Source organism: Arabidopsis lyrata (assembly GCF_000004255.2).
Source record: "Arabidopsis lyrata subsp. lyrata unplaced genomic scaffold ARALYscaffold_5, whole genome shotgun sequence".
Lineage (NCBI taxonomy): Eukaryota > Viridiplantae > Streptophyta > Magnoliopsida > Brassicales > Brassicaceae > Arabidopsis > Arabidopsis lyrata.
In genome coordinates, this window is record NW_003302551.1 from 6,855,802 (window position 1) to 6,927,890 (window position 72,089).

Sequence of the window (72,089 nt, forward strand, 5' to 3'; positions counted from 1 at the left end):
GGTGTATAGCCTAACATTTTATTAACTTTATCCTTTTTTTGGATGCAGAATCTGATATGTAACTGATAAGAAATATGAGTCAAACCATTTTTTTTAGTAAAACGAATAAAAAAAATTAAATTTAGAACAACTTAAGAATTAGAAGAAAAGAAGATGCGTATTTTATTGTTAACGATAAAAAATTTGATATTAACCTTGGATTTAAAGTTGTAATTTTTGGAATTAACCTATGATTTTGTTCATATTGCGACTCGAGTACAAAGATAAGCTAGTGTTTCTTTGACGAAATTTGATATTTTTCTGATACCAAATTAAGGGAGAAAAAGATACTATAAATGTATTTAAACTAAAACAAGAAATGAAGTATGGTCAGAACAAGTCTATCTGGGTGTTAGATTTCTCTCACCACTTCCGTGGCTCCTCCCCAGAGCAATATAAAGAGGATCACAAGGCTTTTTCATCCGGGTTTAATTAGCAGTAAAGAGAGTCTTGTAATTTGGTCTGTTTGTATGGGTTTTTAGTCTCAGATCTATTAATTTTTATATTTGAGTTAGGATTTGTATGTTTATTTTGAGTAAATGGATTATGAGTCCGGATGGCATTCAATCGGATGTTATGTAATTGTTTATTTGAGTTTTTTCCTTTTTGTTTTATCTTAGTTTTGTCTTTGTCTCTCAGAATCTTCATGTACTCGTCGGCTCTATCTCGGGAAGGATTATTTCCCTTGGTGACTCTTGTATTCCAACCTTGAATTCTATGAATGAAATCTATAATTCCAGTGAAAAAAAAGAAAAGAAAGAAATAGGGTCAGAACTTGTTTTATTCACATGCATTTGTATAAATCTAACAAAAGTTCATTAAGACAAAAATCCCCAATACTAGGTGTTCAACTGTTCATGGTTCCCTACACACTTGTCCATTTATGTGTAAACACTCTTATATATAATTACTAGTCATATCATCTTCATACATTTAATTTATAATATTTTTTTTAATGAAATATGAGTCTTGCCTTGTCTCATGATATCTTTGACCACTTAGTCCACTCAAAACATAGAGAGAAAGCGAGAGGAATTTAACTGAAATATTATTAATATTATTACAAAAAAATTTAAAACATTCTAGATAGCAAGACATTGAAATTTTCTAATTGTTCTTAATTATTCATATATAGCGATATTTTTTTTTGTTGACATATTCGATCGACTGATCTGGTTAGTTTTGGTAGAAACGCACCGAAGTACTTTATAGTAGATTTTCTCTGAAGGGTCACTACAATGTTTTTAGAGCCGTACTTACATCTGAAAACGTCCAAAGTGATTTATAGAAAGAAAAAAAAACTAATTTAAATTACAAATATACATAAGTGTTCGGAAGAATTATAATTTTATAAGATGAAATTTTCTTAAACAAAATTATTATTTAATTTTTGTTAATTATGGGAATACATTATTTTTATTTTTTCCATGATTCTCACTACCACTAAATCACGACCATGTGAGCATATACAATGATTTCATTTTGTTATTATCGTTTATACGATGCGTATAATGCGTTTAGAAAGTTAATGTATATAAACATTTTGTCTTTATCCTCCATGGTAGAAAGTACAACACGTAATTTAATTAGGAATGAAATGATTAAGTAATCTTGTTTTACAGCCACAGCTATATATTATCGTCAGTCTTAATCTATCTTTTATGGGAAAATTGGAAATAAATGATATCTACTTAAAATTTTGTCCATATATCCATTCTTCTTGTAGATTGGTCAAATAGGGCTTTTGAAAATAAAAAAACCCAATTTTACCCTCATCTTCTCTCAAAATTAATAAATATTATTTTAAAAATAAAACTTTGTAATCTATTTACAAAAATTAAATAGAAATCTAAACCACGTAGACCTAATTAACTGTTTTTTTTTCCTTGTCGTAGATGAACATGTCGAGGTAAAACAAAAAGGACCCTACTCTCTCTCAAACGAGCCCACCGCCGTGTCTCCACCGACTGCGTGTTTTCCGGCATCGTTGGTCCTCCGGTGTTCATCTGGGCGACGATTGAAGACTGAATCAATAGGTACGTTGCTCTACTCTTTTTTGTGATTGAAATTATGTCTTTTTCTCATCTCAAGTCACAATTTTTGTTACTCGTTTAGAGATTTGCGTTCATATAAACACAAATTAGATTTGAGACTTGTAAATCGATGTGAATCTTTTTGTTCTCTCGATTTAGTTGCAAGTCACAATTTCAATTTGCATGTAGAGTTGTTAATATCTTTGAATTCGTGAAATTCGATTAGAGGTTTCAATTCGGTGAGTTTTAAAATTCCAAATTTAAATTGAATGTAGATTGAATAAGTCTTTCGCTCTTTGATTCCAAATTACAATCGAAGTGATCTTTTTGTTCTCTTTTTGATCTGTTAAGTCCACTATTTGTGTGTGTGTGTGTGTGTCGTGAGTAGCTCAAGTACGTGTCTTGTTTTTTTTTTTTAGTTATAGGGTTTGTCTTCTGTAAATCTTTTTAGCTAAAGCCATCCACATATCGCCATTGGAAATATTTCAATTGCATGTAGATTGATTAAGTCTTCTATCTCTTTGATTCATGTTAATGTATATGTGTTTGTGTTGGAATTCATTGATTTAAACAGAGTTTATGAAGATTGTTTCAGAGAATTGTTGTTTCGGGCTTCACATGTTGCTTTATTTTTGGTTCTGTTCTTTGAAATTTGTGTTACTCGTTTAGAGATTTCAATTTTTGTTTGTTGTAAAACTCCAAATTTTAATTGCTAATTAATTTATTAAGTCCTCTAGCTCTTTGAATCACCTTTGTGTATAATCGTGTAGATGTCTCCATTTAGTGAGATATACATGTCTCAATTTTAATTGCATGTAGTTTTATAAGTTCTTTCGATTCGGGTTAGTGTATGTATTTGTATGTGTTATATATTTATAAGAGAAATAAGTTCTGAAACTTAACAAATCAGTTCTGGATATTTCTCTTAGTTTAGTTTAGGAGAGCACTTTCAGTTTAACTTGAAAATATCTGCATAGCAAACTAATTAGTCACTTTCATGACTGATTACGTATTCAATTCTATAAATACTAACTTGTTTTTAAAAATAATTGTATTGCAGGAAATAGATGCAGTACTGTACTTACATCCGGAGTCCACATCTTTACGCCGACTGAATTCAGCTCGTGCTAATTAATTAATTAATTAAGCATTTTTTGAAAGTAAGTTTATTGAGTTCGTCTCTAATATCTCCTTTTAGCTCGAGCAAGATGATTTTTTGTTCTCCACTCCTTCTGCTTAATGATATGTCCAATCGTTTTTGCCGAAGGTGTTCGACAGAATTTGCTTTTCTTGGAAGGAGCACATGTATGGTTACCCACATACTTGTTGATTTTTACATACGAAGACCGCTCTAAACACTCAGCTCGAATTCTCCACTTGCAGCCAACATCTATGCATCGTATACACCACAATTTTGTATCAGACTTTGTAATCCTGTAGTCGCAATTATATTTCATCGCATACAATTCCATGGTTGACTGTAACAATTCTTTGCTTCTAAAATACTGACCCTGGCTCACACAAGAATACTGTGACGATGATCCGAGTCCGTGACCAACAATAGCATTTTTTGGAGTTTTGAAACTATCGTCATTCTTTCTAGTTTCTTTCACAACCCATGATGACGAAATATCGTCGACATTAACATCATCATCTCCATTAGTTGCAGCGTCGGGTTCTTTATTCAGATCAAATTTTTCTTTACTCCCTGTATCTTTATCTCCACCATTGAACGTCACACATAACTTGATCGTATTTTTCCTTTTACAGTACGAAAGGAAATTACTAACCTGTATGTTATTCATCATTACAACAGGAGGACAATCCAAGCTAAGATCCGTGGGTAAGTAACTTAGCTCCACATCAATTGTACTCTGTTCTATTCCGTAGTCTTCTGCAACAATCGCCTGTAACTCTTCAAAAGTTGTAGTCATTTCCAAACTCAACAATCTCCCACAATTTTTTTCATCAATAATAAATCTTCACTCCTTCTTGTTATACAATCTCCACACACCACTCTCTCTGTAGATGTGCATCGAGAAATCGTTGATCAAAAAAGGAAAAATTTGAAGAAAAAGTGTTCTTAGCTTTTTAGAAACGAAAGTGGTGGACTAAGACGTGTAGGATTAAGACGTGTAGATTTTTAGGGTTTAGAAAACGTTTTAGGTTTTAATCTTACTCTAAAAACCGTAGACAACAACTTTTACATCTTGTAGATCGTAATCTAAACAATAAATATTCATTTAATTCATAATCTAAAAAAAATATTTTGTTTCATTTTCTGAAGATTTACTTTCTATATTTAGAGCATTCTAAAAATTACAGAAATCGAAATCTGCAATACCGTAGAATTTACATTCTAAACTCAGATTACAATTTCTAACGATGGCAGAAGATGTAAAAATTATTAGAACGTCTATTCTAAAATATTTAGAACATAGAGAAAAACGTAGAATGCATGTTCTAAATATTTTAGATTTATGATTTTCGGATTTCTAAAATTCTCAGAACAGAAATCTAATCTGAAATATGTAGAACATGTACAAAAATGTAGAATACACATTCTGAGTTTCGCAGAACTCTAGAAAACGTGTTCTACCAAAATTAGATGAAACTTTATCTATCAAAAAATCAACTTTTTTTAAACCAAATCTAAAAAATTTCACTTCAAATCACCTATACTCTTGTATATCTACCTGTTTTTATGATTACTTTTTTTAAAAAACATTTAAATTAGGGTGTAGGGGCTAATCGTCCAAACTGACAATCTCACAACAAATGTATATATGGACAAATTTTTAAGTAGATATCCTTTATTTCTAATTTTCCCATCTTTTATTAGGCAATAGTCTTAAATCTAGCTTTTAAGTTTTTACATATGCATGTAGATTAATTAATGGGTTAGCTATACAACTCTAAAATATTTAAAGAACACATTTATCTAAGGAATTTTTGTTCTTTTTAAGATCCAAAAATTTATAATAATGATTGAATAATATGCGGGTTTTTTTTTTTTCTATCATGTTTTCACATTTTAAAAACGTGATTTCACTGATCACATACCATTTTTAAAATATAAATATAAGAAATCATCTTTCTTTCTTTTTAAAAATCATCTTCTTCCTTTTTCAATTTTTGTTTTTAAAATTATCATCTAGATACTAATTTAGACGATTTAAGGCTCTACATATATTTAGCAGACATTGAAAAAGTCAGCTAGACTCACTACAGTTTAGCAGGATATGGAGATATTTGGAAGATAAAATACGTGTATGTTGGTATTTGGCAAAGTTTGCATATATCTTTTTTGAGTTTTCGGAGATTTGGTTGAGTTTGCGGACATTTCATAGAGTTTGAGGCTATAGGCCGAGTATGTTGGTATTTGGCAAAGTCTTCTAATATTTTGGTAAAGTCTCTTGATATTATTTTGCATAATCTTTCCATATTGTGGCTGACTCTGCAAATCATTGATATATTCTACATATATATGGTACTTAACGAAAGTCTGCTAAACTCGCTAGCAGAGTCACTAGCAACCTTTGGGACTTTCATTTTTGCTAAATTAAATATAGATCACTCGCGGTTACTCAGCTAACCTGACTAGTAACAGTTATACCCTGAGAGAATCATGTCTACTTCGTAAGATATATTTCTCTTAATTTATTCGGATTCTTAATGGATAAAGATTTTTGAATTTTTTCAGATTTTGTTGTCCGTGAAATTCAATATTGTATTTATTGTATATAGTTACTCGATTTTTATTTTATCATTAACAAAGCTAATACACCAATAAATTTGTAATGTTCCCCTTATACAATTTTGTTTTTTTGTCAATTAACAACTTTAAAGTAGCTAACTTAAGTAAACCAATTTGTTGAAACATTATTTAAATACATAATATAATGCAAATGTACACATATATTCCGTACAAGCATATCCGCTCTAGTATTATCTATGTCCTAAAAACTGGCCACTCATAATAATATATATATATATATATATATATATATATATATATATATATATATATATATATATCAGTTTTGAGCAGTCTGTGATTAAAATAATGGCACATATCTACTTTGAAATTAGGCATTTTATCCATGCGAGTGTTTTTTACTTTTGTAGACGATGAAAATACGTCAAAGATTACATGTTTAGATTACATGACTTCATAGTTAGCCCTTGATCGTTCAATAGAAAATAATACCATCCTACTCCTGAACAATATTACCCAAATTCAATTTTATAATAATCAAAATTAATGTAACTAAAATGTCTGTAAATAAATAAGTATTTGCTTTGTCTTTTACAAAAGAAATGTATCTGGTTCAATTTCTTTATTGACTGAAAGAAAAACGATTAGTTTTAAAATTTTCACAATGCGTTGAAAAGACAGGTTTCTTTATTGACGCAAAAAATGACAATTGGATTTGAAAGACATATGACTCCTCACATCAGCACCTTGGTCCTCTAATATTTCATTATATATATATATATATACGTTTAAGAAAAAATGTAAAATACAAAAATAATGCAATATCTTCTTCTCGCTTATGTAATAAGAAAAAGCAATTCAATTAAAAAAAAATGATTATCCACTACACTACTCACCATGCACCAGTTTATACATATTTCTATCTAGACAAAAATTTTATTGGAGAAGATTGATGATACTATATCATACATAAAAGTATAAAATATGTCCATGATAGGCCAAATATTGCGGCTGATGCCTCGGATTCCTTTCATTTGTGCAATGTGATGAGTAAGTGGTCGAATAACATACTAACAAATTGATATCATATAAGGTCCTAAAATCTATAAGCAGCTGTCGTGTATAAATCGAGGCCACAAGTACATATATATGGAGTGATCTTAATTAACAAATTTAAGTGAGTTAATAAGCTGGGTGTTTAAATTTATGCATATTTCGACATAGCCAATTTATTTTAGACAATATCATCATCATCTTCAGGGGAGCTCCCTCAGTACATTTTATGTTTTTCTACATATTAACATATGTATATTATATAACGTCTGAGATTTTACTGTATGACTAATATTGTTTGTATCCAAATTTTTTTTCTTTAAAATTAACTACGTTGTGTTGTCACGTCCAAAGTTAGCTATATACAAATAACTAATAATCAGTAATCAAAAGTATTATGATATCTGTTAAAAACAAATGTTTAAGATTCTAGAATTAAACTCATTATATTGTATCAATAAATAAAAGGTATTATCGGTTCATAATTTGGTTTGGTAAAAAAACTAGAAAAAATATGAAAAGCTTTTTGCCGTTTCTACGCCCATGTCCCTCTCCCCATGTGTGGAGGTTTTTCTTGACTCAAAAGAAAAAACAGTTTGGTCAAGAATATTCATTAACTTTCTATAGACACTATTTAATTACAATATAAACAAGAAACCATATAATTATCCAACAAACATTCATCTAATTGTAGTCCCCAGCCCGAGTTTGTAACATATTTTAATTAATTGGTTGAAAATCAATATATGATATGTTTTACCTTAATTAGGCAATTATGGATATAAGAAATGAGTATATGTATATATTCATATTTAGATTAATGTGCATGATCTAGGTACATAAATTCTCATGTTAGAAACTTTAGTATTGCTTCACCCAATTGCAGAAAGTGGGCTCCATTCCCCAACCTCTGCTCTCACTCACTCTATAAAATCCATCTTCTCGCTTCACACACTAAAAACTCCATCAGAACTTACAGAACCTTTTTTTTTCTTTTCTTTTTTTAATTTCTTGACCTACATTTTCTTTCATCAAGTAATAAAAAAACCCTAACTTTTTGCCCAAGTCAACTTCAAAATGCAGCCGCAAACAGACGTTTTCAGCCTCCATAACTACCTAAACTCCTCGATTTCCTCTCCATATCCTTCTAATTTCCCGATATCTACGCCATTTCCAACCAACAGCCAAAACCCGTACTCCCTTTACGGATTCCAAAGCCCTACATATAATCCACAATCCATGAGCCTAAGCAGCAACAACTCAACATCAGACGAAGCAGAAGAGCAGCAGATGGACAACAATATAATCAACGAGCGGAAGCAGAGAAGGATGATTTCAAACAGAGAATCCGCAAGGAGATCGCGTATGAGGAAGCAAAGACACCTTGACGAGCTTTGGTCACAAGTTATGTGGTTAAGGATCGAGAATCATCAGTTGCTAGATAAGCTTAAAAATCTCTCTGAGTCTCACGAAAAAGTTCTTCAAGAGAATGCTCAGCTTAAAGAAGAAACATCTGAGCTTAAGCAAGTGATCAGTGATATGCAAATCCAAAGCCCTTTCTCTTGCTTCAGGGACGATATAATACCCATTGAATAGAGCATTTTTAACCGATTCGTTTATGGAATTTTTGAGTCGGTCTAGTATGTAACTTTTGTATGTCTAGAGATGTTTCAGGGTTTTGATTACGGCCCTTTACGACGACGTTTTTAGATTGAAGTAAATTTCTAAACTAAAGAAGATTAATTAGTGTTAATATGAAGAACAAATATAAGTGGTGTTGGTCAAATCATGAGTCATGTTAGTGATGGGGACACAGTAAGGTGGTGTGGGTTTTGTTTCTTATTACAACAATTTCCAACTACAAACCAACACATGCATACACTTATATGTTAGCATATATTTATATGTATGGTGACATCACTTATAAATGTTATCATCTTTTGGACAAAAGAAAAATAACACATGATCGTTTGTGGATTCATGATGATTTCTTATGTGAAACTTTCTAAATTTGATTATTTTAGGCAAAGACAAAGGACAACCTTATCTGTAACTGTTAATCTCAAGACCCACCAAGAACAGTATCTAATCTATGGTTGTGCATCGACATAAGAATATATTTTCAACTTTATGAAAAGATTTTTGTCGTTCAGATTTTTATTTTCTTGGGGCTAATAATCAAATTGTGACGATTCCATATTTTCTGGATGATACAACATAACTTAAAATTCATTGGAAAGATTTTATAAAAATTAAATTACTTTTTTAGAAAAATCTTAAACGTTAGTTAACATGGAAATTATAACATAAACTTTAAACGCTGGTACCATTGTGTTGTGTCTGCATTCACTTTGAATGTTCTACAACAGACAAATATAAAACATTTTTTTTTTAATTTATAAGATTGGTCAAGAACTCGAATCGACTTTCAGATATATATTACTACGTAACCAAAACCTATCATTCCCTCTCCATGCTCATTGATCTTTCTTTGACACAGATATATAGACAAAGAAACAATCTTACGTACGAGATACCCTTTCGAAATGTGGTCAACAAAAGAAACGAACTTTTTTTCTTTCTTTTTATTCGTGTCATGAGATTCCTTATCAAAAACTTACTACCCAAGAAACCTTTCCACTCGCATAAATTGTGTCTAAAATTCTTTCAAATAATTCAATCAATCTCTCACTTTTTTTTCCTTCGTGGGATCGAGTACGAAGAACTTAATGTAAGTGGAAGACTAAAATTAAAGTGTGACAACAAAGAAAGATATATATATCTCTAAACAGCTTTAAGTTCTTTTTCTTTCTTGTCATTCATGAAGACGTATAGATCTTATGTTCTTGTTCTCTATAGACTGAAACCAATCTTTGGTAACGCCAACATTGTCGAACCAAGTAAATCCGAGGCCAAGAACACATAAACAACTCGAAGACTAAGAAGCTATATCGTTGTTTCCCTTAGAAAATCATGCAACAGAAATGGAAGAAAATAAATAAAGAAAATACATGTAGAGCTTAGTCTCAATACTCACGACACTAGATTTTAACCCGCGGTATACCGCGGGATGATTTAATTTTAAAGTTAGTATAAAAATATTTTGTAAATTGTATCTCCTTATAACATATTTATTTATATTATAGTTTATAATTGTTATTAAGTAACGATATACCACGAGTCCACGAGACAATTATTAATAAACGGAGGATTTAACCCGTATTAAAGCGGTGTATAAATATTGATTCAAATTTGTCCGCCATATAAATCCTTTCCGAAATATAACTTGTTCCGTAATTTCTTAACCCGTCCCGTGATTTATTTTTATTTTAAAATTTAATGATTATTTATTATATATAAAAGTTTACAAATCATATCATCCTCTAAGACTACGAGACATTATACCATGAGACAAATTTTGGTTTTATACAATATTTTCTAATGAGACTGATTTAATATGTCTAATATTTGTGGTATTAAAAAAGGATTTAATCCGTATTGAAGCGGCGGATTAATGATATTTTAATCTTTTTATTATTGTTGATTCAAAAACCCGTCCCGCCAAACCCGTCCGGCAAAAAAACTCATTTATTTTATTAATGTTCTTATTTATGATATGATTCTGAATCACTGTCTAAATATTTTAATCGATGTAGAACGTTGAACACACATTTTCGTCAATTGGATAATATATTTCCGTTTTTAAAATTTCGAATCACAGTATATGCAGAAAAAAACTTGATTTTTTTTTACTTTATGTATTATATGAGGATTCAAAACAGTTAAAAACAAATCAAACAAAGATGATAGGAGAATCATAATTATAAATCTTAATCAAATCTTCTAAATATCTAAATTATTAAATATGGAATATCCGGTGTATGAGTTGGGTTAAATATAACCCGACCCGACAAATTTTGTGTGAAGGAATTTTAAAAACGGGTCGGGTATCCGATATACCCGGAAGCATTTTTACCCACCCGTCACCAAAGTGTTGCAAAAATACTAGTATATATACTAGATATGGACCCGTGCGTTGTACGGATTTCCGGTCGAAATTATCATTTTTAACTTTTAATTTTATATATTTAAGCATAACTAAAATTATCTAAACATATAGATTTTAGATAATGCAACATTTTGATTATTATTTAAATATAGATTTATAAAACACTATTTGTAGTTATGTTATACTAATTATTAAATCATCTAATATAAATATTGGTCTATTTCTAAAATAATATTTTTTTTTGCTGATTATAAGTTATGAAGTCATAAATGTTTATATGTTGTATTATTGAACTTTAATAAGTTATTTACATCTATCGGAAGAATGTATTACATCTTATAATTTCAATGTGCGCAAGATGAAAAAAAACTGTGACAATAAGAAAAGATGAAATCATGTAATTATGTGGCATTGTTAATTTTTAACTTATATTATCCATTTCTTCGTCTTCTCTTTATTCCTTCCGTTCGTCGGTGAGAAATTCTCAAATCTCTCTATTTCTCTAATTAGATTTTTCTTATTTTTGTTTGAACTCCTCTTTCTTTCTCCTTATCTCCCTCTTTTCCCCTATCTCCATTTCTTCCTTTCTTCGAACATCACCACCGAGTCTCATTACTCTGACCCACCACAACAAATAAATCTCACTACTATCACAATTTCCACCACCACCAATACCGAATCACGCTAATATTGATCCACCACCTTCATCAACATTTATCGCCGCCACCACTGTCTAACTTTAACCACCGTCATCAACACCAACACTACTGTTATCGCTTCTTCTTCTCTTTCCCCAACTTTTCTTATTACTCCACTTTCTTCTTCTTCTTCGATATCAGGCTAAGCCTCTCCGACAACAATTCTAGTCTATGCCCATCGCCGTTCATAATTCTTAATTTGCCACCATTGCCATATATTCTTTGGATCTGAATATCACATGATATTTTTAGAAAACCATCGTGATTTATAGTATTTATTATAATTGACATGATATATTTACAGCAAATGATAAATGCATGTAATTTTTACATGATCATATTATTTTTTAAAATCAGTCAATCACCACCTCTGTAACCATCAACCACCACCATCATACTATTTTATTAAATGACATTGTTGGATGCCTCTATTTCATCGTCAGAATTCTAATTTTGATTTTTTTTTCTCATATTTGTTTTGTCTTATTAGTATTTATTTCATGTTTTTGTTCACCAAATTAGAATACACAGTTTTGTGTTTGTCTTTTATTTGATAGCCATTTTGAATTTTAACATATCTGGAAAAAAATTAGTTTCCAGAACTTTTTAACTCATGGCTATTTCTTTAATTTTTTTTGAGTCAAATGTTTGTTACTTATATTATCCTAAAAATACTTTATAACAAAAAAAAAGGTTTACCAATAGAATGAAGTTAAAACAGCGGTGGTGTGTGAAAAAATTAGTTTGCTTGGTGAAAAAATATGAGACAATTTATTGTTTATATAAAAGTGATTATTTACAATTTTGTTTATAGGAATAACAACTTATTGTATAATTTCCTTAATCATTTTTCTATTTTAAAATTTTTTTTCTTGTATATTCCCTCTGTCCCAAATTATAGGATGTTTTATCATTTTTTCTTTGTTCCATTTTATAAGATCTTCTCAGATTTCTATGCATATTTATGTTTATTTAGTATGTTATGACCATTTAAATTCTACAGTTTTTTTTTTTCTGTTTGCTGAATTTCTATAAAAAAGTAAACATCAATTATTTGGTCCGGCATTTTCCGCGGCTGCTGCTTGAATCAGTCGCCGTGACCGCCGAACCGGAATTCTTCTCTTCCCCCCATGAGTTTTAGCCATCATCAGTCGGAATTTTAACAGAGGGAAGCGAGAGAGAGAGATTGGGATTCTAGGGTTAGAAAATGAAATCGATGTGTCTAAAATGGCGAGTCAAACAAACTTCGCTAATTAATTGTAAAGTCAACAAAAACTTTATGATTTAAATGTCTTCATCGTAGTCCAAGATTAAATCGTCCCAAATTTGAAAGTCCATGATTTTTTTGACATTTTTCCCGTTTTCTTACTATGATCTAACTGTTTAAATTTATAATTTCGTTATAATAAAAATTGTTAAAAACAAAAATTTTGGTTGCTAGATTGCAAAATCTTTTATGGAAATATATGTACAATTTTTTTATAATCAACTTTTTATATTTTAAAACTGTTTACATTTATAATTCTCTTATAATTATTTTATTATCTTTTTTATTAAAAAAGAAAATTTATTTGATACGAGATCGAAATATTTGATACGTGTCACGATCTCGTGAGTTATTAACTTTCAAAACCATAGAAAACGTTACACTTTAGTTTATTTTTTATTTTTGGGAGGTAAGTCACTATAATAGCATAGTGGTCGTAAAATATCTAAGAATCTTTGGTTCTTTTTCATCTTCCAACAACAGTGGAGTTTCTTTTTCGCTTTTAGTTTGTTTTTTTCTTTCACTTTGCGTATTATATCAAGAATCATCTCAATATTTGTCTGTATCTTTCTATAAATGTGTGTGTACAAAGTACGAGTGTATCTGAGACCAGAAGATAGTTTTTTTTCCTTTCTTTCTTTTTCGTTTCGTACGACAATTGGTTTTTCTTTCTTCGCAAAGTTTTGATTTATTAAAGAATAAAGTTTTTTATCTTTTGTTTATCCTTTTTAACATTTGAATGTTAAAAGAGTTCTTTTTTAAGACACATTTTGGAAGAGTTAATTCGATAATATGTAGAAGGATTAGTCATCTCCTATTTTTTAGGTATACCCTTTTAATCCAAAGATTCATTATATAGTCAATTGCAACAACGGTCTAAAATATAAAAGTTCGTTTATAAGATAAACTAGTGATCAATTTTGTACACTTTTGTGGTGTTAATTTGAAAAAAAGAAAGTTCGAAATGTATTGTATACATACTGCATTTAATTTGAAACTCAATTGCAATCTTAGGTTATTCAATTATGTCAGAAGTTTACATGAAACATGTTTGTCTTAAAAAAAAAGACATGTTAATCAATTTTTAATTGTTGTTATGGTGGCAGTTACTGGATGAATAAGTTTTAAATAAGAGTAATACTCCCTCAGTTTCGTTTTAGTTTTCGTTTAAGGTTTTTCACACAAATTAAGAAAAGCATTAAATTTTCTGTTTTACCCTTTATAAATATATTTTATAAAAAATTTCATTGGTCAAAACATTAAAACAATAGAGATAATACTGGAATTTTTACCAAACATTTTCATTGAAAACCTAAAACGACAACTATTATGAAACAAAATTTAAGTCATAAAACAACAATTAAAACGAAACGGAGGGAGTATAGGTTAATAACAAAAATGGAAGACAAAATAAATGACAACTGGTGGACATCTTTTTATGTAAATATCGAAATCGTCTAAAATTAACAAAAAATATGGCATTTTCCCTCATTGCTATCTATTGTACTAATTACTAGATTTTAACCCATGATATTCCGCGGTATACCACAAGAGAGAAGTAGCTTTCATTACAGACTGCTCAGACTTGGTGAAGACGGTCTCTTCCCCGCACGAGTGGCCAGCGTTCGCAACATATCTAGAGACGATCCAGAGTGACAAAGAAGAGTTCGATGTTTTCTCTTTATCTTTAGTTTCTCGATCGAAATGCAAATGCGAAAGCGGATAACCCGGCTCGAACTATTCGTATCCAGCTATGTAAACAATTTTCCTCAACATTGGCTTGTTTGAGCTAATCTAATATATAGCTGTTGATAAAAAAAAAGATATTCCGCGGTATACCGCGGAACGATTTGTTTTTAAAATTAGTGATTTTTAAATATAGTGGGTATATATTAAAATTTAATGGTAAGTAACGGTATACCACAAGATAATTTTTGTTTTATACAATTTATTTCAATCATGGTAATTCGATATATCTAATATTGGTGGTGTTAAGAAAATCATAGAATGAAGATTTAACCGTATTGTAGCAGCGGGTTAATGAACATTAAAATTTTTTTTGATTCAAACTTGTTTCGTCATATAACCTTGTCCTGCAATATAACCCCGTCATGCAATATAACCGTCCCATGTTATTTTAACTTGTTATATATGTTTAAATGTTCTTATATGATAAACTTTTTCTTGATTTTAAATATATAAATTATAATGTTTAAAACTTCTTAAAAACTCGTCCCGTTATATAACATTGTCTACCAATATAATCCGTCTCGTGTTATTATAACTGGTCAAATGTTCATAATATTATAAATTTTTTTATTGATTTTAAATATATGAATTATATCATTTATAACTTTCTAAAAGTTTAAAATTTAACATTTCCAGTAAAATTAAGCAGTTAAACTAGAAAACCGAATGAAACAGTATATAATATTAAATGTGTATGCTTATTAAGTTGAGCTTCTTGTTCATTCGGATTTAGATTCATTTTGATCTTATTTATAATATGATTATGAATATATCAATATATAAACATTGTAGCCGATATGGGACGTTGAACACACATGTTTTTCATCAATTGGGTAATATCTATCCGTTTAACAAATTTCAAATCCCAATTTTAACTTTATGTATTATATGACGATTCAAAACAGTTAAAAATATTCTAACAAAGATGATATGAGAATTATATTTATAAATCTTAACCAAATCTTCTAAATATCTATATTTTTAAATATGGAATATTTTGTTCATAATTTCGGATATGTTTTGACCCGATCTAAAATAATATGAACTATCCGGTGTAAAAACTTATGAAAAACATTTCTTATCGGATCGGGTACCAATTTGGTCAGATAACAATTTAACCCATCTTCTAACAAATGTACTTCACAGATACTAGTATAGATTGTCAGCCATTTTATTTTTCATAGGACACAAATACTCTTAAATCATCTCTAGTGATTTATTTTTTCTTAAATCCAAATGCTAATACACAGACAGCACTAGTATATATCTTTTTTTTTAATAAATGTTAAATTTTATTCCTAAAAAAAACCGTTGTTACAACAATTGTGACTTAGCAGAAAAGAAATATAGCGTTTTGTGATTTACACTTTAGATTCGAAAAGAGAACCATAACATGAGGAGGTCCTCATATTTTCCATTTCTAATGTTTCGAAGCAGGATGCTTAGGCTATTTCTGATTGTTTTATCGATGAACTTGTGAAGTTGAGTTTGTGGTGAAGGATGTTCGCCATGTCTATGGTTGTTCCTTTCTCTCCATATCGAATGAAATATAGCTTGAAGAGCATATCTCAAGAGCAAAAGGGGTTGTGGAGCAAGCGTTGTATCTCAGATGAGTATTCGAAGTTGTGCCCAACTCGAAGTATAGTGATTCTTTAGTAGACCTTTAGTGAGTTTCTCCCAAACTTGTTCAGTATAGAGACAACAAAAGAAAGTGTGGTTTCTTGTCTTCATCAATCCTCCACACAAAGCGTAGGATGTGTTGACTCGAAGATTCCATTTCTCCATTCTATCCCCGTGGAAAGCCTATCATGCATAGCAAGCCAAGTGATAAAAGCAAATTTTGGTTTTGTTTGGGAGAACCACACTCCTTTTTCCCAATCACAAGTTGGTCTTTCACTTTAAGGAGTCTCCATGTCTCTCGTGTTGAGAACTTTTGCTTTGTAACCTGTTCTGCACTTCCACAAGTACACCGTGTCAACTCCTTGTTTTCTACTCGTTTTCAACTCACCAATCTCTGCTTTGATTTTATTAAGAGTCTCCGCTCGGTGTCTTCTTCTCCGGTGAGTAGTTAGGACGTCTTAAACCGTTGCAAGTTTCACGATGCCAAGATCTATGCAGCCTCTATCCCCAAGAACATCAGCTAGCTTCCCCATGACGGACCACTGATCATATCAGAAGGAAGTGTTCTTTCTACTTTATATTTTCATTTTGTTGTCTCTCTTAGCTTGAGGATCTTTCTCAACATCCACGAGTCCTGGTTTGGTGATGCTTTTATAGTCCAAAAAGGTTTTTGCCTCATAAGATATTTTCTAATCCATGTTGGTGTTTTTGCTCTTGTATAATTGTAGAAGCCATTGCTTCAAATACAGAGCATGGTAGAGAAAACAAAGAATTGAAAAGTGGAAAAACTTCTTTATTATTCTCGACAGTTTTTACATAAGACAACATACACACTTATATAGATGTGTACATAACTAACTACTCACTACAAGAAAACAGCTGATTGCCGACTATGCATAACGACTATAGAAGTAGTCGCTTAATTTTGTGACTGTATAGCCACTATTTGGCGACTATTATACGACTATTTGTGATTAGTCGTTCATGAGTCGCCATTTAGCGACTATATAACCGAGTCGCTATCTCAATCGCCTTTTAGTCGGAAATCAGTAGCTATTTAAGTAACCTAAATCTATATACATAGATACCAAATTAAGATTTTGAAACTTATATCCTAACCCTAAATATAGACCCTAACCCTTAAATAAACCCCAATAACTAAATCAAACACTAGTTATAATTTTTTAAAACTTAATATCCCTATAATTAAAACTTATAATATATAACATTATCTATATATATACCTCCAAAAGTTAAATCACATAAACTACAAATATGAAATTTTTTATTCTGTATCTTAGAATTAATTAAGAAAGCATAAAAACTAATAATTAACCATTATATATTTTTACAAATAAAAACCATTTACTTATAAATTAAAGTTTCTAAACCATCAATACAATTATTATAAACTATAAAAATTAAACTTTATACTCTTAAAAATTAAAATTAAAATTAAAATTAAAATAGCGACTATTTGGCGACAAATTAGCGACTATAGTGAAAATTTTGGGTTTAATAAAAACCGCGAAACCAAACCCAAATTTTAAGCCCAATTCGGCATGCCCACTCGTTTTCCCTCTGAAGAAAACGCACAAAGGGAATCAGAAACCCTAATTTCATTCTCACTCTCTTCTCCTTCCTCAATCTCTTCCTCAATCTCTTCCTTAGTCTCAAATCGAATCTCTAATCAAATCCCTCATCGAAACCCTGATTTCGTTCTACAAATCGAATCTCTTCGTCAATCTCTTCCTCAAATCTCTTGCTCATTCTCAAATCGATCTAGCCATGCCTCTAGCTAACAACAAACGTCGAGGCCGCAAGAGATTATCCATTCCAAATGTGTCTCAGAGGCCAGTCGGTTCCAAACCCAACACATCGAAAAGAAAAAACCCTTTACCTCCTCAATACGAGTTCACGCCGGCGCCAGAGGAGCAGATTCCTCAGCCTGAGTCGCCCCTTGAGCAAGTCCAGCCAGTCCGCGTTTCCCCTCAACTGTCTACGTCAAGAGCTTCTCATTTCCGGGACTATCCACCGCCACAAAGGCTTTTCCAGAGCTCGGTGAATCAACCACGTGAAGACCATGGGTTGTCTGAACAAGAAGTCCAGCAGGAACAACCTCGACAGCAGGCACAGCCTCGACAGCAACCTTCTCGACAACAACCTTCTCGGGATCCTAGACAGCAACCTTCTCGACAACAGGAACCTCGACAACAACCTTCTCGGGATCCTAGACAGCAACCTCCTGAACAAGTGGATCCTCCAGGATCTCCACTTCATCACTCTCAGGCTCAGTCTCATCCATCATCTCAAGGGAATAATTTCCAGGATACTTTAGAACCAATGTTGCCGGAGCTACAGGAGGACACAATGAGGGATCTAAATGCCTTGCTTCTGGTGCCAAACCGCGAGAAGTTTACCACCGTCCTCTCTCCAACACCGCTGCCAAACACAACTTGGTATATGTCTCTTGATCCATTGATGTGTGAGTGTGAGTGTTATAAGATATGTTTGATGTCTCTTAGGTATCTTAGTTTGATGTTTTAGGTTGATAGTTTTGATGTGTTAGTGTATTCACACATGATTCTTGTCTTTGATGGTTAGTAGTTGGTCTCTCGTTTGACACATGCATCTGGTCTCTTTATTTTTAAACTCTTGTAGTAATTGCTGAGTCTGAGTTAGATTTATAATCTTAGGTTGATACTTGATTTGATACTTGTTTGATAGTTGATTTTACTTGTTTCATACTAGTAATGACTTGTTTGATACTTGTTATGAATTGTTTGACTTGTTTGATATTTGTTTTGACTTCTTTGCTTGTTTTGATTTGTTTGATACTATTAACTTCTTCACTTGTTTACAAATGCTGCAGGTTCAATCTACTTGTTTCATACTAGTAATGACTTGTTTGATACTTGTTATGAATTGTTTTGACTTGTTTGATATTTGTTTTTACTTGTTTACTTGTTTTGATTTGTTTGATACTATTAACTTCTTCACTTGTTTACAAATGCTGCAGGTTTGAGCGCGATGAAAAATCAAGACTTGTTAGGAAGATTACTAAAATCTTTACTAACAAATTTGATGGTCCTTATTATAGTTGGACTTGTGTGCCTCGTGCGAGACAAGAAAGATACTTCCTCGAGTTTGCGGTAAAGTCTTATGTCCTATAGCCTTCAAATCTGGTTGCATTTTTGTTCTTCCACTAACTCTGGTCTTGATGTCTTTGTGTTGTAGAAAACCCACACCTGGGATCCCTTGATAACAGGGACAGTTCAATGGTGGTTCGAGGAAATCTGTGGACGCCGGATGAAGGACATGGTAAGCAACGCAAGGACGAGTCGTGAAAAACCCGACTGGATCTATGAAGATACCTGGAAAATAATGGTTGCGTATTGGGATACTGAAGAAGCACAGAAGAGGAGTCAGATTTATTCAAAGGCTCGTATGTCTGACCGTAATGGTCTCGGTCCTCACATCCACTTGTCAGGGCCAAAGTCATATCAGCAAATCCAATACGAATTGGTTAGTATATCTGTCTTTTTCTATCACTCTTTTGTTCTATGATTTTGTGCTAATCATTACATATTTTGAAACATCGCAGGAAGAACTATTGGGAAGACCAGTGAGTCTTGGTGAGGTCTTCATTAAGACTCATACAAGGGCTGATGGTTCTTTTGTGGATCGGAAGGCAGAGAAAATAGCTAAGGTTTATGAGAAGAATGTGCAACAGAAGTTGTCTGAGCTGGAGGTATATGATTCGGACGGCGCTTCACGACCTCGAGAGCTAACAACAGATGAATATACAGCCATATTTCTTCACGTTAAGTACAATTTATCACAATCCACATATATTGTTTTTTGACTTTTATAGAGTTCTAATCTACATTCTTTTTCTCTTGTCATTCACAGTCCACTGAGAAGGATTCAAGAGGAACTCTCTATGGAGTTGGCAGCCTCAAGGGAATTCTTAAAAATGGCAAGCGCAAGCAACCCGGAGACTCTGCATCTTTTGTGGCAATCCAAGAGCAACTGAAGGAAGCTCAAAAAAAAATCGAAGAGCAGGCTGCTGAAAATACAAGGCGTGAAAAAGAGCAAAAGGAGAAGCTCGAGCACTTGTCCTTGGTGGAGAAGTACCTCCGACAAACTGATCCAGCCTTTTTGGACTTCATGAAGACTCATTCGGCTGCAGAAACCACAGAGCCTCTCTCAACCGGTCTTCCCCCAACTTCTTGAACTCCTATCTATCAGCTTCTTGTTTAGGTTCCTTTTAAATCTTTCCCCAAGTACATAAACTAAGTTCTTCTCTCAGTTGTTTTAAAGACTTGTTTTTGTTTGGTATGACTCAACTTTGTTTCTTTTAAATGAAGTGAATCTATGTTTTTAGCTTATTTACTTTTCAATTTAGTATTTCAATTTAGCATTTTAGGTCAATGCAAAATAGAAAATCGAACATGCCATTTTTCTTCTAAATACAGTCGCCAAACAGTCGTAAATCAGTTGGAAAATAGTCACTATAATCTTTACGACTACACTACAATATATGCATATTAGTCGTAACATAGTCGTAACATAGTCGTTAAATTTAACGACTATGTTACGACTACTGTTACGACTGCACCCTATAGTCGTAACGTAGTCGGTAAATAACGACTGAAATTACGACTATAACATTTAGCGACTCTCGATTTACGACTACCGCTTATAGTCGTAACTTAGTCGTAACTTGTCTTTTAACGACTACATTACGACTAATATTGCAGTCGTAAATCAGCTGTTTTCTTGTAGTGACTCTAAGTAACCGTTGGTAAGAGTTGTAACTTTTCCGACAAGTTACGTGTCTTACTCACACCCTTTCGTAGTAAGTAACACGTAGCACATGACATCCGTTGACTTCACATACAAACTATAACATATATGATATTACAAGATTTAATCATGGACACAAATTCTAACACTCCCTCTTGAGTCCATTGATTAAATCCCCAATTTCAATCTAGGGATTTCATCATTTATCCCATCGATTCTTCTTCACCATGGTGATTTACCTCTTCTCTAGGTTGAATCCCTTTGACGACATTGGTAAGCTTCCCTTCTCTATCTCCCTCTAGACCTTCTTTACTTCTTCTTCACTGGCAAGTAAAGCACTTGTGTCCGACTTTCTCCATCTCAATGGAAAACTCTTCTGCTTCATCTTAATATCCAATATCCTTCTTCCTTGAGGATTATTGATGATACATTTATTGTCTTCAAATAAGACTCCGTGTCCATTGGATATCATTTGAGAAACACTCAACTCGCTAAACCCGGCACTAGAAATACCTCTTTGATGATCTTCTCTCCTTGGCTTGTCATCACTTGGATATTTCCTTTTCCTGCCGTCATTACATGTTGACCATTCCCCAGAAAGTCTTCTCCAAGTCACTTTCAAGTTTACCCGTGATCTCTCTCACGTTTTTCTTGAAGTCTCCATGAACTTTCCTCACGTCTTCTCCGTGATCTTTTATCATGTTTTCGTCGGCTGTTCTTGCAACCTTCTTCCACTCCCTTTCTCTTAAGTGAGCTTTCTTCTCTTTCCCTTTTGGTGTCCTCTTGATGATCACCAAATATGTGATCCTTTGATCATCATCACGTCTCTGTGACGTCTTGTACGTGAATCTTCTCCACGTCTTCTTCGGTTGTCTATACAACCAGCCAATGCTTCCTTTCACTCTTAGGTAAGCATCTCAACTTTTTGCTTGGTGTCTTCCTTTGATCACCATCACGTCTCTGTGACGTCTTGTGCGTGAACATCTTCACGTCTTCTTCGGTTATCTTTGCAACCGGCCTCTGCTCCCTTTCTCTTAGGTAAGCAGCCTTAACACCCGTAGGCAAGCTAACATCGTTGTGTTGCTTTCTCCAACAATCACTCCCATTGTGATTGTCACACGTACAAAAGTCACACCATTTCTCGGCTCTATTTTGACTTTTGTCGCTACGTTTGTTTCTTACTTTTTAAAACAAACTTTCTCCACGTCTCGTTGACGACATCGGTTCCCTTGAACCTTTTTGTGGAGTAGCCTTGCACTGTTCTCCCAACAGAAGCTTACTCCGTGTTGCAGTGTTCTTCACAACTCAACAACACCTTTTGATACTAAGCCTTGCCCTGTTTCTTACAACAGGCGGCTTCCCCGTGTGAACATCATTCTCAACGACTCCACACCACTTTTTGCTAACAAGCCTTGCTCTGTTTCTTAAAACAGGTAGCTTCCTCCGTGAGATTGTGTTTTTTACACCTCACACCACTTTTATTGATTTTCTGGTTTAAAACCAGAATCCCTTCTTCTTGGTCGAGCACCGAACACACCTTCATACGTGTTCTAATTCTGTGAAAAGACATGATCTTCATGTGCTGCACAGTGTCCTTAATTCCTCCATTGACGCTTCCTTCCTTTGATTTCTTAATTGCACCCCTTCGGATGTCTCTTCGGATTGCGTCAGTTTGTTAGGAACACCTTTCACCACCAGCCACAGTTATGTCGATAGTAAGATGGTCTTCATCTTGTTACACACCAGATTCCATCGTTTCTCCATCAAACATGTGAATCACTTGCTGCAACGTCTTGCCATGATCTCTGTTTTGACTTGAACCTTTTTGCAGATTCTTTTTATGCTTCTCTTAATGCTTCGATTGGTCCTTGAATCATTAAAGCTCTGATACCATGTTGGTGTTTTTGCTCTTGTATAATTGTAGAAGCCATTGCTTCAAATACAGAGCATGGTAGAGAAAACAAAGAATTGAAAAGTGGAAAAACTTCTTTATTATTCTCGACAGTTTTTACATAAGACAACATACACACTTATATAGATGTGTACATAACTAACTACTCTAAGTAACCGTTGGTAAGAGTTGTAACTTTTCCGACAAGTTACGTGTCTTACTCACACCCTTTCGTAGTAAGTAACACGTAGCACATGACATCCGTTGACTTCACATACAAACTATAACATATATGATATTACAAGATTTAATCATGGACACAAATTCTAACAATCCATTGCCCCCAAAGTGACGTTTTTGCTGCAAGTAACCTCCATATGAGCTTGAGACCATTCACTTTGTTTATTCTTAAGTGGTCTAAGGCCTAAGCCTCCTACACTCTTAGGGAGATAAACTACTCCCCATGATATTTTTGCCTTATGACTAGTACATATCACTAGATATATATCTTTTATCCTTTTTTTTTTTTTTTTTTTTTTTTTTTTTAAAGTACCATTTTATATATTAATACTTGATTCAATACAAAGCATAAGCACTAAAGCATGAGCATAATGAAAGAAACAGGATTCTAAGCGCAGTTACTGAAAGTTTCCAAACCAAAGAGAAAGGTAAGTCTCCTGGGCTTGAGTTGTGCTTGATGGAAGCCCTGTTGCAGTAGCAGCTCTGTCCAAACCAGCGAGTCTTCTTCTAAGTAGCAGCTGAATTTCCCTCTTCAGTTGGGTAGTCGAGCGAGGAGAAGCCGAATGCAACCTTGCATTTCTCTCCTTCCAAATGTTGTAAACCAAAGCATGAAGAACAAGTTTGCATATAGAATTGAGTTTCCTATTTGTGGTAGGCTTTTTAATCCAGTTGAGAAGGAGACCAAATTGAGTAGACGGACTGGGAAAGAAGCGACCAAATAATTCCAGCCAAAGAGTATTAGAGTAAGTGCACTGAAAGAATAGGTGATCTCTTGATTCCTCATCGGTTTGGCAGAGAAGGCAAGCAGCTGGGATTGGCAAGTTCCATCTCCTTAGCCTGTCTCTTGTTGTTAACCTATCCTGAACAGTGAGCCAAAACATGAATGCAAGCTTTGGAATTCTCTCCTTAAACCAGACTTGGGTGAACCAAGCCTTAGTCGGACCAGGAGGGTGAAGATGTTTCCACGTTCCTGAAGAGGAGAAATGGCCTTGAGCTTGATCTGCATCAATTTTCCAAAGAAATAAATCTTTCCTTGTTTCAGTCTCAAGTGGAGGAGGATGTGAGAGAAGACAGTTCCTGAGAAGTTGAACCAAAGGATGCCTTCCACGCGGTAAGACCCAAGCATCATTTACAACTGCTTCAGAGACCGTAGCTAAAAGACCAATACCAGTAACCCGAGGACCAGCAGGTCCAACAATATCGATTAGAGGACCCAAATTAGTCCAGTTATCATGCCAAAATAGAGCCAAGCAACCAGACTGAACGCTACAAAAAACAAAAGATCTTGCCAAAACCCTTAGTTTTAAGAGGCGTCGCCAAATCCAACTCCCAGTAAAACGAAAGTCAGCATCCCAGAAGCATCTTCCTCTGATAAGATGATTTTTTACCCAAGACACCCACAGTGAGCCAGCCTGAGAAAAGAGAAGCCAAATCAACTTAAGACCAAAAATCTGGTTCCAATCAGCCAGCCTTTTTAGTCCAAGTCCACCAGCAGATTTTGGGGAACAAACAACCTCCCAAGAAACCTTAGCACCGCGGGCAGAAGAAGCAGCACCTTTCCACAAAAAGGAACTACAAAGTTGTTCAAGATCAGCGATACACTTGTTGGGAAGAATAAAGATCGAAGCCCAGAAGTTAATAGTGCTATTGATGACTGAATGGAGAAGTTGAAGTCTGCCTGCAAACGAGAGATGTCTATTTGTCCAAGAGGAAATTCTACCTTTAATTCTGTCAATGAGAGGCTGATAATCGGAGGCATTGAGCTTGCTAGGCAGAAGTGGAACACCAAGATAACGTATTGGGAGAGAACCATGTGTAAGATTGTGCCTTGAGGAGATTTGGCTGATTAAATCAAAGTTGCTTCCATCAAGGAATAGGCAAGATTTAGACAGATTGATACCAAGGCCAGAGACACTCTTAAACTGAGCCAAAACGTCCAGAATTGCAATTAGAGAGGCTTCCTGACCATTGAAAAATACCAGAATGTCGTCAGCGAAGCTGAGATGAGTTACCAAAGGATTAACGCATAGGGGATGGGCCTGAATTCTTCCTGAAGTGGTTGCCAAATCTAGTTGCTTGGAGAGAGTATCCATAACAAGAGCGAAGAGAGGAGCAGAAATGGAGTCGCCTTGACGAAGGCCTTTTTTGCCCGGGAAATAACCTATAAGTTCACCATTTAGAGCAACAGAGAAAGAAGGAGTAGTGAAGCACTCTGTTAGCCAATTAATGAACATGGTGGGAAGATCTAAAGCCACCAGAATGTTGGTAAGAAAACCCCAATCAATGTTGTCAAACGCCTTTGATAAATCAATCTGAAGACAGCCTCTAGACACAGGTCCCAGAGTGTAAATCTGCAACAAGTTCTGAAGCCAATAACACATTTTCGCAGAGCAATCTACCCTTGATGAAGGCAACCTGGTTCCTTTGAACAACCAAATCCATAAATAACTTGAGTCTTTTAGCAAGAAGCCTAGAGATGACTTTATATATGGTGTTGCAGCAGGAGATTGGCCGGAATTCACCAAGTCTGTCTGCCGAATCTGTTTTGGGAATCAGAGCCAGAATTGTTGCATTTACCTGCTTGAGAAGCTTGCCAGTTTTGAAGAAATCCACTACTGCCGCAATTAGAGAAGGACCCACAACACTCCAAGAGTTGATGAAGAAGTCAACCGTAAAACCATCAGGACCAGGAGCTTTATTCCTTGGTAAGGAGAAAACTGTGGAGGTTACTTCTTCAGGAGTTGGAATAGAAGTCAGTTGAGTAGCCAAAGTTGCAGTACATCTGAAAGAATTCAGCTCTCTGATTCGCTCCACAGGAAGAGGAAGGACAGAGGTGTTTCTTGTGCCTAGGAGATTTTGATAGTAGTCAACAACAAGCTGCTTTAGAAGGATCTTATCAGTTATCCTCAAATCCGCATCATTTTTAAGATAAGTAATACTATTTCTCACTTGATGAGCCATAACCGATTTGTGAAAGAAGCTTGTGTTGGAATCTCCCTCATCACACCATCTAATCCGAGATTTTTGCATGAGAAAAGATTCCTCCGCAGCTGCGAAGAAAGACCATCTCCTCCGCTGCTCCTTCTCTTCCTCAAACAGAGCTAGAGATGGAGAGGTAAGAAGCTGATTCTGTATGCTTGTCAACATATCATGAGCTTCAGCAGACCGAGCTTGAATATTACTGAAGCTTGTCCTATTAAGAGCTTTGCATCCCAGTTTAACTGCCTTTAGCCTATGACACAAGGAAAACATGGTGGAAGTATGAGCAAGATCCAGGTTCCAGGCCGACTCAACAATACTAGGAAAGTCAGGATGTGTGGTGAAGAAAGAGTAGAATTTGAATGGAACCTTCCTCCTCTCAACAGAATCAGAAGTAGAAATAAGAAGCGGAGAATGATCAGAACCTCCAGGAGCATCAACAAACATAGAAGACTGAGGGAACGCCATAAGCCACGACTCATTTATAAGAGCTCTGTCCAATTTGCGAGTAATTGGATTGGAAGGCTGACCATTATACCAAGTATGCTCAGCACCTCTGGAAGACAAATGTAGAAGCTCACAGGTATCAATACAGGATTGGAATTCATTCATACCTTGAAGAGGAAGACTATAAGGTAATAGAGAGTAATGGTCTTCAGCAATAAGTATTTGATTAAAATCTCCAAGAATTAACCACGGATGATTCCTTTGGAGACTATGATTATGAAGCTCTTCAAGCGCAACCCAAAGATCCCGTCTAGCAATTAAACAGTTGCGGGCATAGACAAAGGTAACAGAGAACGACTCGCAGGTAGAAGGATCAAAAACTCCACAGGAAATGAGTTGATCTGTCTTCTTATAAATAAAAACCTTTACTGCCGAATTCCAGACAAGCCAAATTCTCCCATTGCTTGCTGTAGGTAAGTAATTAAACTCGTGTCTCCAACCAGGGAAAATCCGAGCCAAAATTGCAGCCGCATTATCATGATGTACATGAGTTTCCAAAATAGCACCGATAGAAGGTCTCGAAGATAAAACCCAACTTTTAAGTTCTTGCTGCCTCTGAGTATTATTTAAACCCCGAATATTATAACAAAAGATTTTTATCATCATCAAAAAGGACAAAAGGTTTGAAAGCATAGCTTTCAAGCATGATGATTTGCGCGTCCCTTTCCAGGGATACGACGACTCTGAGAACTCTGGGAGCTTTTCCCAGATTTAGAAGGAGGCTTCTTAGCAACTTTAGCAACTGAAACTTCCTTAGAAGTAGTGATAATCCCAGCTGACGGCTGACTCGTTATGGAGGTTAGAGGTTTATTGGACTGATCTGGAAGGATAGTCGGAGGTCGCTGAGGAGAACTTGATCTTCGACGAATGATCCGCTGACCAATCTGAATAGCCTCTTCCTCTTCAGCGAATTGAGCTGCAGTGACAGAGCTTCCTCCTTGGTTAGGCTCAAGTTCTTTCACCAACGCTTTGTTGACATGAGGTTTTGACTTATTCTTTACAACCTGCCATTCATTGGAAGACTCGTTTGTTGGTGAAGCAAGGTACCGATGATTGGACTTAGAAATATCAGTCTTAGAGGGAACGTTTGGTGTAGGAGTGCCTGAAGCTGCCACAACATGAACAGGTAAGGTCTGCAACACTACCTCTGCATACCGAGGAGGAGGTTGATCTCTGAGTGTGGGTCTTCCCGCATTAACCAGTGGAGCATGAGTAGAAGAGGGAACATCCGGAGCAGATGGACACCTATGGTAAAGGTGACCATATTCATTACAGTAGTCGCATTTTGGGGGTAGACGTGGATATTCAACCCAAACCCTGAGCTCAGTCCCTTCATCATCCATAACCAAGACCGAGTTCGGAAGATCTTTGTTAAGAAGAATCTCAACCTTTATTCTGGTGTCGGGAGCTAGAGGAGGAAGATGATGTTTTTCAGTATGAAGCGGCTCACCAATTCCTGAGGCGATGGTGCTTAATCCTGGAAGAGAATAAAGCTGAGGCGGAACATCTTTGATAACAACCCATATCGGTAAGGAGACCAGCTTAATTGGCGTTAAGGTTGCTGTTGGAGACCAAGCTGTGACTGTGAAGAGGCAATTACCAGCTTGCCAACACCCAACCTCAATGACCCACTGTCGAGTGGCCTCTGATGGAATGAAAATGAGAACAGGTCCATTAGGTAACGCCTTGATGTTGATACGACCAGATGTTCCCCAAATGGGGTTCAAATCTGTGAAAATTTTCCCTGGAGGAGGAGGAGTTCCATGGAAGTGAGCTACGATATGGTCCTTCCAAGTGTCGGTGGCTTTAAGGATGACTGAAGCTGGGGCTCTGACCTTGGGAGTGCCATCTTGCGTAAATGTTGGCCGAGTAACTTTCTTCAAATTCCGGAGCTTTGAATTGAACCTAGCAGCCCAGAGGAGTTGAGTATCGTCTATCACCGGAGGAACTTCGGGTTCGACTTCAAATCACCGACTGTGGCGGGGAGGAAGAGGATATTTGAGCAGGTTGGTCCGATTGAGGAGGAGCAGAACTAATTGGAACAAGTCCGGTGATTTCAGTGAGAGACGGGTCCGTAACGGCTGAAGCTTGGCCAGTCACAGGAACCATGAAATCAGTTTCCTTAATCGGAGCAGAGGAGCAGAGTAAATCGGTTTCTATAACCGGAGCAGAGGAGATCTGATTTTGCGGAGGGGATCTGTGAGAGAGAAGAGTAACTGGATCTACTGGATCAGGAGGATCTGTAGATGGAGGAGTAACGGAGAGGACATCCATTAGAAGAAATGAAGAGGGGGAAGGAAGCAGAAATTTCTCGGCGGCTGCGTGAGGCAACACCGTCGGAGACGGAACTAGGTTAGAATCGCCTAATAATCGCCCTTTTAACTGTAGACGAGAGCGTCCATCTTTTATCCTTCATTACCATTAGATATAAATTATGCCATATTCGAAAACATTTGGCTCATATATAGTGAACCATTATTCATTCACAATGCATATGACTATCATGAACATAAAATGTGTTGACTGCGTATTTATTATAAAGTACATAAGCTGTTGTTTGTTTTCTTACACTATACTAGAATTCAGTAAATTGGTATCAAAATTGTTTTTAACATTAGTCATAAATTTTTGAACTTTTTTTGTAATACTGTGCCTAAGTTCTATGCAAAAGAAGAAATCTAAGGTTACACTAGATTTTACTGAATACAACTTCTATTAATTTTTTATATTTATCGACTAAAATTTTTTCTATTCTTTTTTTCTTTCGTTTAGGCGGTTCACAACTTAAAACCGGCCCGTTAGCCAAATCTTTAACTTGTTTTTCAACATAACTTGATCAAAATTCGGTTTTCCCTCAAACGTCAGCTGTTATATCAAATTAATTTGTATAAATTCAAAACGCTTAGAAGCCTAGACTACAGATGAGAGAAAAAAAAAAGGAAATAGACACGAGAAAAATTTCCATGTGTTTGATAAATATAATTTGCATAAATGTTTAAATTCATATGTAGCCAAGAAAAGCTTAACCCACATTTATTTAAAGCCCTAGTTTGTAAAGAACTCACTAATCTTTGATTATATTAGAATGTTTTTTTTGAAGCTTTCATTTCCATATTTATTTTTTCGTTTTGGTACATAAGTAGAAAAGACAAACCAGCAAAAGAGACAACTTTAAGAGATTTAATACAAGGTCCATGGGCTGAGTTTTTTTAAACCTTTGTGTTTTGCTTTTGGGTTATATCTTGATCTCTTTCCTAAGATCTCAAATGAACTAGGCCCTAAGAACTTACTCGAAAACTTTTTTTGGGCCTTCATATACAACAATGATCTGGACACAAATAAAACGCTTCAAATTTCTTACACCACTTAATACTTTTAATATCTAGGTGTTACATGTTATATGAAAATGAAATATATATTCAAATTATGGGTGTGAGTGATTTTGTACACTATTTCTTACAGATATGCAAAACCAACAAAATTTGTGAAAATTCTAACAAAAACTAATTATTTTGTGTGGAAGAGTTCCCATGTTGCTGTCATGTGTCTGCGGTGGATCCATTTTCTTCTTTACAGCCAAAACAAACAAACCAACAAAACAATTTCATCATAAAATCTTAAGATAATTTGATCAAACACACATAGAAAACCACAATTTGACCAATAATGGAGATTTTGTCTCGAAGGACACGTTTCATCACACATGCTTCATAGAGCTATTTTTCATTTACACCATTTTGATTTATGACAGCATTTCAATATATATAGTACATTTCTTTTTTGAATAACCACAAAAATTCCAAGCCTACAATACATATATAATTTTTCGTTAAAAAAGATAAAAATAAAAAGGAAGCCACTCACTGATCTACAAACAGTTAATCAACTTTTCCCAAACGTGGTCTCGAAATTTATAAGAATAAATTTTACTTTTTTTTTTTTTATAACGAATGTCTTCATTACGGAAACCATTTCCTGTTTTTACATTTTATTACTTATCTTATCCTTCATTTCCCTTCAATCTCCTTGCCCATGAAGAGAAAATGAGTGTAATGAGAGTAGCGTCCAACGTAACTTAATATATTTTAAATGTAAACATAGTTTTAGTATGTCAACAATCACCGAAACATGCATGTAGCTAAGAAGATCATGGGAGAAATAAATTCTTAAAGATAAAAATATAATAATCAAGAACAGAATTAGATAAATAAATATGTTATGTTGATAAAAAACAATAAAAATAATCAAACACCCTTTGCTCGAGGCAAAAAAAACAAAACCTCAACACAAAAACGGAAACTATAATCCAATCCAAAATATACAATTAAATTCAAAAAATTACTTCTTTTTATGAGACCTACTCTTGTTTTCAATCTTTTTCTTCTCTTTTTTCCTAGATATATGATTACCACTATTCTTATCATCAATATGGTGAAGATAAGCATCATTACTCGTATTATTACTTTCACCTTTCCCATTCCTTACAGCGAGACCTTCTCTCCGTTTACCTCTATCGTTCGTTTGGGGATACTGTTGATAACCTGGCCCGGAAGAAGCATCGGAAGCCATGGAATCGTCGCTGTCTTTGTTATTTTCGTATTCATTTGCGAATTTTCTACGATCTTTTTCGATGCTATGCCCTTCATAGTAGACCTCATCAATTACCTCTTCCTCTTCTTCCTCCAGAGGTGAAGAAATATACGTGGTCCATCCCGATTCGCTGCTGTTGCATTCTTCTCTCTCCATGGACGACTCAAGAACCCTAATCTTGAATAAAGGAGGGAGGGAGGGAGGGAGGGAGGGAGAGAGAGAGAGAGAGAGAGAGAGAGAGATGTTTGTTTTAGTTGTAGTGTTTTACTTGTATAGTTGTAGTGTATATATAAGTGGACCATAAATAATATGTAATTGCATGTGCGTGGAAGAAGACCCGTGTGTTTCCATTAGTTAAATGTGCTAAGGACAGCTTATGTCTAACGTATAAAGTTATTTCCGACATAATTCGAAGAAGAATAGCTGTTTTTTATGAAAAAGGGTTTGTCTTTTATAAGTTATGATTTATGTGTAGTCTTAGTCTTCGCAATAGTGTGAGCATGTTGAAAAATAAATACTAATTAATATAATTAATGTGTTCCGGTTAGAGAAAGTGAAGTGGTTTACGTTCACATTGTGGCATGAGGGGAATGTATCTTTACACACAGAATTCTCTGTAATGAAACCAAACACGCATGCATCTTTATGGAGATTGGATGTTTCATTCAAATCAAATTAAACCATGTTGTAGAACATGTTATGATCATGCATATCCTCTCTTATTTTTCTCTTCTTACTCTCATCAGATTCGTATAACCAATTATCGATAAGTTTGAAATTAATAAACTATCTTATGTTATATATTCATATATAGACTCAAAACCGTTTTAGTGGAACAAAGGGTGCAATTAAAAGTTTTTTTTTCTTTTTCTTACTTATAAATTATTAAAACAAGTATAGATCTAAGAACAATTAAATAGCTTGTAAAATATATAATTTATTTTTTGATCTTATAGATCTCAGAGGTATTCCCGATTTCCAGATTTGGGTTAGCACTTGTAGAGTTTTTCACTGATATAAGAATGTGAGCTGACGTACTGGCTGATGCACTAGTTGACAGACTGTTTGATGGATTTCTTGATGGACTGCCTGCCAGATTTCCTGATGAAATAACTTAAGTACTTTTTGTATCAGACCAGCTTGTGCCCATTAAGGAAAGCTATAATTTCCTTCCCTTTTGAGCATCCCAGAGCCATATGTGGAAGTCTTGACATCTCCTACACTACATAGAACTGCACAAACTCAAGCCTTGGTGCACCCTACCTCATGTGAACCTGTAGAGCCAAGACTTTCCTTTTCGGGAGCCGAAAGAGATCAAATCACAACGGCTCTATTCCGATCAGCTCTTGCGCATCCAGAAGCTTCTTACAATGAATATGGATGTCCCAAAACAGCATCATTACTCGTCCAAGTTATCAAGACTCAAGGCATATCACACTTTCCATTTTTGAGCCAGGTTTCACGAATAAATATCCAACGGCTCTATTCTCATTTAATTTTGCGATTTGTTTCCTACCTTATAGCTTTATGACCGCTTGTATGAGCCTCTATATAAGCTTACATTAGTTTTCATTTGTATCAAAGTCTTCTTCGAAATTAAGTAATAAACGTTAAGTTTTCATTTAGAGGGTGTGTGGAAGTCGAAACTAACACAATCAAGATTTGTCTAGGGTTTTATTTTAGGGATACGATAATCGTGAATTCTCAAAGAACAACAGAAACGATTGATACCAAAGATGGCGTTCTTGATATTATTAATGAAAAGACGATTTTGATCGTACAAGAGTTTGATCGTAAAAGAAAAAAGTGTTTGTGCTGTGAGAGCTTTGCGTAGTGTAATTTCTAGAGCGATATTGCTTGCCCCATCGTTCTAGCCTTGAATCTCTTTATATAGGGAAGACAAACCGCCTCTCCAGCGATATTCTCGGAAGATTTCCATTTATCTTGAAGTCGGCTAGAATATCGCGGATTAGGATAATTTCCTTATTCTTCGGAGTTTTCGGAAGATTTCCTGATTTGAGTTGATCCTTCGCGATTCTTCCTTATCATTTCCGAGATTATCGGAAATGATCCTTCTTTTTCGGAAATGACAATGTGCTTAGAAATGATACCTTTAAAGAAGAATATTTACTAAGTCTTTGCTTCGGGCGATGATGAAGACTTCGCCTCAGGGAACTTGTAAGACCGGCTCGGGTACACATGAAGGACTGGCTCGGGCATTCTAGGGTGGCTTCTTCGGGTGTCCCCGAGGCGATGGGCTCGGAAACTCCCGAGGCGACCAGGCTCGGGTACCCCCGAGGCAATTGGGCTCGGGTGCTTCTGATGTCTGCTTCAGGATATCCCCGAGGCGATGGGCTCGGGTACCCCCGAGGCAATTGGGCTCGGGTGCCCCCGAGGCGGTAGAGCTCGGGTGCCTTCGTAGTCTTGTTAATGTATCCCCGAGGCGATGGGCTCGGGTATACTAAATCGTTTAGACAGATATCCCGAGGTGAATGATGCGATGCCCCGAGATGATCTCTGAAAGACTCCCAAAGTGTTCTAAGTCTGGCTCGGCGCCAAAGGGTGAAACCGACCCCAACATGGTGCGTCTTTGATGTTCTTGTCATTTTAATTCTTTTGGTGAGATTCCTTAATTCTTGTGTGATTTGCGGATCCATAACTTGTGTGATTCGAGTTGTTTATTTTGTGTGTTGTTGTGGATTCAACGACAAAACCCCATTTCCATCTCTACCAACATCCATCGTATCATTCAAGCCGTAAGCCTTGAACATGAGAAGTATAAATCTAAGGTGTGATTTCAAGGGTTTGTATCATTTGGTATCAGAGCTAAAAGCTCCTATTTATCCAGGTGAATTCGTTCCCTTTATCTTTTACTTTTATGTTTTGCAATTCAGTTTTATAAATTTGAAAAACAAAATAAAAAGCTGTTTTGTTTTGATTTCTTGTTGTTATTTGTCTCCGCATTCGTAAACCATAAAACAAAATAAAAATTAATTTTTTTTTATGTGTTCTTAAATTTAATATTTTAAAATCATAAAAGAAAAATTAAAAATTGGTTCCCCAGTTTGTTCTTTGCAATATTCAAATTTGTTTTAATAAAAAAAATACAAATTTTCCATATTTCTTTGTTTGCCTTTTAATTTTCTTTCCATATCTTTTTGATCGAGGAGCCAAAGAGAAGATGTCGAACCAGCCATGAGCACCTACGAGTCTGGTTATGTTGAGCGATGGGACGATGAATGGTTATTGAAGCTCAGATTTTGAAGATGAACCAAATGGAGTAGAGCTCGAACCGGAACCACCAGACCACGACATCACCCTGAACAACTATCATAAACCAATTGAGTATTGGTTCGAAGCGGGTACACCAAACGAACGAGATTCATGTCCTTAACATAATTATCCCTACTTGGGATATGATGAGTCAGCGAATGAGGGATATCACCACAACTATCCTCCACGTCGAGAGGAGAAGCTCTGATACCAGATGATATAGGAACGAGCGTGGTGATTGATGGAGAAGCTGTTGCTGGACTAAGGTCCCTCTCAACAGATTCGAATGGAAGGGAAGATGAAGATAGAAGTGAATAGATGGTGAAACTGTCGCTGGACTAAGGTCACTCTCAACAGATTCGATAGAGATGGAGATGGATAGTTGGATGGATCGAAGTTTGCCACACAAAGTTGCGGAATGACTTTGTGATAAGAACAGATATCAATATTTAAATGAATCGCACACAAAGATAAATATTTCACTTGTTTTCTAAAGGAATCACACACAATAGAAAAAAGCAAGTAAAACAAAAGCCTAAACTTTTAAAAGTGAGAAACTCTCTTTTTATTTTTTTTCCAATAATCTATATTTTTACAATGAAGGGAAACATGAGCTTATATAGGCTCAATTTACAAATCAATAACATAAGTACAAAATAAATCAAATTAATTACATGAATCAATCAAGAATAAATTTGAGAGATTTTATGCAATCATCATTGATGGAGATTGGTTCTTTGTATCTAGACACTTTCTTGATATAGCCATGAATTGATTTTCTTCTAGAAACTTCTTTATAATTTGATCTTGATTTTCCTTGAACCAATCCTTGATGAGTCATGGATATTTCTAGGACTACATCACTCTCTCCTTCTTGAAAAGGTTTTGTCCTCAAAACTAAAACCAAAGTGTGCATTTTTTTTTTTCTCATATTGAAGAAAACAAAATCGAAATTAAAATAAAAGAATTTTTTTTAAAAAATTTCAAATAAAACTGAAATTCAACAAATAAAAACAAAGTTTTTTTTTTTGTATATATATATTTTTAAAACGAACTAAATAAAACAGAAAACGATTTTTTTTTTTTTTTTTTTTTTTTCAAATTAACCCTGAGGATGAACAATGGCGTGAGGAAGAGAAAAGCAGTTATGAAGGCTATGAAGAAGATTCATGTGGTGACGAGGCTGAATCTCAGTTCAGTCTAGACAAAGAACCTTGGCGTGAGACAGAGCCAAACAACCATGAAAAGGAGTCATGGCATGAGGAGGTTGAATTTCAGTTTACTCAAGAGGAAGAACGTGAAGAAGAATTCAATCAGGAGGAAACAACATTCATGGGACTGAACCATGACAACAAATCATGGTGTGACGAGACTGATTCACAATTCAGTCTACGAGGTGTTGAGCAATGTGGTGAAGAAGAAGATCATGAATCAGGAAGTGATGTTGGGATTAGAAACACCGGACCAGATTTCATATGGGTACCCCAGAGAAGAGACACCCTATTCCCATGGAGTTGGACCAGGCCTAATTCACACAAAGTCATCCTTTACCAAGCCATGGAACCACGGTAATAAACGTGAACGTTTTGATTCACAACTCCTAACTTTCTCAGGTAATAAACAAGGACCTGAAGCTTACCTATTGTGGGAAAAGAACATGGAGCAATGGCTACGATTCCAGAACATCCCGAAAGAGAAGAAACTTCATTACGCTTTAAAGAGACTTGTGGGAGAAGCTCATTCATGGTGGTTACAAGAAGAAGCTCAGGCCTACTATCTTAAACCAATCACCACTTGGGGTAATCTCAAGCAGCGTATGTTCAGGGAGTTTGTACAAAAATCTTACAACAAAAGCTACATTCCCAAGAGGCTTATGTTCGAAACAACGACAAATAGTTGGATGTCCAAAGCAATTCCAAAGACTCCGCCTAAGGAAGCTTCGAGCCCTAAGCCAAAGATCACGTCTACAACCATTCTAAAGGAGGAGACTGAGTCTAAGACAGCAGCTCAAGCAAAGGAAGAAAGGCCAAAGTCGAATCTCCACAATGTAGCTACAAAGCCGAGAGCGATTCCGTTGCTTGAACCACACGGTGAATTAAGGCAATGTAAGTCTTCTAAGCTTTCTAAATCAAAAGAAGTAACATGTTATAGATGTCATGAGAGAGGACACTTTGCTGCTAATTGCCCAACTAGACAAGTAGAAAGGTCGACAATCCTAATGTCAAAATCGGATGCTAATCTTGTTACACCAAGTGTGGAAAATTCCAATTCTTGTATGATACACTTGCTCTTGTCAAAGAATATAGATTCAGGTCACATTATGGAGCATAAAGATAATGAAGTTGAAAGGAGTAAGAGCGTTGAGAAGCAACTATCGAAAACGCTAGTAAGTGGAACCTATGATCTTATTCGATATTGGAACTATTCCACAATTCATCGTTGCACTAAGTACTCCGTTTTAATTGATTCAACTTCTAGTATAATTCACTTGATTTTATTCTTAAGTGTCAAGAGAAAAACAGGTTGCGTCGACTTACGCCATAAAGGGAGAGAAACCGCAACAAAAAAGAGCTTAACTTCGGATCCGACGGAGGAACTAACAAGGCATGTTAACATACCACCATATCCAGAGCCTATGTTGTGTCTACCAGCTACTAAGGAAAGAGAGGATGTCACCAACAACTTTTTACCTCAAGAAGAACCCCCAGATCAAACTTCTAGTTCTTTTTCTTTGCTAAACACGGGACATAAGTTCACCATTGAACTTGACCAAGTAAGTAGTTCACTTGTTCAATTTGTTTCTAATAGTTTGAGTGATGTGATTATGAACTTAATAAGCACTGAAGAATGTGAGCAAAACGTAGGTTCTTTAAATGATCTTATGGAACGAATTTCTTGTCGTAAAGAAGATCGAGTAGTTGATACACTTTGTGATATACTTTGTGATACAGTTTATGGACGAGAGATTGTTCAAACTAAACTTGTTTTACCTGCTTATATTGTTGCCATGACTGCCATAACACACTTGTTTCTTGCCCAAAGTGTTGATGAACTTGCAGGTACCATCAAAGAACACACGAAACATAAAGACGATTCACCGGAAAAGAAGAAACTCGTGGACCAAAGTCAAAACCTGAGTGGACCAGCACCATTAATGATCACACCACCTGTCATGGAGACTAGGAGATTTCCAAACTCTTGCCTAATTAAAGAGGAACCACCAGATTTTAAAGCTCAAGTCAAAACCCGAGAAGGAGCTACACAAGGAACACCACAAACCATTACACCAGACCCAAAACGAGGAGTGATCCTTTCCTTCTGTCCCAAAGAAGAGCCATCTGATGCACCATGCATCACCAAATCACCACCACATCAAGGTAAGACTCTAGCCTCCCGAAAACGAATAAAAGCTAACTTGCTTTTATTAGGACATAATGTCCCACATCGGAAGTTGGAAGGGATCCTAAGTAATATATAAGGGATTTGGGCCACTCCACTCATTGCCAATTGGTTTTGAGTTGGAAGCCCATATTCTAATATAGTATCAGAGCCCGATCTACACATGTCCAACCCGATCCGACCCAAAGATGGTCCAATCATCGACAAGGCCCAAAATTGATGTCGTCGATCTAAGCCCGAACATTCCGAGATTAATAGCCAAAGAGTCATCATCTCGAGGGGGCGTATTAGGACATAATGTCCCACATCGGAAGTTGGAAGGGATCCTAAGTAATATATAAGGGATATGGGCCACTCCACTCATTGCCAATTGGTTTTGAGTTGGAAGCCCATATTCTAATAGCTTTCTCTTGGTGTAGATTCTATAGTTTCGAGGACAAAACTTTTTCAAGGGAAAGGGTATGATGCGGACATCCAAACCACATAATACCAGGATGATGGGAGAATCAAACCAGCATCTGAACCAAAGCTCATTCAAACCAGATGCACAACTCCAATCAGACCCGACGAGGACATATGCTCAGTGTTTGAAGCATATCAGCTCAACCACGACGATTCAAGGCATGAAACCACTTTTAGATTGTTCACAGCTCAGATAAAAAACACCACGAAGAAGAATAATCCAAAAAGCTATTACCATCAAGAACTTATGGAAGTTACAAGTCAGCAGACCTCCAACCGACGCGATGGAGACATGCGTCCATTCATTGAATCACCCCGGGCGAACCAGGAGGAACCAAGTTTTAAACCAAATTGTTTTGGAAACTTAACCCATCAGAGGAGCTTGTCGAAATGGAATCAAGTCGATACCAATTTTGGTTTTAGAGATATTAAGTTTCTAAACCGGAGGACCCTGGACTTGCCTTATTTGGAGTTTTCCAACTTTGGATCTTTACAAACGTATGTGTGGCAACCAGGGGAGCTTCTACATCATCTAGAAGGCCTTAAGAGAATATTTATGTGCAGAAAGGACCATTGGATCAGGTGGATCCAATCTTACCCAACCATACATCAAGACTTACTAAATATAGACCCGAGAGCATTCAATGCCCATCCCCAACGGCTATGTTCTGATTTGAGGCATCGAATGAGCGTTTCCATAAGGCTTCTCAATCATGGTTACACCCAGAAGCTGTCTAGATACAAAGGAGGCGAGCACACCTTCCATTTATGGCCTAAATCCGCCATAAAAGCTCCAACGGCCACAAGATCAAGGCACCATCAACACTTGATCATGTATCAATTAATTTTGTGTATTTTATTTCTTATTTAAGCTTTTAGACCGTTTTCTACTGTCCTAGAGTCGAGCCTATATAAGCTCAAGTCATTTCATTGTAATACTGACCCCTTGATCATTTTGAAGTAATAGAAATTGTTTTCTTCTTGCACAAAGTTTAGAGTTTCTTTGTGTGTTTTGTTCTTTAGATTTTAAGTGAGTGAGTCACTTTAGTCTATAGAAACCTGCATATCAAGAGTGTTTTGAGTGATTCATCCCTCTTGTTCGTCCATTGATTGAGCGAGTCAATCCCTATATGTCACCTTCACATCGACTTCATTCCACCTTCCGCAAGATTAAGCTTGGAATCTCTTGATTATTGAGTGATCATAAGTTGGAGTGATTCCATTCTTATATCAACCTAGGTGTACATCCCCAAGTCCAAACTAACGCAACACCAAGCGTCTCAAAGCGAATTAACAAGGGATGTGTTTACACATCTAATTCTTTACTCTTTTTAGGTTCAAGCACGGATCATGTGGTGTATTTGACATGGGATACCAATATGAAGCAGTGGCTGTGCTAAAAAACCATTCATAAGGAGGAGAAATTGTCATATGCCCTTAGTATGCTTGTTGGAGATGCAAACGATTGGTGGGTACGAGAAGATGCTAAGACTTACCACACAAAACCGATGCTTACCTGGACAAGTCTCAAGATACGTATGTACAGAGAGTTCGTGAAGAATCATCAAACTCACAACAACTCCAATCCCAAAGCCCGTGTACCACGCAACACCAAAGAAAGTGGCGACAACACTTAAACCACAAGCAACAACTCAAGGTAACTATTCTGCTCCATCAAAATTTGTCTACCTAACTTGTTAGGTATAAACGATCAAACCAAAACCCGAAATCTTGCCACCTAAACAATTGATCATGAACCCCCTTTGATTAGCCCTATAAACCAAACTAGAAAGTACTCTAGCATGGTTAAGGAACTCATCAACATTTGCTTTGATAAACTCATAAGAATAAGATGAATAAGAACTGAATAAGGTTTATAGATTACTTATTTGATTAGACTTCACCTCAGTAGATCTTAGAGTAAACAAGAGAAAAGAGAAAGATTTGGTGGACTTCAAAGCTTCGGATCAAGGTAGGACTACAAGAAAATAGCCGATTGCCGACTATCGTCGGCGACTATATGTATAGTCGCCAATTTATACGACTATGTAGCGACTATTATGCGACTACATTTACGACTACTGCTATATAGTAGTCTTCTAGTCGCTAAATAACGACCATACACTTTAGTCGCAAAATAGCGTATATTATATGACAAACATGTAGGAGGAACTATATAGTCGTATTTTGGTCATTGAATATGCGACTACGCTAGCGACTGTATTTATAAAATACATCTTTACATCCCGGTCAAAGTAACGAAAAAAGACGAGTTTTAGCAACGAAAATAAAACTTCCATCGAAGAGAAGCAAATGAAAGGCTTTCGTAGTCGCTTGATAGGCGACTATGATGCGACTCATTCGGCAGGTCGGATAGTAGTCCGTAACTGGTCGGGAAAATGTCGTTATGAGTTATGAGTCATTTGTTTAGTCATGGGTTTATGTTAGACTATTACGTTTGGTATAAGCATGGAGAAGAACTCAATATGGATATAGGACCGAGTTACATTGATAGGACGTATCTAAGTGGGAATCATAAAGAAGGGCATAATCATGTAGTAGAAGATCCATATATGTGGATATCATCCCCTCCTTCTTCAAGATCCATATAGATAAGCCAAGTTAACCCATTGAGGTGTATAAGAGTTAAGAAGTTTACCTCGGGTTTGATTAATTGACTGATTGTCGGGTGGCTCTTCTCTGATCTGTATAGTTCCATTGACACTTTCAGCTTCCTTGGCAGCAGGTTTGATAAGTAATGTGGATGAATCTCCTTGGTTTTGATTCTGGTCCGAGAACACCATTGTCTTCCTAGAAGTTTCTTCTTGGTCCATAATGTCCATCTTTGTACCTGAAAAGTTCTCAACACTTTTGGCACTAGACAAGTGTGTTATAATAGTCATTGAAGCATTAAAATCATATTCACAAGTTTCAGTTTGATCTTTTTCAATTTTTGGATTTGAGACAAATTCTTGTTTCCCATTAACTTTTAATAACTCTTGTTCTCGCATGGTGCTAACCATATGTATCAGCTTGTCAAGAGTTTGTAAAGCAAGTTCACAAGCATTTTCAGAACTTACCTTGATATGATCTTTGGGTTGTTCTTTGATTGCTTGTGGATCACGGCTTAGCCTTGGTTTTACCGGTTCTTCTTTTAGCGTCACCTCTCGAGTGGGACAGAACTTAGCAACGTGTCCTATTTATTTGCACCTGTAACAAGTTAGTTCATGATGCATTTGTTGGACAGAACACTTACTTGGAGTTTCAGCTTGCGATTTAGGCATTGTGGTGACTTAGGGCTCGGTTTCACCAAGGGGGGCGGTGTTGCTTGGGATTGGGAGCTGGTTGGGTATTATTTCCAATAAGTAGATGGTGAATCAGTGGCACACATAAGAAGCTTCAGGTCTTCCCATGTTTCTACTTTTTGCTCCTTGTGATACCATCGTTGATACTCTACTTCATTCCACCACTTTGAGGCTTCGTTAGTAAGTTGTCCAAGAGAAATTGATAATTTCTTATGGTTGGGGTTGACGTAGTGCCTGAAATATGCATCCATGTTTCTCTTCCATCCTAGATAATCTGTTCCTGAAAACAAAAAGCACTCAGGTCCATAGTAATCATATCTATTATCCAAAAATAACCTTGTTTTTGATTTGTAAGTGGGGTGGAAAGTGGAATAGAAATTGGCCCGTGAGGAGGATGGATTCCATGAAATCCATGATTTTGAGTAGCTCGCTTGGTGTGGCTGCTGGTATAATGGTCTGGTGGCTCAGGCTCTAGTTCTTCTTCCTTTGGTTCATTTCCAAAATCAGAACTTGTGTAACCATCATCATGCCATGACTCCACATAACCAGACTCTTGGGTGCTCATGTCTTGTTCATCTTCCTCTCCTTGGCTCGAATCAGCTTCATAGGAGTAAGACTCCACTTTCTTTTTTTTTTCTTTTTTTTTTATTAACTCAGGTGATCCTTAAGGCTTTCTAGGCCCAAAGACTAATCCTGGGGACCGGGAAAACCATGTTAGAATTGGAACAGCGGTGGCCAATGCTACTCGAACCCAGGTGGCGGAGACTTTTCTCTCCTTTACCACTGGACCAAGGCGACTTGGTTAAGACTCCACTTTCTCCATGTAATAGGCCATTGATGCTCTTGTTTTTCTTGCAAAACAATAGATAAAGAAGCGTATCAAGTTCACAATCAACAAATATGGCAAGAACAAATGAATGCGAAAGAATTTACGAAATTTCTCTTTCTCTTTTTTTTTGAATGGCTCGACCACTCGAGCTTGATTTTTTTATTTTTTTTATTTTGATTTTAGATTTATAGGAGCAGAAGCAAATAACAAGAAATAAAAATGCAAGAAACAAATTTTTATGAGTTTTTCGGTTTATATGAAATAAACAACAAAACAGAAAAATATAAAAGCTCCTGGGAGATAGGAGCTTTTAGCTCTGATACCAATGATACAAACCTTCGGAATCACTCCTTAGATCTATGCTTCTCGGTTTCAAGGCTTACGGCTTGAGATGGATCGATGGGATGATGGTAGAGATGGAATGGAGTTTTGTCGTTGAATCACACAACAACAGACGAACCAGAATGTTTGAGTCTCACAAACACACCAGAAACGCAATCAAACAAGACTAAGGAATCACACCAATAGGCTTGAATTGACAAGAGCACAAAAGACTACACGCTTTTGAAGAAAACACAAGGTTTATTAAAATTACTTGAATGAGACTGAATATTACAATGGGATGTGCTGAGCTTATATAGAACTCTTTCTCAACGTTCTAAAAGTCTAAAGAAGAAAACAAATCGAAAAAGTAAATGAAAATAGAGCCGTTGCACTTAATTGTCGAAATCGGTCCAAATAAGGGAAGTTGTGATGTGTCTTGACTCTTTGGGACTTCCAGGTTAATTAAGGAAGCATCTAAAACGCAGCGATCTTGAAAAGGAAGGAATCATTGTGGTTGAAGGTCAATCGGGTCTATAAAAAGAAAGTTGGTCTTTGAGTGAATCCATTTGATCATGTGCGTTTTGGTTGTGATAAGGATGCGTTGGAGAGCCTCTAGTTGATGAAGAGTGTCTCCTGGTTGCCACACGTGGTTCTCCATGGATCTATATAAGGAAAGTTGACAATTCGATTGTTTCGGGCCGCTACAAGTACCGCCTCTCGTCTTGATAAGCTCCATGGTAATGATGGTACTGCTTCTTATATCACCGATATACCACCAAGAGTTACAATGTTTTCTTGTAGTGTATATTTTTTTAATATTTTTATTTAATGAATGTAAATTCATCCCAACACAAGTTTCTTTAGAAAAGAATTTTGGTTTGAATTCCCATCAAAGCTTTGCTACCGAGCCAAATCTTTCTCGATGCAAACTCAACAACTCCTGAATCGTACAATCTCATATTCTATTATGTATAACACAACAATCCGGTGCCGTCTTCGTCGGTGAGCCGAAATAGCATTTGCAACAGTACAATTAGGCTTAATCCCTATGGCCATAAACCCACGCACACCCATGATCAAATATAGCTGCCCTAGAGGACACCTATTATTATACTGAAAGATATGCGTCTATCTCTTCACACCTCCACTTTAGGAAAATCCGTTTCTTGCTCTATATATTTCAGAATCTTCCTCTACATCCAAAACTCCATTGTGATGAGCTTGTTTTATTGACTTTGATACTAGATGTCTATTTAGTTTTTTTTATAAAAGGGCAACGAGAATAATCTCATGAATAAGAATGGACATGGGCCCCAGCCAGGCTATGTCAATAATTTACAAGAAAAATCCTGTTTTCCTACGGCCAAAATCGTAGGAAATTAACAGTTTCTACCAATTTTCTACTAAATAAGTTTGTAGAAAATATTCCGTAGGAAATCGATATTGATAGAAATTTCGTAGGAAATATTCCGTAGAAAATCTATATTGATAGAAATTTCGTAGGAAATATTCCATAGGAAATCGATATTGATAGGAATTTCGTAGAGAATTTCCTACGAAAACAGTTCGTAGGAAATATCGTAGGAAAGTGGAAAGAAATTTTTGACCATTTCCTTCCAAAATATTCTTAGAAAATACGTTCCTACCATTTTCCTATGTTACTTCTCCTATCATTTTCCTATCCAAATATTTTTACCAGATGCCTATGAATTTTGTAAGAACTTAATAAAAATTATATTCATTAATTTGTTTCTAATAATTATATTAATTTTGAAAATTAAATTAAAATTTATAAAATAATAATTAATTATTAATCTGAACGATATTATATAAAATTCAAATTATTTTCAAAAAAATAAATTAAATGTCTAAAATCAATTTAAATGTCTAAAAACACCACATGTCTTGAAACTCATGGAGTAAGCTCCAAGCTCGAACCAACAGATCCACTTCGCATACTTCATTACCCCCAAACATTCTGCAGATTATAACAAAAGTGAACCCTTTTTTTTTTTTTTAACCCATATTTACTTATGCATAACAAGATGTACTTTAAATTTTAGGTACTTTATCCGGTAGTTTTCTAAGTAATGATCGTTAATCAAATTTACTCATATGCTATTATCTTTCACTAGGTCGAAATCCGCGCTCCGCCGCGGAATAGTTTTTGAATATTATTTTTGTTTTAATATAACTATAATTTATACAAATTTAAAAGAGTTTTAGGATTTGTTCTGTTATCTACCGTGTGATATTTTTTGAAATTAATTTTGTTTTAATATATATATGATTATTATAGATTTAAAAGACTTCTAAAATTTGGGTTTTTATTACTTTTTTTTGGGACTTTAGTATATTCAGTTTACTATTTTATTTTATATATATACATACATTTATAAATACATGTTATATATTATTTTTACAAAATTAATATATTGTATTATCCCTACATATCAATATTTATGTATAATGCACGTGTTTACACAATATTTCACCTAATGTATTCAAACTCTTAATGTCATATATTCGTTTGTGTATTTTATTTTGTTTATTGTTTTCAATAGTTTAATTTTACTTTAAGAAAAAAAACAAAAGACTGATTTTATTATAAGAGCAAAAAAGAAAAAGAGTGAGAGTAAGAGAAAAACAAAAAGATAATTTGGAGCCTATTAAATACTATCTTTTTGTGCTAAATTTGTGATCAGAGGATAATGGTTTGTGGTAAAATTACTTCTCAGGATTAATTTTGATTTTTATGTGGTTAGATTTTGTAGTTATAATTATAGTCTCTATTTCAATTCTTAGTTTTTTTTTTTTGTAGTTTATAAAAATTTAATCACCCAATTTTATATATTTTTTGTTGCTAGAAAAGTTATTTATTTCTCTTTTGTTATTTTTGTAAAATATAACTCTTTTGAATAATAGTTCCATTTATGTCAAAGTACAAATACATATTTTTAATTTAATTTGGTTTTGTGTTATTCTTGGCTAACATTGATTTATATTTTATTTGTATTATATTTATATTTTATATGATGCATATAATAAGCCTTTTATAATATTTTTATAAGATGTATATGTTATAAGATGTTCTAATATTTAATATTTTTATACTTTTTATAAACACCTCATAATATAAACTTATAAACATCTTATAATATTTTTTATAAGCTTTTATAGCTTTTACAATATTTTTATATAATATGTATATAAGTTTATATAATATTTATAAGATGTTTTAAAGCTTTTTACTTATAAAACACATATACATCGTTATAAAAAACCTTATATGATTTCTGTAAGCCGTTTTTATCAGATATTTTATAATAATATACGATTTATGTAAATGTGTTTTATAAGTTAAATTGTAAGGCTTATGTAAATGTATTTTTTTTTATTTTTTAAAGCGTAATTGATTTATTAATTTATATTAAATTTAAGCTATAATTTTAAACCTTTGTTTTTAGAAAATATTAATATAATGTGTATTTTTTAAATATTTTTTTAATACAAGTTTAATTTGTAACAATTTAAAAGATTTCTAAGATTTGGTGCTTTATCTATACTTCGGAATATTTTTAATATTAATTTTGTTTTAATATAAATATGATTGGTATAGATTTAAAAGACTTCTAAAATTTGAGTTTTTACCTTTTATCAGATTTTAGTAGATTTAGTTAGCTATTTTATTATATATATATATACAAATATTAATAAATATATGCTATATATTACTTTTACAAAATGAATATATTGTATTATCCCTCCATATCAAAATTTATGTATTATGCATGCGTATACTCAACATTTCATCTAATGTATTCAAACTTTTTTTTTTTTTTTTGTCAACAGCTTTTAATTAAAATTCAAACGAACCATTCCTGAGGAATGTTGTTTACATAATGTATTCAAACTCTTAATGTCATATTTTCAAGTGTGTATTTTATTTTATTTATTTTATTTTTTCAGTAGTTTTATTTTACCTATAAAAAAAAAATTCTTATTTTGATACTTTATTTATTTTATGACGATATATCATACGATACATATTGATACTTAATTTATTTTTAAAAATATGATTTTAATTTTTTGGAATTGGATTAATAATAAAATAAATGAAGTATCAAAATAAGAACATCAAAAGTCTTATGAAATTGGATCTTACTACAAAAAGATAATTTGGAGCCTATTAAATACTATCTTTTTGTGCTCAATTTGTGATCAGAGGATAATGGTTTGTGGTAAAATTACTTCTTAGGATTAGTTTTGATTTTTATGTGGTTAGATTTTGTAATTATAATTATAGTCTCTATTTCAATTCTTAATTTTTTTTGTAGTTTATACAAATTTAATCACCCAATTTTATATATTTTTTGTTGCTAGAAAAGTTATTTATTTCTCTTTTGTTCTTTTTGTAAAAAAATAAAATATAACTCTTCTGAATAATAGTTCCATGTATGTCAAAGAAAAAATACATGTTTTTAATTTAATTTGGTTTTGTGTTATTCTTGGCTAACATTGATTTATATTTTATTTGTATTATGTTTATATTTTATATATATTCTATTTATTATAATTATATTTTATTAATATAATACTTATGTTGAATTGCATACAATAATTATTATATTTGGTTAAAATTGTATTTTCTAAAGCATAATTGATTTATTAATTTATATTAAATTTAAGCTATAATTTTAAACCTTTGTATTAGAAAATATTAATATAATGTGTATTTTTTAAATATTATTTTGTTTTAAAATAAGTATAATTTGTAACAATTTAAAAGATTTATAAGATTTGGTGTTTTATTTATACTTCAGAATATTTTTAATATTAATTTTGTTTTAATATAATATTGATATAGATTTAAAAGACTTCTAAAATTTGAGTTTTTACCTTTGATCAGATTTTAGTAGATTTAGTTAGCTATTTTATTATATATATATACAAATATTAATAAATATATGCTATATATTACTTTTACAAAATGAATATATTGTATTATCCCTCCATATCGAAATTTATGTATTATGCATGCGTATACTCAATATTTCATCTAATGTATTAAAACTCTTAATGTCATATTTTCAAGTGTGTATTTTATTTTGTTTATTTTATTTTTTCAGTAATTTTATTTTACCTATAGAAAACTTATTTTGATACTTTATTTATTTTATGACGATATATCATACGATACATATTGATACTTAATTTATTTTTAAAAATTTGATTTTAATTTTTTGGAATTGGATTAATCATAAAATAAATGAATTATCAAAATAAGAACATCAAAAGTCTTACGAAATTGGATCTTACTAATTTTTGTGCTTTCACTTTGCAAAAACGAAAAGATAATGACCGAGAGTGTTGTTGTAGTAATTTAAATTGTAACACATTTTTTTTTCATCGATTCACTTTCGTTTTGATTTTCTTTAATATTTAAAATCAACAATGGGTTAAAATTGAAATATATAAAAGTTACAAATTATGAAATTAAGTTGGAGGAATCGAAACAGATAAGACAATGAGAGACTGTGAAAACAAATCTAGAATATACAAATAGATGTTTATTTGGTTTTGTTTTTCTTTTAACAAAATTAAAAATAAATAAATTATTATTAAAAAAATTTGTAGTGTATATGGTTTAATTTAATTTGATTGGCTATAATTTTAATGAGGTATTTTTTTAGTGAAAAACTGATGTAGCAAGATGGAGAGATGATGTGTATTTATTGAAATGTTTTGATTGGTTTGTCTTTTTAATGATGTGTCAGCTCCAGAATACACCAAATTGCTGATGTGTCAGATGCTGGAGAATTCCTAGTGTTTTTATTGTATTGATTACTCTTCAAATTCTTAAAATGAGAAATCTTCTACAATACAAACTATTCTAAATTAAATTTGAGAATTTAGAAAACAAAACTTATTGATGCTACAACTTGTGGGGAAGAAACAAGATGAAACGAAGTCTAAAGAGAAGGGAGGAGTTTTACTAGAAAAGAGATTATTCCAAATCGATCAATAGATAGTGCAATATGAGAGTGATAGACTACACAACAACTATTGATCGTCCCTTGTCTCTAAAAAACAAGAAAAAGAAAAAAGCCCATTGATTGAAATGAGAGTATTTAGGAAGAAAGCAAAAAAAATTCTGACCATATTATGACCTTATGACTAAATTCAAGGGTTTGATTTCTCTTTCGTTAATTTTTAACTAAGTTTTCTTTTTCTTTTTAATAAATAATCTGTTTAGAATGAAAGGTGTACCATTCATCCACTATAACCTTGGGCCTTCAAATAGTTCGGGTTTGAAATATAATGCCGAATTAAACTAACTATAATTTTTTTCAGTTCAGTTCAACAATTTATAAATGTGGTTAGATTTGGAATAAAAGTTATTGCTGAACATAAACTAAACTTTTGGATTTTTCTGTAATTGTGACATTTTAAAAGCAAATTTAATGATATGGGACATATCAACGCATTAATTAAAACATAAATAGAACAGAAAAAATCAAAGCTCAGACGAAGTAAATGCATTCAACAAACCTAATTTTCATAATAGGTTTTGACATCGTCACAATTCATATGAAAGGGGTGACTTGTTGGTGAAAAGGTGAAAGGTGAAAATTTATCAAAAGGCAAGTTCAATGAAGAAGAAAAAATATACACAGAAGAAAAGAAACCAGGATGAGCTAGAAATGATGCTCAAAGAGAGAAGAAATTTGGGATAAAAGGGGAGAGGTTTTCCTAGATCAAGGTTTTTAGTTTTGGTTCAAAATCGATTGGTTTAGATGTGATAAACCCAAATCAATACCAAAATTTCCTTCATGTTTTTTTCGATCAATTTTTACTTAGAAACTGAAATGAACAAAATTGATCAAATTCTGCTTCAATTCGGTCAATTTTTCCAAGCTTAATCGGTTCCGTCAAATTACTTATTGAGATTGCGAAAAAAATATTCAAACTATCTTTCGTTCTCTATGTAGAAATTAATAATGATATCTAATCAAACATTTAATTTTTTTGTTTTCCAGACTTCTTCATATGTGATGATGCCAAAATATATTTTGTGAGTGTTTGCAGTCACACCCAAGTGGAGAAGCTATTTTAATTTTCCCAAATAGTACAAAAAGTGAAATGCATTTTAGTATCACCTTTAATTGGTGGTAGACAATATGAACTTATAATCGTCATTACTTTTTCTATTTGTTGTGGATGTTTAGATTAGATTACACATAATGGACTACTTGAAGCTGACGAAATTTTACTAATTTCTATGATTTAAAGTTTTGTCAATTTGATAATAATTAGGTGATGATAAATAAAGTTTTGTCAATTTGATAATAATTTGGTGATGATAAATATGATAATAAAGTTTTGCCATTTTTATTAAATAATCGGAAAGAGAGTTGTTTTAGAGAGAACTATTTAGGAACCGATGTGCTTACATGAAAAAAAAAAATTAGACTACTATAGGATCGTGCATTTTTGGCAAGACAGTCACCCCGAACATTGTTACAACGAGGGTTAAATTTTATATTGAAAGACGGGAAAACAGATAAGAGGCCAAATGTGGCTATTTCAGCGACAGAGGTTGGCCACACCGATGGATTATCAAGTAAGGAGATTAGGTCGGTACATGCGGTAGCAAAAGCACAACTTGTTTCACCTAACGAGATCATAAATCAATTGCCCACATTAAGGTGTCAACTTCCGCGTGGAGCAGAGATAAGCTTCTCCGTACACTTTTGAGGCCAATATGGAGGATCTTGATTTGTCTCAAAAGAACCCACCCATGGCCACTCAAAGACTCATCTAAATCCCATGATGCATAAACCTTACATTTTGTATTCAATGGAAATGAGATTGGAGCATTTACGTGCGCCACACTATGTTCCTCAGATATCGGTCTCTAGAGTTCGCTTGTTTTCAAGTGTTTGCCTCTAAGATCGCAATATCTAGAGTCTCTTGCGGGGGTTCTCTGAGATTTTCAAAAATGAAACGATTATAGCTTTTCCAAATATACCATAGTATCTGTGAAAAGATTTCAAGCACTTCTTCTCTGATCCTATCCCATATTCTAGGCCTCGCCAAAATAAAAAGTCAAAGTTGTATAGGGAATTTCTAGGGAAGAGTTGCCCTACAGTTGGAATAAGGGATAAGGCCCAAATTTGTCTAGAGGGCAAGAAGTGAAAGAAGAGGTGGTTGATAGACTCTTCCTCCCCGCCACATCTCGGACATCCTTTTTCCTTATCAATATGGCGATAAAAGAGATGTTGGTATGTGGCTAGACATCCCAAAATACTTTGCAACGTGACATGTTTAAGTTTCCTCCTAGTTGTAAGTAGAGGTGTCAAGCAGGGCGGACCTGGACACTAATTTGCATGTCCATGAAATAGCGGGCCTCATGGGTCGGCCCACCGCGGGTTGCGGGTTGAAGCGGATTGACCTGTTGCGGACGACGGGTTCGCGGGTCGGCCCACCAAAGAGAAGCCAAGTCCTTTGAAACTTTCTGATGCACTTACAGGCTTTGTGACTTCAACTATGCGTCATCTTCTCATACTCGTTTGGATAACAGATGTCACTAGCCCTTTTTAATAAGTTTTAATGTTATTAAAATAAAATAAAATAAAAAGTTAAATCAACAAAATAGAAAGGAAAGGAAGAAGACGAACCTTTGAGATCATCATTATGTGGTTTCTTCAATCCTTCATATGGTTCATGTTTTTGTCTCTCTTTCTCTTTATTTTCAATTTAATTTTGGATTCAGATGTCGTACGGGGGAGCACCGGGGAGGTATGTCACGGATTTTACCAGGTTTTAACCGTGATTTAGGTGTCAGTTTTAGAGTCTTTTTGTTGTTTCTAGTGTCTTTTTGAGTTTTTTCAGGTTTTTACATATTCGGGACGAAATTGGAGAAAAAGAATCATTATGGAGCTAAACCGAAGATTTGGAGCTGAAGAGACGAATTCGGTTCGAACCAAGGCATGAGTGTCGACCGACACCCTAGGTGTCGCTTGACACCATACGCGGCCCAGCAAGAAATCTCGACGGTTTAGAGTTTTAAAGCCCGCAGAATTTACCAAGAAGACTTCCCTATTTGCAATTTTAGTCCCTGCACGTTTTTTAGACCTTATAAATAGTTAGGGTTTTTCTATTTGAGGATCTTGTCTTTGGCTTTTGTATTTCTTTGAGCTTGAACCCTTTGGAAGATAATTGGGGAGAGCAACTTTTCAGAGATTCAATACCCTGTTAGAGAGAAGATTTATTCTAAACTCTTTTCTTCTTTTAATCTCTTATTTTGCAATCTATTCAACATGTTTTCTGTTTCATTAATCATGTCTGAGTAATCTCCCTGTTAGGTTTAGGGATTCTCATTAGGGATTTAGATGAACTAGTAAATCGATTATCTGTTAGGATTAATCCATAGAGTTCTTCATTTAGGTTGTTCTTAATGCTAATTCTAGCTTGATCACCTAGAATTTGATCTTAGGATAATAGGTATTTGATCCGAGAGGGCACCTATTACGGGAACTACCTTAGATAAGCCTGGTTTATAGGTGTGTAATAAGAATCGGCCTATCTACTAAGGTGAACATATCAAACCTGAATTTAATGCTAGTCTAGATCTAGAAATTCGCATCGAGAGGTGGAATTACTGATATTAGACTTGTTAGTTAGCGCATCGAGAGGTGGTTAGCTAGTCATTAGTGATTTGAGTTCTAGAACGGTTCATTAAATAATCCTAATTAATTTTGCTAGATATACTATTAGTTTATTTCCTGAGAAATCCCTAAGCCTAACGTTTTCTTCATCTGAATCTACAACCGACTTTATTTGCTTTCTTGCCTTTTAATATTCTTATTTTCTATATCGCTTAATTCAAAACATGTTAGTCTATTGTGTGAACAAGAGAGCTTTGTGGAATTCGACCCTAAAGTGCTACACAAAGATCTCTTATTTGAGAGAGTAGTCTTAGGTTTTAATTTGACTCACATCAAATTTGGTGCCGTTGCCGAAGTTCTCTTTGCTTCACCATTAGATTAGGTGTCGAATTTAGTCTAAACTTTTTTTTTTTTTTTCTTGTTACTCACGTGATTTTTATTTCTTTTGTTTCTTGTGTTTCAGGGACTTAGGGAATTCAATCAAAATATCCAGATGTACGATTTCTACGAGAGTGTCGAGCGACACCATCAGGGTGTCGATCGACACCACACGGGCAACAGGCCGATGACTCTTGGTGACGACTACAACAGGCCCGACCTGTTCTATGAGAATCGACGTGCAATTAGACCCCCCTGTGTTTGAAAAAACGACTATTTAGGTCTCCAACCTGCATTCTATACTCTTGTGAGTCAGCACCGTTTCACGGTCTTCCACATGAACAACCTATGGATCACATCGAGAGGTTTGAAGATTTGGTTTCAATCATCAAGGCACGGGTTGTTTCAAAGGACTATCTACTTTGCAAGCTGTTCTCATACTCTCTTGCTGGGGAAGCAGCTTCTTCGCTTAAGTAATTGATTCCAGGATCTTTGACAACTTGGCAGCAGACAAAGATGGCTTTTTTGAAAAATTTCACCAAGAACTACGGTTCTTCTCCTTACCAAGCCCTCCATCCACCCGCTTCTGTGAGTAAGATAGAATCCATGCTGGGACAGATTCAGGAGAGTTTGGAGAGAACCTTAAAGCGATTCCCAAGTATTGAGAACAATTTAACAACTGCTTGCCACGCTGTTTTGATGGAAAGTGAAGATGAGTTCGCTGAAATTGAGGAGAATGATGCTAATTTTCTGGTTGCAGAGGTAGTGTCGACCGACACCAATAGGTGTCGACCGACACCAGTACGAAAATCCGAGATATCAAGCTGTGACGAAGCAGAATCGACCTACCTCGACACTGATTTACAGGATCCCTCGACACAAAGTCTTAGTGTCGACCGACACCACCTGGGTTTCGATCGACACTCCTCCAGTACGGAAGCAGAATCGACGTTTGACGTAGCAGAATCGAGCGAGCTCGACACAGAGGAGTCGACGCCAGACAGTAGTGTCGATCGACACTCACCTAGTGTCGAACGACACTGGACACGAACTGCACCATATGCTCTTGTGTTTCTACCGCCACCTAAGAAGTCAGAGCAAGAGAGACGGGATGAGGAATGCAGATTGAAGCTGGTTTGGCTTCTATATGCATTACCTTTTGATGATTGTTGTAAGTTCCAAGATCCACTTCAAGATTATATCAAGAAGATGATTACTAATGGTATTAGTGTTGAGGATGTTAGCTTGCTTACAAAAGACATCAGTGCTATCTTGGTGTATGAGGATCCAAAGAAGAAGCCGACCAAGAGGCTGTTAGTGGCTATCTCTGAATTAGTCAGTGCAGTGATTCAGTGTAGCATCCCAGTGAAGTTACCTGATCCAGAAAGCTTTGTGCTAGATTACTCCATATCCATAGACATTACTGCTGGGTATATCAAAGAGTTGGATTCTATTGAGAAAGTGAAGTTGCAAGCTTCTAAGCTTGAAGATTGGAGTGGTGACCATCTGTTCAGCACTAGGATGCAGGATAAGGCACATATCGGTAATAACTTGCTGCAGATTGTTGAACCACATTGTAGAAACAGTGCAGAATTTCAAGCTGTAGACACAATGTCGATCGATACCATCAAGGTGTCGGCGACACCAGACTCGACGAGACGGACCTTTATCGTCCACACCATCTCGCAGTCGACACAAAAAGTCAGCATAATGCATTGGTGTCAATCGACACCACTACCAGTGTCGGTCGACACCCCAGACGAGATGAATCAAAGTTGTCCGATAAAGCTGTTTTTCGGGCTGGAATCATTGCTGCAAGTCTGGGAACTGTTACCACTGCACCTCTCTCACTCCATCCTCTTCCTAAATAGCTAAGGTACTCACAATCTCCACCTAAACCTCCTGATTTCATCAATAAGACTTTTAAATTTTTCAAGACTGTTTCACGGTTAAGCAAGCCACGAGTTTCTCGTCGAGCGCTTGTTCGTTCTTTTGATAATTGTGTAGGAAAAAGGAGTATCCCACCCATACCTAAGTCCTGCCCTGCTGATGTCACTTACTTCCTTGGACAACTTCACACACCAACTGCTTACACACCACCATGGATGATGAGACGTTTTTCCCGGAAGTATTTACTGGCACCTTCTGATCTACCTGATGCCAGAATTCCGATATAGTCAAGCTAATGACTGAAATTAAGCGCTTAGTGGGAGGTAACCCACTGGTATGTTTTTCGTTTTTATTTTTATTTTCTTTTTATTATTTTTCGCCAACTTTGGGTTTGAATGCCACTGGGAGAGTGTCGTTTAAGTCTGGGGGAGGCAGTTACTAGTTATGTTTTTCTTTCTTTTGGAGTCTTATTTTTCTTTTTCTTTTGAGTCATTTTATTAAGTCAAAATTTTGTTGGAAATTATGATCTTTTTCTCTAGAATATTGCCTGGTTAGTTTAACGCTGCAGATTCAAATCAATCTGACTAATAGAAAATCTAGAGAGTTAATCAATAGACCAAAGGACATCCACGTTTCCAACACAATCCGCTAAAGCCTGAGCAAAGTTCATGTTCTTCACCTAGTCTATACGGTTAGTATTCTTAGAACTTGACTCCTCGTTCATACCTGGTAAATTAGACCTATGTGGAAAAAGAGGAATGATCACACGAAGGTTGGAAGCGAGGTTAGGAACATTTCCGAAGATACCATTATTCGCCTACACCTTTGTCAAAAAAAAAAAAAAAAGTTTGAAAAAAAATAAGTCTGGGGGAGAGAAAGAGTACCTGAGTGTGTAAATGGTTGATTTATCATGGTATAGTATGGGAATGAGTCTAGAAGATTCTTGAGTACTGATTTTGTTGATAAGGTTTATGCGATGAGGGCTATAGGATATAGTTGTGGAATTTGATTTGGAATTTGGAATGTTGAGAATGCTTGCGGAGAATTACATGGTGGTTAGGATTTGATGCGATCTGCTCGGCATTTGGATTTGGTTTGAATAATCAAGGTAATAGGCTAGAGAAATTGGGAGTTTCTGTGTTTTCAAACTTTTTCCACGGGTTCGGCTTTTGTGTTTTGCTTGAGAGCAAGCAAAAGCTAAGTCTGGGGGAGTTGATATATCCCGGATTTTACCGGTTTTTAACCGTGATTTACGTGTCAGTTTTAGAGTCTTTTTTTTTTGTTTCTAGTGTCTTTTTGAGTCTTTGCAGGTTTTTACATATTCGGGACGAAATTGAAGAAAATGAATCATTCTGGAATCTCTGAAATTGAAGAAAGAGCTATGGTTTCTTCTATCACTAGATAATAAGGTATAAAGTTTATACTATAAACAACAAGATTCTACAATGGTTTTATTTTTATCTGTTTCAGTTTTTGATTGTGAAAGTGGGTTAAGGTGAATTGTGTGTTGCCTCATTCTCGATGAACCTTTTATGCCACTGATGATGATATTCGTTCCAACTATCTACGCGTTGACATGGTTCTTCTCCTTTTCCACTTTTTTGCCAATAATGTTGTCACATTTAAAAGACTGTGGTTTAATTGGGGTTCTTCAGAGATGGAGCTCTTATTCTTTTGGTTGTTTTGTTTTTGCAGAAGTGGCATCGACAAAAATCTAAAGAAGGGGATTCTTTTAATTGGGATTCTTTTACATCTATGTTTTAAGAAATCAACAAGGCTTATGAAAGTTTGGTTCTATTTGTCTATTTGCTATAAACTGATAGCATAATTGTTCAAATGAAACGACAGCCCGATAATACCATGGTCATGGATTTCATAGGGGGTACTCCAATCTCATTTGCAATTTGTCTCCTTCTTTTTTTGGTTAAAGGATAACAGAAATAACGCTCTTTTCTTGAAAAATAAGATTTACCGTGAAAACTTTTCTGTTAAAAATCTAAATGAAAATGCAAAATAAAGTGGACTTATAAAGCTTAGGATTAGGGGAATCTTACATTCAAAATTATTAAAGTGTTCCTTGCAATGGGAGTTTTGTTTTTCTATCTATTAACGAAAACTAACTGAACTTTTACATTTAATTACTTATATGATCTATTCCTGTAGCAATGGACGACTTCAACGGATGAATTAAGAATCACGCAAAGAATTGGTTAGGCTATATTTATATTTCATGTTCTTGAGTGTGCTCATATATGTTTTTGTGGGTTTCACATATAAGTCTTTTTTTTGTTTTTTGTAGGGACTGAGAGATATATCGACTGATGGATTCACGATCAAAGTAAAGAGGATGGGAGAAGTTGATGAAACGCCCTTCATAAAAGTATGCAAACAAAGATTTAGTTGAAAATGTTTGGTTGGAATAGGCCATGCTTTGCTCAAAAATGGCAGAAACCAGCATGGCATGGCACCCATTCAAATGTGTGGTGACTAGAGGAAAACATGGAGGTTTTTTTAATCTCCAATGTTCCATTTAATTCAGTTTCTTTCTTACTCTCTCTCACTGTCCCGTATTACATGTCTTGATTCTGGTGAATGCTAAATGATTATGGTGTAGGAAGTGGTGGATGAAGAAGATGAGAAACTTACGAATTTGAGAGAAGAATGGGGAGAAGAAGTGGAGAACGCAATTAGGACAGCCCTCGAGGAGCTGAATGAGTTCAACCCAAGTGGCCGATACATGGTTCCGGTAGTATGAAATTTTGGAAAAGGGAGGAAAGCAACACCGAAAGAAGGGATTAGTCACATGGCGATGGAGATCAAAACTCTCAAACGCAAGCTCTGAAAAGTGTTTGAAGAATTTGTTCTTTGGAATCTTATTAATCTCTCCACCTGTCTAGAAACTAAGTGATCTAATGGTGTACAACTTATCTCTTATCAATTTTCAACTTGTGGTTTTGGTAATCTTTAGTGAAGAGCTTTGGTTAATGTAAAATTTGTTTGTTAAATTGACATATATAGCTTGATTTCTTTAACTAAAAGATTTTTTAATTTGTGCGTAAAACCAAATTAACATTAACAGGTATTAATAAATCACTAAATCGGGTGACTCAAGTGACACAATGACTTTGATGTTGCATTTCCGTAGAACTAATCGTTTTTGGTAGTTTGAGTTTATAGACGGGAATTGACGTCATCCTTTCAATTGTGATTTAGATCATTCGATTTCATATCATTCTTTTTTTAAGCGACTTTTGCGGTTTATTTTTTGTTTCAGTTTGGCTTCGTTTGGTTTGGTTCGATTAATTTGGTTTTAATAAAACTCTAAACAAACTTAATAATTTAAATATGGGAGAATTACTAGATTAACCCAAATTATGACTTTAATTACTAGAATGTCTTAAAGAATTTAGGGGTTAAATGGGTTATTTTCGTGACCAGAATACCCTTTCTCTCTTTGTTAGGAATAAAAAAAAAATCAAAACTACCCTTAAATAAATAATAAAAACGTGGGCAAAAAATATTAGGAAAAAAAAATTATTTGAAAAGTCTGTTGGATAAGTTATGACAGATTTAATTTCCATGACAGACTTATTTGTCTACGACAGATTTTTTGCGACAGATTTTTTTGTCACCCACAGATTTACTTGAAATAGGTTACGACAGATATATAATTTGTAACAGATTTTTTTTTCTACGGCAGACTTATTTTATGATGACACCACAGACTTTTGTAATTTTGACAGATTTATTCAAATATGTGACAGATTTATTATTTCAGTGGCGTCAGACTTATATTTTTTGATAAAAATCTGCCATAATGTAGCAGATTTGTTAATGAAAAAATAATTACTAATTTGACTTATTAGTGATAGCATATTTATTTTATGTTATGACAGTTTTTTTTGTTTTAACAAAAATCTGGAGTGTGATAGCAGATTTGTTATTTAAAAATAAAAATTGCTAGAATGACATATACTCGCAACCAAAATATTTTATGTTATGACAGATTTTTTTATATTACGACAAATTTCAGATAGGATATAAAAAAATCTGTCATATGATGACAGTTTTATCGATGAAAATAAAATTTTAATCTGCATAATAAGGTAATGACAGACATATTCTTACCGCGACAGATATATTTACATTAAATGGCTCATGTGTGGCTTTCTCCTCATTAATATATGATTAAGTTTTTTTTTTCGTTTTAGATATATATTTATTTTTTTAATTTCTATTTTTTTTCGTTTTGTATTTTTTATTTCATTTTATTTTTTTCAATTTTTTATTTTGTTTTCATTTTTTTTCGTTTTATATATAATTTTTTTTAATTAATATCTTTTTTTATTTTTTTGTTTAATATTTTTTTTTCGTTTTTTTTCAATTTTTTTCTTATTGTATTTTTTCGTTTTATATATTTTTTTCGTTTTGTATTTTTTCTAATTTTTTATTTAATTTAATCATTATATGTTAATTAGTTTATTTTAATAGAATTGAAAATAAAATGGGTATTTGGTCTTTTAACACAAAAATTGTGTTATTCTAGTAAACCACAATATTTAGGTGTTAATCTAGTTATTTTTTCTAAAATTTGAGTCAAACTAGGTAAATTTCAGTTTAAATATAGGTCATACATAAACTAAGCAAAATGTTGGATTTTATTTTAATTTTGAACTATCACTTATCAATATTATCATATAAAAATGGGTTCAGACTTTCGGGTGACAAAAAATATTATCACTAACGAAACTGAACCAAACAGTTTGGTTTGAAAAAAAGGTTAACAAAACGGTTAACATATATTTTTTGTTCGGTTCGTTTCAAATCCCTACTTTAAAAAAAAATAATTGTTCCATTGACGACTTACATTATGTGAACATAAGCAAATATGAAAACTTTACTCTATTGTTGGTATGAATTAGCACCTCCCACAATACCGGCTTAAATCGAAAACATTTTGAATTAATCTGAGCAATTCAGTTAAATTGAGGTACCCCTGTTCAGCCTGTTAAATAATAGGAAGTTTAGATTATCTCTAAACCGTCTATAGCTCTTTATAAATATGAGGTTTTGTCTCATAAGAAAAGGATCCACAACTTTATACTAAAAACCCTAGTTCTTGAGCGAAACCTAACTTGTTCCTCAAGAGATTAGGTATCCCTTTTGTAATCGAGACTTTAATCGAGTTATTAATAAAGAGAGTATTCTGAATTTGGTTTCCCCCTTTAAACATAATCATTGTGTAAATTCTTGATTCAACATCTATGTTTCTATGTCCCGCTTTAAAAAAGAACAAAACAAAATAAAATCAAAATCCCTAAATCTCGATTAAAAAGACGACACTGTTTTTTTTGTTTATACTAAAACTACCAAAACTAATGCCGTTTGGTTCCGCAAGAAATGCCACATCAAAAGTTGTTGTGTCAGTTGAGTCACATGAATTAACAGTTGACTAACATTAGTTAATACCAACTCAATTTTATGCTGTGACAACTGAGTAAACAGAATGTAAATAACCAACATGCCTAGATAATGAAGAATGGTTAGGTATAGTTTTCTTGTTTCAACAATTTGTTATCTAGTTTTAGTTTTTTTTTGGCACTACAACTAAATAGTTTAAATATAATAATTTTTTTTTTGATGAAATGTGAAATTAATCGATGAGAATAGAGTTATTTACAACAAGTGGAATAATAGAGCAAATGAGAAACAAAGTGTAAACATTGGGATGCAAAACAGAGCAACAAAACTACTAGTGATTTTGTCTTGAGCTAAACCACCGTTGGATCAACCCTCCTAGCTTATTATTCTCGTAGTATCGTAAAGACACGATTCTTGACCGTATAACTCTCTCAATCGTACGGGCTAGTTGTGAGTGTGTACGATATAGGTTGTTGTGCCTTCTCGCGTTTCTTTCCCGCCATAGATAATATATGGTTGCTTGGAAACACAAGCGGAGAAGAATATAGTCATACCTTGCATATGGATGAGTGATTAGCCGCTGAAGTGTATCAGCCCAATCAGGATCCGGTTCAGTTCGTAGCAAGTCACGTACCACCTCAATCCACACCATGAACGAAAAAGGGCAAGAAAAAAATAAATGATCCCGAGTTTCATCAGGCTCCCCACAAAAGAGACAAGAGTGGCTGTCTCCCCATGCTCGCATCCGTGAGCCAGTGGTAAGTCTATCCTTGATCGCCAACCAAGTGATAAATGCAAACCGAGGAACTGTTTGCGAGAACCAAATAAGCTTACTCCACTTCTTTCTAGCACCGTGAGATCGCAGCTGGTTCCATGTACTAGCCGTAGCATATTGAGGCCGGAAATCGTCCGGATTGTGTCTTACATAACCTTATCGATATTGCTTCACTACTTGGTACCTTAAGCCCTTGAATGCCGTGGATCACTTCCATTACATTTCTGTTCCGACAGCGCCGGAAGCTCAACCCCGTGTCATTAACCACCTCGGGGACCTTAGCAAATTTAGGGACACCAAGTTGATAAAACACCGCAGTCCCAAGAATATCCACAAGCCGGCCTATAGGTAGCCATCTATCAAGCCAAAAATAAGTATATCTACCATCACCAATCTCAGTTCGCGTAAACTCAGCAGCAAGTGGCCTTAGCTTAAGTAATTTACGCCATTTCCAAGAGCCCAGGGTAGTCTCCTTAACGTCCCAAAAGTGCCTTGTCTTATCAAATACTGACGGACCCAAGCAACCCATAATGAGCCCGAACCAGAAAGGATCTTCCAAATCAAACTAAGACCAAAAACCCGAGAAACCTCATGCATTCTTTGAATTCCCAGCCCTCCCTCTTCTCTAGGCACACATACATCCTCCCAAGCAACCTTTGTTTTACCTTTAATGTTTGGAGAACCACTCCAAAGAAAGGCAGAGCACATACATTCAATTTCCTTGAAACACTTCTTTGGGAGAGTAAAAACTGAGCACCAAAAATTTGTGATACTAGCTATGACAGACTTTAGAGCCCGTCCTGCATAGGATAGGTATCTTGTGGTCCAGCTCCCTAATTGGTTCCGTATCTTATCGATCAGCGGTTCATAATCAACCCTAGTCATAGTTTTCGTGGTAAGCGACTGAGGAGTACCGTCGGTGAATACCAATATGTCATCAGCAAAAATTAGATGCGACAAATGAAAATTTTGACATTTAGGGTGGATACCAATATGCCTCTCCATCACTGCCTTGGTTAGTAAACCAGAAAGATCATTACTCACAATGACATAGAGATAGGGTGAAAGTGAACAACCTTGCCGCAGCCCCCAGGAACTTGTAAAAAATCCTCAAGCTCACCGTTGATAGAAACTGAAAAAGAGGTGGTAGAAACACATTGAGAAATCCATAAAATGAACTGTTTCGGATAGTTCATTGCACGGAGAGTTGATGAAATAAAAGACCAGTGAACCGCGTCAAACGCTTTTACTATATCCAGCTTAATTGCAGACCGAGTAATTATCAATGGGCGGTGATAATCTTTCACTAACTCAATGGCTAACAGAATATTTTCAAGAAGGAGACGGCCTTTTACAAATGCACTTTGACTCAAAGCAATAGCCTCCGACAGTTTCTGTTTGAGACGACAAGCCAAGATTTTCGATATAACCTTATATATAAGATTACAACAAGCTATTGGCCTATAATCCTTCATAGTATCAGGGTTTGTAGTCTTGGGAACCAAAGTGAGAATAGTGCTATTTATTCCTTTCGGCATAAATACAAACAGAAAAAAAGATTGCACTGCAGTGACAAAGTCCCGACCTATTATTGGCCATGCTGCTTTGAAAAATTCAACCGTAAAGCCATACGGACCCGGCGCTTTATTTAGGGGCATGGAGAACACTGTTTCCCTTATCTCCTCTGCACTAACAGGCTGAACTAGCCGAGCAGCAACCTCGCTAGTACAACGAAAAGACACAAGCTACGAGATATAGTCTACCGAAGGCACCTCAATATCTACTTGTTGGTCTTGAAGAAAAGACTTATAGTGTCTAACCGCTTCAGCCTTAATATCACTTAATTCTGTCAGAACCTCACCATTGCTCGTCTTTTGATGTTTGATTGCATTTCTAGCAGCGCGACTGTAGCGACCCTGAACCGTTCTAGAAATCCAGACGGTCCGGAATCGCCACGGTTTGATACTCGTAGACAGTCCAACCGAGGCTACTAGAACAAATCCAGCTACTCTAGTCAGTCCATCCGCGAGTATGTCCTCTCGACCACGGCCTAAGACTTTGCAACCCGTACCGCGATCGTGAGTTGTGTCGGTTCGGACAGAACCTAGTATCAAGCACACAAGGCTTTAAGAGAAAATCAACTTTATTAACTTAACCAAAAATCTCAAATACAATAAACGTTCTTGGTACCAACAGCCTATGGCTAAAAACGAAATAACTAACACTACAAATCCATCTTTACGAAGGCAATAAAATCTACACTGGGTTCCTAGCGTCCATGCTCCCTCTAAAGCCTTTCCCACTAAGGTTACCTGCAACAAAAATAGTGGAATCATGAGTACTAATTACTCAGTTAGTTCGGCGCCTAAACTCGGAAATTAAACACCCCAAAGTCCCCAACATAAAATAGATCAACAAGCAAGCAAGAAAAACTAGCAACAAGCAAAACCATTGACGGAACAATGGTAAACAATCAATCTAACATGCAACCTAACAAAGGAAGCAATAACAACAACAACAACACAACAACAAATCCTATGGCCATGTAAACGATCCTTTCCATCAAAACAAGTGAACAGTCCGTCTACAGCCACAAAGTCTGTAGACGATGTACCACATGGGCCTTCCACGATAGGCAATCCCTGTTACCTCGTCAGGTAACTGTTCGGCCCTTGGGAGCGACCCAGTCTCTCCGAACCCCACAACAAACAGGGAAGCGCACTCGAACACGACAAAACTCTACACAAGTGAAACATATGCACAACAACAACCACAACAACAACCACAACAAACAAGGAAACAATCAAGAAGAGAGAGTTTGTGTGCCACATCACACGCTTCAGAACTCACAGAACATAATCACGGAGGAAGGGGTGGCGCATGGTGGACACATGTCGTTCATGCGGAGGTGCCTTGCACACGATACACAAGGTGCTTCGTTCAATGAATCTAGTTCATCATGGGAAGCGCGAAATAGGTAACTTGCACACTTAGGTGCCTTGCACACGGTTCACGGAGCTTCTTGAGCCCAAAAATTCGCTGAACCTAGACTAGATTCACCCAATCTAGTCATTCTTGGACTTCACAAAATCTTTTGCTTCTTCACGAAGTCCTAAATATGCTCCCCATATCAACCACACGATTTTATGGTAAAAAATCCGTGATGTGGCTCGTCCACAATCCACATAATTAGCACTTCGCCCATGCCACTCGCCCATGGCTAAGTCCCACGTGCACCGGCTCACGCTCCTGCTCGCGGATGCTCGTGCGGAACCAAACTGATCGACCCGCTCGATCGAAACTTGATCCTCCGATCGTAACCATAATTTACTCGATCCAAAAAGGTTTCAAATAACCTCCCGACTCCTTCCCTTTATGCCAAAATCGGAAATGACTCCGACCCAAAATTTCTTACCACGGCCGTCCCTATAGTCAAAGGCCGGGTCATTACACCCTCCCCTCCTCATTAGAATTCGTCCCGAATTCTATCGCGATCTGAGGGCTTCGCTTCTTCTTCTTCTTCCGAATTCATATCCATCAGATCTTCTTCTCCTTCAAACATCTCCGGGTAGTCTTTGCGGAAATTTTCCTCATCTTCCCAAGTGACTACAACACGATATTGCTTACCTCAAAATTCTTGCACTTGCGGAATCCGTCTTTTCTTGAGGGTTCGAATACGCCTCGCACCAATACTCAATGGTCCTACAGGATAAGTCAAATTTGTTTCCAAATCATCAATCGTTTCTGTCTCGATTGCGTTAAGATCATGGACATGTCTTCCGAACATAGACACATGAAACACCGGATGCAACGCTCTCATACTTTCTGGAAGTTCCGAATGATAGGACACTTCTCGAATTCCTTGAAGCAAATTAGCTTGATTCACCGCTTGAATCCCCAAAGGCTCACTAGATTCTCCTTCTAATGCCGCCAAGCTAATCTTCTTGAATCCCCCTTCCAGAATTTTTAAGTCTTTTTCCACGGCTATGTCGACTCTCTTTCGACTTAAGGCATCAGCAACAACATTCGCCTTGCCGGGATGATACTGGATCTTCAAATCATAATCCGCGATAAACTCCATCCATGTCCTTTGCCTAAGGTTGAGATCGGCTTGAGTGAACAAAGACTCTAAGCCCTTATGGTCCGTGAAAACTTACACATTTTCACCATTCGGATACGATCTCCAAATCCTTAGCGCAAACACTACTGCTGCCAATTCTAAATCATGGGTTGGATAATTCTCCTCAAGTAAAACTAAATTATCCCCGCTACGCTTCCACTGCGCCATTATGCTAATAGCCCCACGAATATAAAGGTTTCAGATTCTCAATCCTCCACCTATATTCTCGCTATTTTCTCTTACCTTTTCTTCACCATTGATCCTTCCTGATCAAATACTTTTCGAACAATGTACTTTTTCCCGTACATGCTCCAAAATTCACACAATCATAACACTATGTAAATATACTTGACTTAGCACCCAGCTCAAGTCCAAGTAATTTACCACAACTAAACGTTAATTAAAAATTAACAACAACAAGAGAGCCATGTCGATTACAACACATGCTCCGAGATTCTCACTAATCTCCACAACTTTCCTCTCCTTAGAACTCACACTAATTCGGCAAGGAGATTATCGCCCGAACAATACTCGATCTCATGTTTTCTCTAACAACTTGCTCTAATATTCCAAATGAATATTAACATAGTTTTCCATGACGTTGAACTTGTAAGCGGATCCTTCCTCGATTAAACTTCCAAGTCAATCTGCAATTCCAGTCAACAATCTAGAAATATCATCATGATACTTGCAAACACACTCTTGGCCTCTTGCCACAATTCTCTCTGCCAACCAAGGCTTCTCTTAGTTGACATTCACACATACATGGGCTACTACCACATGCATAGCTTCAACCCTAGAAGAATCTGCTTCACCATTAACAAGGAATCGTTGTCGCCAATAGGAACAGGATCTAAGCATGCCGTACGCACAGAACAATCACTTGTTAATGTGATAGCAGTTCTAAGAACAAATTACAGAATTTCCAGCGCTGAGAAATTACACACCAACTCTTTTTGCATTCACAATGCCAAGACATATGATGCTCTCTCGTACTAGGTCAAAACCGTAGTAAGCCATCATATTTTTCTCTTCATCTCCAAAGGTAATCCTACCATTTCCACAAGAAAATCTTCGCCTTAAACTTGGATTGCCAATCCATGCCGAGAATCACTTCAAATCCCACAATTTGAAGCACAACCACGTTAGCCGGAAATGTTCTCTTCACAATAATCACGGGTACTTCTACCACGAGATTCTCCACTCCTAAAATACGAGTTCCATGAGTTAGTATAGAAATACTACACTCCTTTTAGCATAAGTTCCCTAACTTAGCTTCAACCAGAGGAGTCACAAGACTATGTGATCCTCCCAAAACAAACAGAACATGCGTGGAACTACCACCACCATGTAATGCTCACCACAACAAACTAACAAGCAATAACTAACTACAACACTAACTAACCAAACAAGCAAGCAATAAACAAAGCACGCAAAAACACTCAATCAAAACGAGAAGTTAGAACCCACACTTACCTGGAACGGAACCTTTCGGTCATGAAAGTTTAGGGACTCTAGATCTAAACGCACACACAACTTACAATCACTCGCTGCTTCTCAGGATCCTCGATCCTTTGGCACACTGGACGGATGCACCACTAAATGCTACACAAGAAGGATCAAGCGAGTACTTACACAAATTTGGATCATGTTCTTCACTTGAACATTTTCAACGACCCAAAAATATTATGGTAAGTCTCTCAGCTCTCTCCACGCTTGGTAACGGCCACCCACTCTTCCTTAACTCCGCGATCTGCAACCAACACAAAGGGGGGTAAATTTTAATCCCATCTACCTACCCTATATGGACAAACCGGTTTCCTAATTGCCTTTGCGACTCAATATTTACTCGATAAAACATTTGAAAACTTGTGTCCCATGAGCATCATGAACCATGCTCTAATACCACCTAAAACTGTAGCGACCCTGAACCGTTCTAGAAATCCAGACGGTCCGGAATCGCCACGGTTTGATACTCGTAGACAGTCCAACCGAGGCTGCTAGAACAAATCCATCTACTCTAGTCGGTCCATCTGCGAGTATGTCCTCTCGACCACGGCCTAAAGCTTTGCAACCCGTACCGCGATCGTGAGTTGTGTCGGTTCGGACAGAACCTAGTATCAAGCACACAAGGCTTTAAGAGAAAATCAACTTTATTAACTTAACCAAAAAATCTCAAATACAATAAAGGTTCTTGGTACCAACAACCTATGGCTAAAAACGAAATAACTAACACTACAAATCCATCTTTACAAAGGCAATAAAATCTACACTGGGTTCCTAGCGTCCATGCTCCCTCTAAAGCCTTTCCCACTAAGGTTACCTGCAACAAAAATAGTGGAATCATGAGTACTAATTACTCAGTTAGTTCGGCGCCTAAACTCGGAAATTAAACACCCCAAAGTCCCCAACAGAAAATAGATCAACAAGCAAGCAAGCAAAACCAGCAACAAGCAAAACCATTGACGGAACAATGGTAAACAATCAATCTAACATGCAACCTAACAAAATAAGCAATAACAACAACAACACAACAACAAATCCTATGGCCATGTGAACGATCCTTCCCATCAAAACAAGTGAACAGTCCGTCTACAGCCACAAAGTCTATAGACAATGTACCACATGGGCCTTCCATGACGGGTAATCCCCGTTACCTCGTCAGGTAACTGTTCGGCCCTTGGGAGCGACCCAGTCTCTCCGAACCCCACAACAAACAGGGAAGCACACTCGAACACCACAAAACTCTACACAAGTGCAACATATGCACAACAACAACCACAACAAACAAGGAAACAATCAAGAAGAGAGAGTTCGTGTGCCACATCACACGCTTCGGAACTCACAGAACATAATCACGGCAAACGGCTAGATCTCTCGGCTATCCTTCTCGGCAACTGCAAAAAACGGTTAACGGCACTCACTCACGGAGATTGGCTCACGCTCCGGAAACTCGCCCGCTTCCTCCTACCGACAGCTTCTCGACGACCAGGCAGCACTTCACCGGAAAAATTCAGAGAGCTCTCTCACGAACTCTCTTCGTTTTATGAATGCTCCTTAAGCCTTGAAACCTTGGTATTTATAGAGGAGGAAGGGGTGGCGCATGGTGGACACATGTCGCTCATGCGGAGGTGCCTTGCACACGATTCACAAGGTGCGTTCAATGAATCTAGTTCATCATGGGAAGCGCGAAATAGGTAACTTGCACACTTAGGTGCCTTGCACACGGTTCACGGAGCTTCTTGAGCCCAAAAATTCGCTGAACCTAGACTAGATTCACCCAATCTAGTCATTCTTGGACTTCACAAAATCTTTTGCTTCTTCACGAAGTCCTAAATATGCTCCCCATATCAACCACACGATTTTATGGTCAAAAATCCGTGATGTGGCTCGTCCACAATCCACAAAATTATCACTTTGCCCATGCCACTCGCCCATGGCTAAGTCCCACGTGCACCGGCTCACGCTCCTGTTCGCGGATGCTCGTGCGGAACCAAACTGATCGACCCGCTCGATCGAAACTTGATCCTCCGATCGTAACCATAATTTACTCCATCCAAAAAAATTTCAAATAACCTCCCGACTCCTTCCCTTTATGCCAAAATCGGAAATGACTCCGACCCAAAATTTCTTACCATGGCCATCCCTATAGTCAAAGGCCGGGTCACTACAGCGACTCTCTGCAGTCTTATGAAAATAACTAGTCTTTTGATCACCAAATTGCATCCATTGGACCCTTGATTTTTGATGGTAAAATTGCTCCTCAATACTAGCTAAGTGATTCATTGGATCCATTGGACCCTCTCAGAAGCCTCTATTACTGCCTCGTACGTTTGCTCTTGAGGGTTTTGAAGAGCTTCGTTCTGTTTTGCGCATAGCACTTCATAGGCTGCCTTAACACGAGAAGGAAGATCCCCATATCTCTCTCTGTTTAACCGCCTTAAATGTTCTTTCAATAACTTCAGTTTTTTATGCAACAAAGTAAGAGCAGAACAGGAGTGAAATAACGGCTGCATTAACGACCAAGTCTGTGCTACTATTTCCAAAAACTGCGGGTGGGAGGCGAGATGATTGAAGAACTGAAATGGTCGCCTATTCGTAGACGCTAACGTTCTGATTTGAAACCAAAGATGAGCATGATCCGAGACTCCTCCTATTTCAAAAGTTGCATACGCACTAGAGAAAGTCGCCAGCCAATTACCATTCACAGAGCACGATTCAACTTTTTGCTAATCGGGTTGCCATCTTGACTATTTGACCAACTAAAAAACTGGACCAACATATGATAAATCCTCGAGTCCGCAATTTTGCACCACATTCTAGAATTCACGCATGGCTGACTGGTCTTGGAGATAGTCAATATACCGTGAGTGTTCTGTAGTAGCTAGAGTGACGTTGAAATCAACAACAACAATCCACGGGTTAATCGCTTGCACACAACCCACTTGAATATCCGTGAGCTCCATCCACAAAGCTCCCTTTCAATGTTAAAATTTGAAGCATACACAAATGAACAAATAAAAATCTTTCCTGTCGATTGAAATCGAATGCAACAAGTGATTTGTTGAGCGCTCATATGAATTAGATGTAAATCAACCTCTGCTGACCAACAAACCCAAATTCTCCCCAACCTACTATACGTATAATTATTAAGACCTTGCCATCCAGGGAACGTAGACTCAAAAATAGGCCGATAATTTTCTTCTTGAATACGATTTTCAAGTAGACTACCAACCGCTAATTTCTGTGACTGTACCCATTGACGAACACCATTTTGTTTGCGCGGCTTATTGAACCCATGCATGTTCCAAGAGAAGATTGACGTCATCAGAACTTCCTAGGGGAAGATTTTTGAGAATTTGCTTGAGGCTGCAGTTGCAACATGTCTTTCTTATGCAGGATAGGTCGCCGCTGGTGCTTTTGTTTCCCATTTTCTTAGCTCCTGATTTGGTACTGGCTGCTGCAGTGTCAGAATTCCCAAGGCTATTGTCTTCTACCAATTTTGACTGCTATGTCTGCTCCGTCTTTGTCTCAACGATTTCACCATCTTCAGGGTATCCTCCAGGACACGAAACCCTGAGGCCAAGCCCAATGGGAAGTCAGTTCTGTCTGCAGGCTTACGGAGAGGGCTTGATTTTCGGCTATGAGGAACTATAGTCCAGCCTTGCTCAGTCTTCCCTAGCTCCTCGCTAGTCTTGGCCACATCTTCAGTGACAACTAAAGCAGATTGAGGTTTATCTGTCTCACAATCTGAGCTCACACCTACACCATCAAATACTACATTGGATCCATTGTTTACTGTCAACAATTTTGATCCTACCGTTCTTCTTTCCTCAACAATAGCAGACACATTTTCAAGATCTGTAACCAAAGCTGCCACGACCGCAAGAGGATCTGAAATAGTGGTTACATCTTGAGAAACAGGGAATCGTGCTGAAATAGGAGAACCAGCACCAACTGCGGTGTTCTTCTTCGAGCAATCAGCTTTCTTGTGACCCCAACTAAGACACTGATTACAACGGGGAGGGAGCCAAGGGTAGCTTACTAAGATTGTAAATTCTGATCCTTCTTTGTCTTCTACACAAATGTTTTCAGTCAACACCTTCTCCAAATTGACCTCTACCAAAATTCTCGCCATATCCAATCTGGTACAGCGCTCAATGTGTGGATGCAAGCGAACAAAATCTCCCGTTATATCAGCTAGAAACCGCTAGCCTTTCTGAGAGAAGAGAAAACCAGGGACACCTCTGAAATCCACCCACAACGGCATGGGGGATAAGTTTGGCTTCTCAATAACTGTTTCAGGACTCCATTCATTCAACACTAAGGGAACATCCGCAATATGCCAATACTTTCTCTTCAATACCCGAGCCCGAGTTTGTTCACTTTCAATACGAAATAGAACAGTTTTTGGACCCAAAAACTGCAGATCAATATGTGAGGCCTTGCCCACAGAGTCACTGTGGCATGAATCGTTCCTAGATGTGGTGCATCACCCATGAAATAACCAACTACAAAGCATTTCCAGAGGGGGGAACTCTCCTCAACAATCTCAGCAGGAACAAAGACTCTAGCGACACCGTCGACTAGATTCACAACTGGTTTCAAACGTGAAACAGAGGCCTCCGGGAGCAGCGAAACCCAGCAAACTTTGAGGACACCGGATCAGATCTATCCATCGGTGAGACAGCAGCCGGCGGGGAAGATCCCATGGCTTCCGGCTGGAAACGTGAAGAAGAAGCAAATAAGAAAAGTTTGAAAATCGCCTAAGAAGGAGCGGCTAAGTCAAAGAACCTATCTAATCAAACAGCAAAATCTTTAAAAATAATTATTTTCGAAACTCAAAACATTCATACCTAAATGAACTTTCATATATATATATTTGAAACGATTAAAAAAACATTTGCATGTATACGTTTTTTGTTTGGTTCAAATTGCATGTATACCATGTTTCAGTTTCCAAGTGTCGTAAAAAACAAGTACGAAGACTTAATTTAATGTCGTCATGATATCACATGAAACATGAACAGTAAACAACAACAAAAATAGTTAACAAAAGAAAAGGAATATCTGAACGCACAAGGAATCTTCCTACTTCACTTTTAGCTAAAAATGCTCTTAGTGATCAATTAAATTAACAATTATATAGCAATTTCCTACAAATCTTCTACTATATATTCTTCAATACCCATAACTAAAATTTTCATAGCTGCACTTAAACACAAGAGAAAAAATAGACTGATAAAATAAATAATGAGGCCGACACCAGTAGAAATCTGGAAGTCACCAGTACCATATCTCTTTGGTGGGCTCTTTTTGCTTGTTTTGCTTATAGCTTTGGCATTACTTTCATTGGTCTGCACACACCAAAAATCTCCTTCTTCTTCAAGCAATAACAATCCTATAGATGAAGAAGACGACGTCGGGGACAAGGAAGCTAAGCCTATTACAAGTGAGTACTTACCTAAGATCGTCGTGATTTTGGCCGGAGACAATAAACCTACTTGCTTGGCTGTTCCAGTCGTGGTTCCTCCGCCTTC

At 35.8% G+C, this 72,089-nt stretch overlaps 4 protein-coding genes and 1 pseudogene across 4 annotated transcripts in view; 4 read left to right on the forward strand and 1 right to left on the reverse strand.

Moving 5' to 3' along the window:
- Nucleotides 1-7,391: 7,391 nt before the first annotated feature.
- On the forward strand, nt 7,392-8,450 carry LOC9311622 (basic leucine zipper 43). Its single transcript, XM_002875508.2, has one exon. The coding sequence runs from the start codon at nt 7,921-7,923 to the stop codon at nt 8,437-8,439; it is 519 nt and encodes a 172-aa protein (XP_002875554.1). The 5' UTR covers nt 7,392-7,920; the 3' UTR covers nt 8,440-8,450.
- A 9,155-nt stretch (nt 8,451-17,605) lies between these two features.
- Nucleotides 17,606-20,579, forward strand: LOC110228757. The gene is made up of 5 exons (XM_021026953.1): nt 17,606-18,645; nt 19,206-19,338; nt 19,424-19,711; nt 19,791-20,009; nt 20,099-20,579. The coding sequence occupies exons 1-5, from the start codon at nt 17,975-17,977 to the stop codon at nt 20,420-20,422; spliced, it is 1,635 nt and encodes a 544-aa protein (XP_020882612.1). The 5' UTR covers nt 17,606-17,974; the 3' UTR covers nt 20,423-20,579.
- Nucleotides 20,580-30,050: 9,471 nt separating this feature from the next.
- LOC9311623 lies at nt 30,051-31,420 on the reverse strand. The gene has a single exon (XM_021025956.1). The coding sequence runs from the start codon at nt 31,356-31,358 to the stop codon at nt 30,951-30,953; it is 408 nt and encodes a 135-aa protein (XP_020881615.1). The 5' UTR covers nt 31,359-31,420; the 3' UTR covers nt 30,051-30,950.
- An 801-nt stretch (nt 31,421-32,221) lies between these two features.
- Nucleotides 32,222-32,780, forward strand: LOC110228034 (annotated as a pseudogene).
- Nucleotides 32,781-71,638: 38,858 nt separating this feature from the next.
- Nucleotides 71,639-72,089, forward strand: part of LOC9311624 (protein GLUTAMINE DUMPER 6) — a 1,365-nt gene continuing 914 nt past the window's right edge. The window contains exon 1 of the mRNA XM_021026672.1: nt 71,639-72,089. This exon is cut by the window's right edge and continues 914 nt beyond it. Within this exon, the coding sequence (XP_020882331.1) occupies nt 71,803-72,089 (287 nt within the window). The 5' untranslated portion in view covers nt 71,639-71,802.

Excerpts from the sequence above, each read along its gene's own strand:
- LOC9311622 (XM_002875508.2), top strand. The coding sequence starts at position 7,921 with ATGCAGCCGCAAACAGACGTTTTCAGCCTCCATAACTACCTAAACTCC.
- LOC110228757 (XM_021026953.1), top strand. The coding sequence starts at position 17,975 with ATGCCTCTAGCTAACAACAAACGTCGAGGCCGCAAGAGATTATCCATT. Across the intron at positions 18,646-19,205 it reads CCGCTGCCAAACACAACTTG|GTTTGAGCGCGATGAAAAAT; the intron begins GTATATGTCTCT and ends CAAATGCTGCAG. Across the intron at positions 20,010-20,098 it reads ATACAGCCATATTTCTTCAC|TCCACTGAGAAGGATTCAAG; the intron begins GTTAAGTACAAT and ends TGTCATTCACAG.
- LOC9311623 (XM_021025956.1), bottom strand. The coding sequence starts at position 31,358 with ATGGAGAGAGAAGAATGCAACAGCAGCGAATCGGGATGGACCACGTAT.